The sequence below is a fragment of the Rissa tridactyla genome, chromosome Z, assembly GCF_028500815.1.
Source record: "Rissa tridactyla isolate bRisTri1 chromosome Z, bRisTri1.patW.cur.20221130, whole genome shotgun sequence".
NCBI classification, from domain to species: Eukaryota; Metazoa; Chordata; class Aves; order Charadriiformes; family Laridae; genus Rissa; species Rissa tridactyla.
The window spans coordinates 40,791,623-40,863,711 of NC_071497.1; positions in this window are offsets into that span (position 1 = coordinate 40,791,623).

Consider the following 72,089-nt stretch of genomic DNA (forward strand, 5'->3'; position numbering starts at 1 on the left):
TTTATCAAACAATTGATTTAATGATTTTCTATAATAGTGAGGCTTGGAATTAAGTAAATTGTTAGAAGTTAATCTCACACTAATCAGGGCCTCTTCATCCTTCTCCTGTTTTCTCATCTGCCTACAGAAACGTGAATGCCTCAGTTGGAAACATGCCACCATGTTTCCAAAAAGTGTTTTCTACAAACATAATAGACACAAGTTGCTTCTGTGTGAATAACATAGCAAACACAAATGCTCATTAACAGAATAGTTCTCAACCCAAAGGAATCCGGATAATGTGAAAATGGAACATCAACAAAAGTTATTTCTTAACCTAAAACCTTGAAAGAAGGCTGTATTTGACATTATGTGCATCGCAAAACAGTCTTTTGCATTACTGTCTTTACTGTGCTATTTGCCTGGTCACTAGAGCAACCTCTTTTATATAAAGCAAGTGTTAAAAAGTCTTTTTTACCATGCTTGCTGCTGCAGGTTACATGGATGCAGATAGAATGGAGAATCAATGGATAAATACTGAAATATTTTTGTCTGGGCAGCGTATTAAAAGATTTTGAAAACCTGCTGTCCTGGTGTTGCGTGAAAAGGGACAAAGCTGTTTTGGCAGAAAATAAACCCCCTTGCGTTCTAATACTCCTCATCGAGGTGGGAGGCCAGGTGCAGCTAGGTTTAAATTCTGAGTGATGCCCAATTCAGCACTATCAGTCCGGTCACGCTTAATATGTATTAAAGTATTACAACTTGGATACACTAACAGTGGACTACACCTTCAGTCTAGTCATACTCATGAACTAGCACAGCCACTGTCAAGTCTTTGGTCGCGTTCAGTGAGAAACCGAAATGACTAGCTACTTAAACAGTGCAGTTTATTTAAACAACAGATATACAGGTTCTTAGGATTGCCAGTGATAAATACACCGTCTGCGAAGCATGTGCAAATAAAGACATTGTTAAATATACAAAATGCATGACAAAGTTACAAACAATACAGCCTGGCTATAAACGTTGGAGAGAGATTCTCTAGAGATATTTCTAAGTTCCCCGAGGAAGCACTCGGTATAGTCTTAAGTCTTACCCAAAGGCGTCCCTATGGGGCGGAAGAAAGGCTCAGCCCGTCGACTGGTCCCGGAAGTCAGTGATGGAGTTCTCCTCAACTGGTCTGCGATGGTGTCTTCCCCGATATCCCCCCTCTCTTGCGCTATTTTTACACTATTTGTTATCTTCAGGGCGGAGTTTGCATGACTTTAGTCATACATACTTTTATTATGATTGCTGTAAAATTCTCTCGCTTCTCATTTAAAGGTATAGTTTATGAAAAATTGAGGGCGCAGACTCAAGAAGGAGTGGTCGCACCTTAGAGGCCAGTAGCCTTCGGGATGGAGGTGTGTTTTGGTATTATAATGACATTATGAGCAAAGTTCGCACAAAGGACAGCATTTCATCAAAATTTGACGAAATGTTGGCTCAGGGTAGCAAGTAGGCAGCTTATCTGTTTCATGGTACCATCTTGTTCCTGTATCTGCATAAGGCAAGGCCACGGAATAATTAACTTCTGTCCTGTACCTCATGTAGCTTTGCAAGCATCCTTGTACAGGGAACTGCAGATGTTGCATTCTCCGCATGTCAGCTGCAGCTGTTTTCTACCTCAGAAGCCTCTTGATTTTATACTTTTCCTTAATTTGTGAACAATGCTGTATTTTTGTATTCTTGGTCAATTTAGTAATTATTCCACACCTTGTTCTGGCAGGGACAGGGTTAATTCTCGCCAGGCTCCGGCAGGGACACAGGTATTCCATCCCGCGTGAGCCATGCCCAGTCTGAGCTGCCGGGGGAGGAGGCTGGAAGTAGGCGCTTGGCAGCGGGCGGGGCGACCCTGGTCCGGTTATCAGCGGTGTTTCTGTAACCGTGTCTGTACATTCCTCTGTTCCTGTTATGGTGGATGTTTCCTGTTCCCTTTGCTGTTTTGTTAAGCTGCCTTTGCCTCAACCCACGAGTTTTGCCTTTTCCTTACGATTGCCCCCCACAGCTGGGGGAGGGGGTGCAGAGGGTGGGGGTGGAGAGAGCGGCCGCGTGGTTCTTTTCTTGACGTCTGAGGCTAAACCACGACATCTGCTAAAACTATGGCATAGATTTTAAGACACATACAAAGCTGATTATATTTTTTAAAAACTTATATTTTTTTTAGATAGTGTTTCCACTGTTACTTTTAGGCTCAGTTCCCTAAGCATCTAACTCCTTCTGTACACTGGCTATTTGTTACATAGGAAACCATATTCATAGCAAAAGCATATTTGTCCTTGAGATGAAGTACCATTTGTGCCCCTTCTCAAAAGCCACACTAGGAACAGCACCTTGAATACTGTCAAGTCTCCAGTCTCTAGTTCAGCCAGGGAAGAACTGACCTCAAGAAGGAGTAGTGGGGTTCTCTGCCAACCTCCCAGTCAGCCAAGGGTGTGAAGATGAGATAGAGAAGTGACTCTTTTTCTAGGTGCAGATGGCAGTCTGCAGTGAGGCTACACAGCTGTCAGGTATGTTAGGCATCCTGAAAACAGTGCAGAGTAAGGAATTCATGAGAGATGCTGCTGGACACAATATTGACAGCTGGAAAATGTACTGTCATTTCTTACGAATAAATGAGCCAAGATTAACAGAATGGAACAAAGGTGCTTATAAATCATAACAAATGATCATACCCACATTTCCTATGAAAGTATTTTCATCTGTCTGTGTGCCTTTTTATACTGTTACTGCAGAGACCCTGTAAAGCTGAAGTGGACAAAATGTGGTATCAAAATAATAGCTGCTGCAAAGTATATTCACGTGTTATATTACAGTTTGAATAGTTCTACATAATTCTAGCCAATAATCTAATTTAAAATAGTTATCCAAGTCCCAGTTTCAGTCATTGAAGGGAGCGTAAGGGTATTTCATCTCATCTGTCTTGAGTTGTAAATGGCAACAGGCACAACAGGAAATGCTTCTTTCTTACTATTGGCTCTATAGGAAATTTCCGTTACTAGAATCCTAACTCTTAAGATATCTAATGGTATTATTTCATGATGTCTTACCATGAAAATTCATATTGTAGTCACTAAATCCTAAAGAATAGTGCTCATGGAAACTGCTTCATCAGAACAAGGAACACGACTTATGGAAAGGAGATGGGTAGAAATTATTTTCCTAAGCAAAAATGTGGCAGCCAGCTGCAAGTTCAGACATACCATATTTTCAAACTAGTTCCTGACCTTTTTTTTTTTCCGTACATACTCACCAAAATACCCGCCACTATAACAATGAAGTTAGGTAAAGACACACACACGCACAAAAAAATAAATAGGAGTGGTTATATCACAGTATGGTGAAATAAAATTTAACATGGGAAGTATAATAATTCTGGATTAATAGATGGAAATGAATCTAATCCTATGCACTCTGCGATCACTGAACTGCATTATAAGGTCACAGCACTGTAGTTAGAACAGATTTTCCTTCTCTGGTGATTTATGCTTGCTATGTAATTATTCAAAAGTGAATGACAAAGATTTTAAAGATGTACCAATTGAATTTTCTTCTAGATTTATAGCTTAACAGTGTAAATACTTTTACACATATACCAAAACATCAATTGTGAAGGAGAGCCTAAGTTAAAAAAAAATAAATATATATATGTGTATATATATATAATCAGATTCTAAAATCTACACTCTAGCTGCTGCTACAGAATGAGTTAAAAATTTAAATATCCTGCTGAAGCATACAAGTTTGTATAAAAAAGATCTGTGTTCTAGTCATGTTTCAAGTATTTTAGTTATATTAAATGTATCCTAGAACACTACAAATTCTATTTAACTGCAGTTGGCTTTTTGTCAGTTGAGTCATGATACCACTCATAAATAAGACACTGATAACCGTTTTGAGCTCTTCTATTGCCTTATTTTAATCTTATTTGAAAGATAAGATATATCTCTCCTCTCACTAAGATTTGCACCAAAAATCCTTCTGTCCAAAAACCAGGAAAATTAGTATAAAAATTTTTTTCAAAATTATTTAAATACTTGAAACCCAGCAAATTTTTGACGTTGTGAACTAAAAACAAACTAGTAGTGTGACTTCATTTGAAAGGGATATCAGTCTATGGTTAATTTAAATATTCTTCACTGTCCAGAAGTTATTAATAGATGAAAACAAATTCTGTTGTGTTCTTCCGATAGGGCTGTTAGTGTTTTCTTTATTAGAAATAAAAGTTTGAACAATGTGTCCTTGGTCTATCAACTTAATTCCTCTGTTTAATGGACTTCATGACCAAATCTTGACAGTAACAGATGATTCATGAGTAAACTATAAACTAAGGATGCTAATCAAGAAGATTAACTGTCCGTTCTAGTGAAAACAATAAAATTAAGGGCAAGCTTATAGTGTATTAGATGAGCACAGAGCAGTGGACATAACCTTTTGCTCAACTGCAGTAACACATACGAAATATTTCTATGAAAAATAATTATGTACATGAAAAGATTATACATCTTCCAAATGATCCCATATGTCTTCTTTCCAAGTTAATTCCATTTTTTCAAACAATAGAAGTAACAATTTCTCAGATTTTTTTTTAAAGAAGATTTTGTAAATCTAGAGATAAGATTATCTCAGTCTTTCAGCTCTTTATCTCTTCTTGACAGCAAATAGAAAAGTTTGTGGAGTTTTTTGCAAGATGATCTTATTAAAAATATTCTTTGATACTATATGAACATAAAGAGTCTCAAAATAAACAGAAAAAATGATGTTTTGTTATTTTAGGCCATCTTACCCTGTCCAACAGTTCCTGTATTAATTTTCTTCTCAGTGTTTCATAGACAGACACATAGAATCATAGAATCATAGATGGGATCTTAAAGATCACCTAGTTCCAACCCCCCTGCCACAGGCAGGGACAACCCCCACTAGACCAGGTTGCTCAAAACCCCATCCAGCTTGGCCTTGAACACTTCCAGGGATGGGGCACCCACAGCTTCTCTGGGCATTGCCCCACTCCCTGATAAACAGTCTCTCCCCATTTTTTCTGTAGTCCCTCTTTAGGTACTAGAAGGCTGCTATAAGTTCTCCCCGGAGCCTTCTCTTCTCCAGGCTGAACAACCCCAGCTCTCTCAGACTGTCCTCATAGGAGAGGTGCTCCAACTCTCTGATCACCTTTGTGGCCCACTGCTGAACCCTGACATAAAAGTCAAAGAAAGTTTGATGCTCAGCAGAGAAATAATCACAAATTGCCAAATAATAGATGCTGCTAAAATTAGCTTTTCCTGTTCAATTATGGAGTTGAATGCATGCAATGAGCTTTCCCAAGTTAGTCAGGAAAGACCACAATGCTAGGAATACACCACTGAGAATAATACCCTTCTCTACAAAATGGATCATATTTGTGCTAAGCTAGTGAGACGTGAGTAGAAGTTACAGGGCAGTGGGGCAAATGTGATTGATGTTTCTTTTATAAGCATAAACAGGACAAAGTTGTTGCTTAAAGCCAGAATCTTAAAGTGCCTAATCCATCACCCAGTGGAAAAATAAGTAGCACCTGTCAAAAGGGACAGCATGGACTCAGTGAGCCCAAGTAAGCACTTACCCTTGGACTAACAGAGACATGCTTTCACTAAATCAAATCTAAGAAGCAAGTATGATTTGTCAACTCTTGATCCTAAAACCAAATTTTCCCCAATTCTGGTTGTCACGGCCTATTTTTACCATTTTTTCTTATTTTTCAAATGACTTAATTACATTGCTGTCATCTTGATTCTTTTGCATTTCTATTATTTTTTTTTTTTAATAGTTCAGTATTGTGGGAATGCTTTGGAAATCAACTTTTGATTTGACTCAATTTATTTATTTTAAAGATTTTTAAAAGAAGGAATATTAGAAATGCATTAATTTTTCCTTTTTTCACCCAGATTAGATGGTTATATAGTTTTCTCTATATTTCTCTATACACTGTTTCTGTGTTTTATTTTACCACCTTTTTCAGTTTCCTCTGCTAGATTCATATTTTGACTGATCAATAAAGCTCTAAAACAGAATAAGGCTCAGAGGAGGTGGGCAAGGGTGATGTGCCTGTGAAGCTCAGGTAATAATGTAGGATGTGATGGACCACAACTGTTGCAAAAAAGCTTACCTTGATCTTAACACAAAGGGAATCAGAGGCCGTTGTTTTAGATAAACAGCTATCAACTGGTGGTGTAAATGTTTCTCCCTGAGTTCATTAAAAGAATGTCTCCTGGAGTTAGCCAGACCCACATGGGGAGAGTGAATGCTTGCTCAGCCCAGCACAGAGTATAAAACCCAGACAACCAGCAAAAGAATTTTGAGAAGACTGAGGGGCTTGAGATGGCGTCAACCCTCCTATTCCTTTCCAGGGACTGGGGACACCTAACATCATGACAGGGAGCATATCTTATCTTCAAATAACTAAATTTGATATTAAACATTACACCCTTCACATGTAGAATATTTAAAAAAACATGGTCAGAGACTATTGGACTCTGACACCAAATGAGTCCAGGTAGATGATCAATCTTATGGGACAATACTGCATTATCTAACAGAAATGGTTGATCACATCTGAAACATCTTTATAGTTATACAATAGCACAGAGGAATATAATTGTTCAGCAGCTATGACTTTTGTCATATGGGACTAAGGTTGAACCTTGTAAAATTTGCAAAGGTTCTGGGCTGCTGAAAAAAAAATACAAGTGCCATCTAATGCCAAGTTAGACACTTTTGTCATTTTCTGTTTGTAAGTTTTACTGATAGCCGCAGAAATAATGAAAATCCTATTGCTTGAGAAAGGTTTCAATTACATATCCTCTAATGAAATGTCACCCTTGTCTGAGTCATATGTCTTTGACATCCTGGCTCTGTGCTGACTTCAGGACGTGTTATCAAGACTGGGGATTTGTTCAGCCAGGACGTTTTATTTACAAGATTACAAATAATGCAATGAGGGAATGGCAGAGGAGAAATTACCACACGCAGCCCTCTCCTGCCCACCCCCCAACCCCAGACTAGTACAAAACAGAGAAAAATAAGAAAGAGGAAGGGGAAAGCAACGTTGAATGAATAAATTAAACCATAAGATTTTGTGACAAACTACCCCTGTAAATGTTTTGTTGATGATTTGTAAGTAGATGATCATAATTATATCTATTAACAAAAGTTTTATTTCCTCTTTTTCAAACCCAGAACTTATTTTAAATGAACAGAAAAATCTTACATAAAGGCATTGAATTGAAATACTAACACAAAGAATGCTATTCTTAAGCACAGCATACTGAAAAGACCAAATGTTCAAATGACCCAAAAAATCTAGTTGAAAAAATGCTTAGTAAGTTGACTAATAAAAAATACATGTCCAAAAAACCCCCAGTTCAGTATGCCAGCTGAAATGATTTAATGGCAATTCAAACAAAGATTATGGAAAAAGGCTTGACAAGATGGACAGTGTTTTAGCACAAAATACAGAGTTCTGCCTTAAATATTTAAATATACTGTTTTCAAGGAAAAAATAATTAGTCTCTATTTTAACATATATTTTCAAAAAGCGTTTCAAATGAAAAGGAAAAAAAGTCTGAGAATATGTAGGCTGTATTAGCAAATGTGCAATTAAAAACACAGTAAATGTTGAAACCCTGTACATGATGCTATTGCACTGAATTTTTTGATTCACAATAAAAGCTGAAGAGATTTATTTCAATGAGGCTGCATAGGTCTAACAGATAAAATAGTAAGCCTTGAGTCAGAAAGTTTACCTATTTGCACAATCTTTAATGTCTTTTTTTAAGACAACTGTAGATGGCTTGAGATGTGGGAGGGAAGCTGAGGAAGGGATGGACTTTAATTCCCATTTTAGATCTGTTTATTCCTTTAGGGCTTTTACCAACACTGCAATGTCTGAAAACTGGTCAAAGGACATACAGTGAGAACCACTAGTAGGCTTGCTATTGAAAGAGTGTGTGCTTCAAAGGTTGGTATTTTCTTTCACAGGAAAGTCTGCTTTGCATGTGTCACAAAAGCAAATGTTAGTACTTTAGATTTTCAACACATTGTATGAAAGCTTTTAATCTTTACAGAATCACAGAGTGGTAGGGGTTGGAAGGGACCTTCAGAGATCATCTAGTCCAATGCCCCTGCTAAAGCAGGTTCACCTAGAGTAGGCTGGACAGACACGCATCCAGGTCGATTTTGAATATCTCCAGAGAAGGAGACTCCGCCACCTCTCTGGGCAGCCTGTTCCAGTGCTCTGCCACCCTCAAGGTAAAGAAGTTTTTCCTCATGTTCAGATGGAACTTCCTGTTTTCTAGCTTGTGTCTGTTGCTCCTTGTCCTGTCACCAAGCACCACTGACACCATCCTCTTGACACCCACCCTTTAGATATTTATAAGCATTGATGAGATCCCCCCTCAGTCTTCTCTTCTCCAGGCTAAACAGACCCAGGTATCTCAGACTTTCCTCATAAGAGAGGTGCTCCAGTCCCTCAATCATCTTTGTAGCCACGGCTGGACTCTCTGCGGACAGGAGTGCCCTGTCCTTCTTGAACTGGGAGGCCCTGAACTGGACACAGTACTTCAGATGTGGCCTTACCAGGGCAGAGTAGAGGGGGAGGATGACTTCCCTCGACCTGCCAGCCATGCTTTTTTTAATGAACCCCAGGAGACCATTGGCCTTCTTGGCCACAAGGTCACATTGCTGGCTCATAGTCAACTTCTTGTCCACCAGGACTCCAAGGTCTCTCTCTACAGAGCTGTTTTCCAGCTGGTCAGCCCCTAACCTGTACTGGTGCAGGACCCTACACTTGCCCTTGTTGAATTTCATTAGGTTTCTCACCACCCAACTTTCTAGCCTGTACAGGTCTTGTTGAATGGCAGCACAGCATTCTGGTGTGTCAGCCACCCCTCCCAGTTTTGTATCATCAGCAAACTTGCTGAGGGTACTCTGTGTCCCCTCATCCAGGTCATCGATGAATATATTGAACAGGACTGGACCCAGTACTGTCCCCTGGGGAGCACCACTAGTCACAAGGCTCCAACTGGACTCTGCACCACTAACCACAACCCTCTGAGTTCTGCCACTCACCTCACCACTGTCCACTCATCTAACCCCCACTTCCTAAGCTTACCTATGAGGATTTTATGGGAGGCAGTGTCAAAAGCCTTGCTGAAGTCAAGGTAGATGATATGCTCTGCACTCCCCTCATCCACCCTCCCCTCATCCACCAGTCATGCCATCGTAGAAGGCTATCAGATTGGTCACTCCCAATGACCTTCTTTTCTTCTACATGCTTAGAGATGACATCCAGAAAGAGCTGTTGCATCACCTTTCCAGGGATGGAGGTGAATCTGACTGGCCTGGAGTTCCCTGGGTCCTCCTTCCTGCCCTTTTTGAAGACTGGTGTGACATTAGCTTTCCTCCAGTCCTCAGACACCTCTTCTGTTCTCCATGACTTTTCAAAGATGATGGAGAGTGGCTTCACAATAACATCTGCCAGTTCCCTCACGATTTGCGGATGCATCCCTTTAGGGCACATGGATTTGTGGGTGTCAGGTTTGCTTAGATGATCTCTGATCCTCCTCAATCAAGGGAAAGTATTCCTTACTCCATGTTCTCTCTCCTGCCTCCAGGGCCTGGGGTTCCTGAGGGACAGCCTTAGGAGTAAAGACTGAAGCAAAGAAGGCATTCATTAACTCCACCTCTTCTACCTCCGTCACCAGGGCACCTACCTCATTCAGCAGCCAGCCCATACATTTTCCCTAGTCTCCCTTTTACTGCTGATGTACTTCATTTAAGAAGCCTTTGTTATTGCCCTTGATATCCCTCGCCAGGTTTAATTCCAGCCGGGCCTTAGCCTTCCTTGTTATATCCCTGCATACAGGACAGCGCTCCTGTACTTCTCCCAAATGGCCAGTTCTTTTTTCCATGTTCTATAAACTTCCTTCTTCCATCTGAGTTTATCCAGAAGCTCCTTGTTCATCCATGCAGCTTTCCAGCCTCCTTTACCTGATTTCTTGCTCCTAGGGATGCACTGATTTTGAGCTTGGAGGAAGTGGTGCTTAGATATTGACCAGCTCTCTTGCACCCCACTTCCTTCTAGAGCCTTAGCCCATGGGATTACTTGAAGTAGGTTTTTGAAGAGGCCAAAGTCAGCACTCCTGAAGTTCAGGGTTGTAAATGTACTTTTTGCCCTGCTTCTTCCACGCAAGATCCTGAACTCCACTAAGGATAGTTATAAAATGGTCTTCAGCCATTAACTCTCAGCTGTCATTGGCCAAAATATAAAAGAAATTATTTCACTGATAGTTATCACTGGTTTTAGTCTTTATGTTCAAAACAGTAACTAACTTAGCTTTGCTGATTCACTTTGGACATAACTTCAGAATTTACTGCACTCAAGAAAAAATCCACCTTATTTAACTCAGAGTTGGTATCCATTCCTTTTTCTTTACGGCATACATTCTCCTACTTTTTTGTGTGATTAGTGGTTCTGAATGCTAGATGATAATGTACTGGCAAATTTTGCTTACCATGATCTCTGGTATGCCTTTACAAAGTAACATAAAATGATGACTCAAAAGTGTGAAATAATGCCTTTCCCTATTCTGTGTGTGGGCATACGTGTGTGTCGAGAAACTAATGCTATATAAAACATTTGTTTTCAATTTTTTTTTTTTATTTTTGGTGAGATTTTAATAGTCTAAGTATAGTGGAATACTAGCTGAATTTTTCTGTCTCACAGGAACAAAAGTTACCTTTCTGATGACAAAACACATTACTACAGTTTTAGCAAATGTATTCCATGTAGCAAACAGGAATGCACTGATCAGCTTGTTGTGTTTGATTTGACACTGCTGATTACTTGCATGCTTGTGGGTCATCTTGCCACGTACTCCTGTAAATGTTTTGCAAGTTAATTATCTTAATGAACACGTATCTGCTGGAAAGCAACCAGTACTACAAAATCAACAGACATTTCAGAAGTTATTCTATAATTTCCTTGTTGATTATAAGGTGCTGAAAATTTCATAGAAAGCATTTTGGGCCATTTCACAACTTTTCCAGTCATACATACAAATATCATGGAGCTCTCTGTGTGTAGCAGGACCAGCTGCCTTCGTGACAGCATCTCCACACTTCACCAACAGGAGAAGTGCCAAGTACTTGTGCTTGCGGCACTGGGGTCTCTGTCCAGTTCCTATCATTTCATAGCTTTTGCAGGGAAGACTGTCAGCTTTTTTAGCCAGTCTGGGGAGGTATTATGTACAGAAAAAGTTGGCTGAGGTTTCACTTCACATGACCTCCTGTTAAATATGCTCCTGCTTGCAGAAAGAGTGAATAGGTCAATTGTTTTCTCCATTGTGCATTTCCAAAGTTTTTAGAGATAAACAAGTGATCCAAACATCCATATGGAGGTAATACCTTTTACTAATTCCAAGACTTACACATAACACTCTGTGAAGCTATAAATAGCTGTCGGCTATAAAGATGCAAATGAAAGAATGTTCAAGCATTTCTCCGATTCTTGAAGCCTGCAAGGGGTACTAAGAAACTTTATTTTATTATACTCACAAAAATAGATTTCTAGTTTTAATTAGTGATTTTGTGGCTTGCTAGCATCACTAGGAAGCATATTTCAGTGATCTGTCACCCCAAGGCAAGAGTCATTTTGAACAGCAGGGGCAATCCCAGAAGTACAGTTAATCAATTGGAAACCAGCCACTCTTGTCTTCAGAACTGCTTTTAATGGATAATTAAGACAAATTTCTGGCTCTAAACCATTTACTTGGGTTTTGTTTGGGTTTTGGGTTGTTTGTGTTCTTTTTTTTTTTTCTTTTGTTCACTACTTATTATTTCCATGAAGGCAAAAATATTGACGAATACAAAAGACAAAACAAAAATGTTTCATTATAAGGGATTTAATAACACTGAAGTTCTAATAGTAGAACAGAACCAAACAAACAAAAAAATCAAAAACCACCAAAACCCCCCCAACCAAGCAACCACCCAACCAAAAGCAAAACAAAACAAAACAACTGGTAATCAGTTACAAGGTTCTCCTGTCAGAAGCCAGTGATAAAGTGCTCATCTACCTTCTTCAGTCTGTGTAGAGGTACAGAGGTATTTTAAAATTTCTCTTTTTCAGTCCAAGCTAATACAGTCATGCAAACATACATAGACAGTTTGAAGACAAGGAATATGTACAGAGGTTGAGGTGACTGCAAAATCAGCTTTTCTCAGGCAAGTTAACTTTCCATGAGTGTCCTCACCAGCTTTTGAAGTTTTGCGAAGACTACTTCTAGAAGTTTTTCAGAAGATTTTTTTCATATTTTTTTTTATGGTCAATACCTGTAGGAAAGAACTGAACTTGGTAGGACAACAGCTATGCCAGTTTTCATGTACAGAGAGAAAAGACTGAAGGAAAAACATTCAAACTTCAAGCAAAGCTTTAAATTTTTTTATTTAAACTCACTCAGAAAAGTCTTAAATATTTTTGACAATATATATTAATAGCAGAGAAGACATTTTGAAATACAAAATCTTTTAGCATAAACCAAACTAAATTTACTTCATTATTTTCCACTATACCGCCTTTCAGTGAAGGTGTTGTATCTGATATTAATTTAATACTAAATCAGAACAGGAATCTAATATGATGACTTGAAAATAAAAGGGAAAAATATACAATGTATGGCCCAAAGCTGAGAACATTTAAGTATTTATTGGAAGAATTAGGGGAATTTTCTTGCTTTTCTAGATAATCTGAAAGCCATAGGTGGCTGAAAGAAAAATGAAGCACAGCCATAGTTGGAATAGCATCATATAATCACCCTGTTTAGAGCAGGTAGGCTAAAGCCATTTGGTAATTTTTTTAAACCAGTGTTCATTGTAAAAACCTGTTTGAAAACTGCTTGTATTCAAAATAGAGCTTTTAAAAACAAGTAGAAAATGGAACTTTTAAGGGACCTTACTTCACCAGGCTACAATTAAATTGCACTTAAACCAATAGGATAAGCAATATTAGACAGATTTGAGCAAACAAATAACCAACACTTTTGTTTAAGGAGGCATCTTATCTAATTAAGGCTATTGGAAATCATTCATTCTACTGTCAGGCTTTATACTGTAGTTTCCAGCAACAGAAATTTCCTCAAGCCAGGGAAGACTGGAACAAACAACTCACAACCTGCTTGGATCTTCTGCATGCATCCCTCAATATAGGAAGGCTATCACAAGAGGAACAAAATGAGAAACTTGGCGAGTGTTTATTTCAGTATGCTTCCTGTGAATGCTGCACCTGTTGTTAGAACTTCAAAAGATTCCTAATTCAAAGTCTTATCTGAATCACCCTTAAAAGTAGGGCAGCTATTTCAGAATAAAGTTTCTATTCTTTTTTGATAGAGGAATAAAGTGCTTCAACACTCTCAAATTTTCTCAGTGTCTTTATCCAGAGTAATTTTTTGGAAATTTTGGATTGTCTTGTGAAGTTTATAGCTCTGTTCACCTAGAGGTGTTTCTGCAGTCACTTAACAAGCTGATGTTTACCTGAACTAAAATTCTAACTTTTGAAAGCAAATTTAGGGAGAATCCTTGGCCTGAAAAAAAAATCATGATTCTCTGCTGGTTCGGAAATTTATTCTTGGGTTCTGCCTTTCCTTGCATCTGTCTAAGTTCCATGGATGACTTATTTTGTGTTCTCCTGAGCACCTAGGCTTCTGCTTTTGAGCATATGCAGAACGGATCATCCCTGATAGGAACAATCAGTCCATCCTCTAAGCCTAACATGGGTCTCAAAAAAGCTTACCCACATAAAACCAGCAACAAATGCTATTTTTTTTTAATAAAATATGGAGCAAATTGTGAGGTATTTGACAGAGGACAAGCATCATCTCCCCTTTGGCACCTGTAGTATTTAAAAAAAAAAAAACAACCAAACAAAAAAACCTCCTGAATTGGACTGAGCAAAACGTGGCGGGAAGGGATTACACTTCTTCAGCCCTATTTTATTTTCCCCTCAGCTATTGCCTATTCTAGTGACCCTGATAATCTGTACAGACTTCAGGCCCTTTCTGTTCAGGGAACTGTATTCTCTGGGTCCCATTTCAAAGTGACTAATATTTTGTATGCACTACGCAATGAACTTGTGTATTGAACAGGGTGGTTCGGGACTTTTCCCTTGAGTCCAGGCATTTACAAGCAAGAAATTCTAGTCTCAAACTTTTAGTTATCTTTTGAATCTTGCATTCTGATAAGAGCACAGACTGACATAATAACCTAAATCTTAAAGTAGAAACACTTAATCGGCAAAAAGTTCAGACTGAACTGAAGTGTATCAGACTGAAGTATTTCAGAAATAATCAGCACAATTTAATCAGCAAAATTATTGCTATCAACCTTACAACTATGATTCTACTCCAGTAACTCTCTTTTAATATATTTTATGCATACTCATACATGACCATGCAGTATTCATCAAAGCACTGTCAGCTGCAGAAAGATAGAAGAAAATAAAATAATTAATATACAGAATTCAAGACCAATTAAAACTTAAAGAAATATGAAATAATCTAATTTGCTTATTGCTGGTAGAGGTAACTATATTGCTATTTTCTTACAAAATCCAGATAAAACTTATTCAAAGACATATTGTAACAAAAATGAAAGGTCTAGCAGAGCAGGATTGTTCTACCTTCTCTATCATTACACAAATCCTAAAGTATTTGTATAGTTATCTCAAAGGACAGCTTTCTGGCACGTGCTGCACACAGTAAAATGAGGGGTCTCTCAGGTTGCTGTGCAAAATGGATTAACAAATGAAGAACTTCTGTTATAATATTCATAAACAAATGTTAAGTTGAGGAGAGAATAAGCTATGCACCAGGATGAGATGGCATGCATTATTAAACAAGAGCATACAGAGACAGAATATATTAACATACTGTCCAACTTTATGAAACTTACTCTACTAACAGTTCTTTAGGGTTTCAGCAAGTGGTTATCCTGGAAAAAGGTGAATATTTAATACAAAAATACTTTAAGGAACATTGAATAAGAGATATACTTTCTACCAAAAAGCATTACAAGCATGAGTCGTATCATGTGCCTAAGAGATTACAGCGTATTTGTCTATATAGAATATCAAGAGCTATCACAGATTGGATTATGTGAACTACTTTGATGTACACATATAAGAGCTGACAGTGTGTTACATTTTATGTAAAGGATCAAAATGCTTCTCTTATCTGACTAACTAATTTCATTTCCTTTGGTGACCATGATCACACTATTAAGAGTTTACAATAATTAGGCAGACATCACCTGTCGTGTGCAAAGCAGAGGCTTAAATCTATTCAGCATTTTTTTTTTCAACTCCACAGCTAACTCCTACAGTAATTAATGTGTTGCATTTATAGATGCCATGCGGAAATGTCTGATCAATAATTAAAACCATAATTTCAAAAGCCATAAAAAGTACTCTTCAAATGCAGTTCCACTAAATTAAGGAATTTTCTAGCTACTGAGTGACAGTGCGATATTACAAATAATTTACTTATAAAATCCACTGCTGCTTCTTGTGGCAAATATAAATTTGTAGAGGAAGAAGGGATGTTGATTTTGTTTACTCACTCCATTAGCTTCTCCTTCAGAAGTAGTATTTTCCCACAGTAAATGTCCCTTGATACTTCATTTAAAATTCAAAGGACCCTCTGTGTTTTGGAATTATTCCATTACACATCATGAATACTTTGGGTTCTAGCATTTGTATGTTTTGTCACAAATAGCAAAACTCTTTCGAGCCACTTCTGCAACTCTTCTTGAGGGCCAGACTTAGTTACTGGTGAACAGAAGCAAGTCACTGCAAAGAGAACAGGTGAAGGAGTGATTTTTGCTACCCCTAGTTATGTACCATGCTCAGTGTTGGGCTAGCAGCCACCAAACTGTGCAAAACATTGTTTTTCCTTGAGGGTCAAGAGTATTGAACCAGGATACTGTCTCAATCTGAAGTCCAACAAGTAATACTATGTAGAAGTTACAAATTATGCCATTAAAGACATTAACTCCTATTTTGTCTTCAAAAGAAATACACAGGCCTGTTTTGTGTTAACCTAAGAAAGGCTTATGTGAAAATAAAAGCAGAGGTTATATTAAGTACAAAGAAGACTGTAGTCTCAGTTCTTCATGATTTACATCATGTAATTGCAAAGACTTCAGCAGAACAATCTCAGCTTTTCGCCACAGCAGAAGAAAAATTAATCATTTATGTGGCTAGCTAGAACACCAGTTATAGGGCATAAGTCATTACTAAGTGGTAGAGACAAGAAGCAGTGTCTCCTCTGGGAAGTCTATTTAGACATATCATGTTCTTTACTGTGGGCTATTATGTCTCAACCACTGTCAGGGTCAGGACTTCAAGATATATTATATTTGCTCAACATCTCAAGTGTTAGGTCCCCATATATTAATTTGGTTGATGCAGGCCTTTATTTGACACTATCTTAAGACATTACTATTAAAAACAAACAAACAAACAAACAAAAAAAACCCCAACCAAACACCTCTTACAGTTACCCTTTATGAAGATACTATATAGTTCACATCTCTCACTAGAATTTTATTTTAGAATTGTTTCATTACATGCAATCTTGTCTTTTCTCATGATTACCCTTTCAGCCATAAACAAACCACTAATTAAAACCAAGAAAATTCAAAACCACAAAACCAAAAGTTTTACAGGGCAAATTCTTATCAGAGATTTCTGCTAGTGGAAAAGAGAGGGAAGGAAGCTGCTAAATATATGTAAAGATGCATCAAGGTATTCATTTAAACCTCAATATGAAGTCTACTTTGTTTATTAACTTTCCTTGAAACAATTAAAATATGCATATTAAAGCTGCTAAGAAACTAAGATCATTTTTTGATTCTTAAAAGAAAAAACAAACCCAAAAAAAACCCAAACCACACCAAACCTAGAAATCCCATCAAAACCAGAAATAGAAAAATAGGTAGGGGAAAAAAAAAATCCTGTTTTTTTTTAAATCAGGGTATACATTAGAATATACTGTGTACCCATAACAGTACTTAAAAAACAGCAGGAAAATTAAATCATAGTTGCAATATTTAGGGAGCATAACAATGCCTATTTTTTAATAGTGTTTTGCCAGCCAGTGTTTCGGAAATTGTGCTATGTGCTACGTATTTTATGCGACACATAAAATGCATGTAAATTTTAAACAACTTTGTGATGATTTCAAGCATTTCTCTTCCCAAAGTACACGAAACAGGAAAAGAGAAGGCAATGCGACAGTAGCTATCTTTCAAACACTCATCACTGACAACCTGGTACTCAATCAACAGCATAATAATTCCAGAGTCAAGGCCTACTTCAAGGTCCTCCATAATTATAACTGGAATTTGGACCATATCAAGGGAAAATCACACTCTGAGAAGATCTAACTTGCTAGCACGTTTCCCTCGGTGTTTACAAAAGCCAGTCAAAACATCTCTTCAAGGATAGTTTCCAGAAGAAAGGCATTTATACATGTTGATGCCTCACAATGTGTTGTGGGGGTTTTTTTAAATTTTGATGTAGAACCTGCTATATGATTGCACATTAGATCTTAGCTATACCCACAATATAATTAGTATAGACTAAGCATATAAGCACAATTCAGCTGCAGAGAGAAAACATTACGTGATGATGAACAGAATTTGTCTACAGAGACTGATTCTAACTATTGCACACTGAATATGACTGATAAAATATACCAGTAAAGGTCTGAAATATCTGGTTCTGATAGCTCTGCCAGTTAGCAATCTGCGGAGCAAAGTTAAACAGCTTATAAACTGCTTTGGGCTCCAGTTTCTTTATGCACTGCTACTACTATCCTGGGGCATTGAAGGGCACTGGCTATTTTTCTAGTCACATTTTAAAATATAAAATGACTTTTTAAATGAATGCAATATTTCACAATTTAAAAAGGATTAGCTTTTTCTTCTTGCTCAGGTAAATCACAGAGGGTGAAACAAAGACAAAAAAATATTCCTGTTTTGTTACTGTTCATCAGAAATCACTAAGTATTCTGACAGGAAACAAAACAACGTAATTACATCTTCAGGAAATATTTTTTAGCTACTGGAAGTATGTAGATGTGTGTGTGAAATAGACACAAATAATGTAGAAATAAATTTTAAGAAACCCAACAAACTATTGCTATCTAAAAAACCCAAAAAACCTACAACTAATATTCCACAGCTCTGGAATAAGTGTTAAATGTTTTGTGCCGGTGTCATGTCTGGGTCATGAATGGAAGTCAATAAACAGCAGTCGTGTGTGAATAACTGAGATTTCAGTTCAAGATCTGGGGGAAGTAGGGGGGACTGGGTTTTTCAGTTTGGTTTGGTTTGTTTTTTTTCTCCCCATTATTCCTCTGAAGCTGATGTGAGCAATATACAGGCTCATTACATGTTATACCAACTCTGAATACCTGTATGTCAGCCATGTTGCCTTTCCTTCACTGTTACATGGGGGGGTTTTTGTATGACTTGCAAACAAGTCACTTATCTTCATTTTCACTCCTTTTCAGACAGCCAGTCTTCACTGTACCTGCTACACATACTTCATTTACTGATAACTCATTCATTTCTCTTTGGAAATAGAATACTGGCCTCCTATAGTGTTTGGGGTTTTTTTCAAATAAATTTTTGTCTGATTTTGAAAATCATATTTTTCATTGAACTGCTTTTATTATTTTAAAGTAGCTCACTATTAGTAAGTATAAAAATGCTTCAGTTTACTCTTTCAAATACTCTGCTGCTTAAAAATGACTTCTACTATTCAGACTTCTTTAATCTTTGTGCACTGTTTCTTTATCTATTTCCATCTGGTTTATATCTGTATGTTCTTTCTTTTTATTTCATACAGCGTTTGTAAGCTGTCTGGGGCTCATTTCTGTGCGTTTGTGCAACATTGAGTAGTCTTGAAATCCAGCTAGGGCTTCCGAAGTGCTACAAGTAATAGTAAAAGCAATTTGCAACATGATGTCTCTCACTCAACTTTCTTTTTTAAGACATTTAGTTCTCACTCACAACACCATCTTTAGCTGTTAAATCCAAGATAGTAAACATCAACTGAAAGCCACATAACAGTAAAGCAGCAATTAAAATTAATATCTGTGAATTTCTTGCATTTTCCGGGATGTAAGAAGGGAAATAAAAAAAAAAGACAAAGGTGAAGTAACTGAAAAAGAAATATTTTATCTAATGAAAAAAGTGATTTTGCAGTTCTGGTGTTTTTAAAACTCTTTTAGCTACATTTGATTTCAGACTCATTATACATGCACAAAGATTGCCAGAAGAGACCAAAAGAACAGAAAATCCTGAAGAGACATAGCAGTGGCAGACTTTGATAAGCTAGCAATACCCTTAATTTTAGTCATAGGGAGAAAGAACTTAAATAATAAAAGAGCAAAACCAGAGCTTTAGTATAATCCTACAGACTAAAGAACATGCCTTTCTTGAAATCTATTAGAAATACCAGCCTATGAACTAGGTTTAGTTTCAGCACCTATTTCTTTTGCCTTTCGCTGGAAATCACTAGGGATATCTAGCTCTTTTCAAGGGTAATTGAATTATTTCACTATGCTGATCAGTAAAGATGGTCGGTTTATCAGAGACATTACATTTATTTTTACCTAGGCTCCTTGCAACTTTACTCATTATGTGTGTTGATTTTCTTCTCTTTGCCAATTTCAGTTTCATAGGAACCAAAAGCAAAGAGCATGGTTTCTTTCCATTGTCTTACAAACAGCTTGCTTTGTTTCTGCTGTTTTCCTCCTAAAAGTATTTCATTTACAACCTGATTTCCATTCTTGTTCCTGAATGCCTGGAGCACCTGTGGCTGATTTATTATTTCACAGAGCCCTTCTGGCATCTGTTCTGCCTCTTTGCTTATAGTCTCTGAGAGGTGCCAGTGCATTTGGGCTATGCAGGCAGCATGATGGGTATGCAGATGGGACAGCACACCTTGGAGTGAATGGGAGGGTTATATGAACCTAAAAAATTCAGCCCACCCTGGGGGAATAAAAAAAAAGATTAATTTCTAGGTTTAATGCTGGAATTGTGCATTTTAGACAACGTAAACGTAAGCATTTTACTATGCAGGTAAAAATGAATGCATCTCATTAGTGAAATTTCTTCAATGCAGGCAAAGTATTATATAGGTTTGGTAACTGGTATGCTTTGAGTTGTTTTTCCAGGAGTTCTGAAACATTTAAACATTTCTTTCTCATTCTTTCAATGTGTTTGTTGTATCAATCTGCGTCTACTTAGCTGGAAGAGGTTTCTGAAAAACACTATCGTTGCATTACGTATGTTACACACAATATTGTTATATGTATACGCATATAATATGTAGGCACAATGCAGGTAGGTGCCGTTGCAATAAATGGTCTTCATCATATTCTTTACACTCATTTCATGTTTATTTTCGTCTCTGGATCTTTTTAGTGAGTTATATTACATATTCAAGGGCAGGTTTATTTTGTTATTTATTGTGACTTATGTCCCAGCACTTCACCTACATCATAAAAATAGTTGTTCTCAGATTTTCTGAGTTACTTATTTACGTTAGAGGTAAGCAAAATAGACCATATAAACTAAAAGCTTAATGCCTGTCAGGTGACATACAGTGAAAGTATTTGGTGAAGGGTTAGACTGACTAATAACACACAGAGGCTAACAGCATGCAGTTGCAGTGCCACTACTGTCAGTTCACACATATCATGACACTTATGGTAAAGAAATTATTCTGCTTAAGTCACAATGTAAGAGTAAAACCTAATTCAAATAGGCTTTTGAGGTTTTGAAAAAAGGTGGTTTTGTTTTTTTTTTAAACCCACTGATGAACTTTTACGGTTATTTATTATTTTCTCTTTCAAGATCACCGAAGGCTGTGTCTACAGAAGTGGGTAAGACTGACACTCCAATAAAGACTCAGAACTGTAGAACTTACAAGGACACAAGTTCTTCTGAACTAAGGTTGCCTTTCAGCAAGTTTCTTTGTTAATTTGATTCATACATTCCATAAAATCCAGTTTGATAAGATTTGGGAAAGAATTCAAGCTAACATACAGACTTGACTGTTTCATATATGGAAAATGGTTTGAAAAATTGTGAGAAATTTTCTAAATTCTCTAGAGCTTTCAGGGGTTTACTGACATACACTAGCAAATTTTAATCTGCAATAGCAGTAGAGCTGCCTGATAGGTACTGAATCCACTGAACCATCTAACGTTCATTTCACCACCAAAAAATGGAACTGCAAGGCCCACAATTTCAATACCCACAATTTCAATAAGGCTACTGTTCTAAAAACTACTCTCAGTCCACACAGTTTTTATCCAAATAACTAACATACAAAAATAATAAACCACAGATAGTTCTACATAACATTTTTTGTTCTGTCTAGAAGAAATATCACATCCCTTTTTATGCAGTGCAACATGTACATAAGAAAACATGAAGGGACATGTGATGCTAACTCTGCCTTAGGAACAAGCACTTACAAAAGATATAAAACGTATGCAAATCTTCTAAAGCCGGTGGGTTAAAAAACTTGTAAGAGATTAATTCTATATGGCTAGTATCTAAATAGACATATATTGTCATCTTTGCTGTTTTCTTTTTATTAGATTAAAAAAAAAAAAAGGCCAAACCTGATATTGCAGGTTTTATCCTAAAATCTGTTGTCTTCCTGTGTGTTCTTGTTTGGACTAATCTGTAAAGCTTCTTCCTTGGCAGAGGTCAAGGAGTGACAATACCCCAGAAGTCTTATCTAAATTGAGTATTAGCTTCATTTTCATGAAGTCACTTTGTTACTTTCTGTTAGCTCTAGCATGAAGAATAGTGTTAATCTTGCTAGTCCCCTTATCAGATAGCAGCAAGACAGTGTCATCAACATACAAGTAAATAAAAGATTTATCAAAGTTGAGAGAGAGGAATTATACGCAGACCCAAAGAACAGAATAAACACTTGAAAAGCGTCGGTACTGATTGTGGCATTTGAGGGGAAAAAAAAGTAAAATCATTTGTGGCTTCAAATTGTTACTTCTTTTTGCTAAATAAGATTGCAATCATGACAATCCTAGGTTATTAATACCAAACAGAGAAAGCTGCCTTCACAGATATTGTAACGGACTTGTGTATGTGCAAAAGGTGTGGAATGTCAACCTAGCATTTCAACATTTTATCTGACAAGGAAAATATTTCATTTGTAAAATGATAGAACTAGGAAGTCATCCCTATAGAACCAAGGGTAATTAAATAAAATTACACAGAATCACAGAATGATAGGGGTTAGAAGGGACCTCTGGAAATCTTGTAGTCAAACCCCCCTGCTGGAGCAGGGTCACCTACGGCAGGTTGCACAGGAACGCAGCCAGGCAGGTTTGGAACGTCTCCAGAGTTGGAGACTCCACCATCTCTCTGGGCAGCCTGTTCCAGTGCTCCGCTACTCTCACAGTAAAGACGTTCCTCCTCATGTTTAGATTAAACTTCCTAAATTCAAGTTTGTGCCTGTTACCTCTTGTCCTGTCACTGGGCACCACTGAAAAGAGCCTGGCCCCATCCTCCTGACACCCACCCTTTAAGTATGTGTAAGCATTGATAAGATCCCCCATCAGTCTTCTTTTTTCCAGACTGAAGAGACCCAAATCTCTCAGTCTTTCTTCATAAGAGAGGTATTCCAGTCCCCTAATCATCTTGGTGGCTCTCTGCTGCACCCTCTCAAGCTGTTCCCTGTCCTTCTGGAGCCGGGGAGCCCAGAACTGGACACAGTACTCCAGGTGCAGCCTCACCAGGGCAGAGTAGAGGGGGAGGATGACCTCCCTCAATCTGCTTGCCACACTCTTCTTGATGCACACCAGGATGCCATTGGCCTTTTTTGGCCACAAGGGCACACTGCTGGCTCATGGTCATCCTGTTGTCCAGGACTCCCAAGTGTTATTCCACAGATCTGCCCTCCCACAACTAACCTGTACTGGTGCATGGGGTTATTCCTCCCCAGGTGCAGCACCCTACACTTGCCCTTATTGAATTTCATAAGGTTCCTCTCCACCCAGTTCTCCAGTCTGTCCAGGTCTCTCTGTATGATGGCACAGCCTTCCGGTGTGTCAGCCATCACCCCCCAGCTTTGTGTCATCAGCAAACTTGCTGAGGGCGCACTCTATCCCCTCATCCAGGTCATTGATGAATATATTGAAGAGGACTGGACCCAGTACTGACCCCTGGGGAACACCACTCGTCACTGACCTCCAACTAGACTCTGTGCCCCTAAGCACAACCCTCTGAGCTACGTCTTGCAACTAGTTTTCTATCCACCCCACTGTCCTTTCATCTAACCCACCCTTCCTAAGATTCCCTATGAGGATGCTGTGGGAGACCATGTCGAACACCTTGCTGAAGTCAAGGTTGCAAACATCCACTGCCCTCCCCTCATCTATCCATCCAGTCATGCCATCATAGGAGGCTATCAGATTAGTCAGACATGATTTCCCCTTGGTGAATCCATGTTGAGTACTTCTGATAGCTTTCTTTCCCTCCACATGCCTTGAGATGATGCCCAGAACAAGCTGTTCCATCGTATTTCTAGGGATGGAGGTGAGGCTGACCAGCCTGTAGTATCCTGCGTCTTCCTTCTTGCCCTTTTTGAAGACCGGAGTGACATTGTCTTTCCTCCAGTCCTCAGGCACCTCGCCTGTTCTGCAGGACCTTTCAAAGATGATGGAGAGTGGCCCAGCAGTGACTTCCACCAGCTTCCTCAGCACTCTCAAGTGCATCTGTTCAGGACCCATGGACTTGTGGATATCCAGTTTACTTAATTGATCTATAACTTGATCCTCCTCAGCCAAGGGGAAGTCATCCTTCGTCCAGACTTCCTCTGTTACCTCTAAAGTGTGGGACTCCTGAGGACTAGTCTGAAGAGTGAAGACCAAAGCAAATAAGGCATTCAGCAACTCCGCCTTCTCTGTGTCCTCTGTCACTATGACACCTGTCTCATTCTACAGTAGGCCCACATTACTTCTAGTTTTCCTTTTGCCTCTGATATACTTGAAGAAACACTTCCTGTTGACCTTGACATCCCTTGCCAGGTTTAATTCACAGGGTGCCTTGGCTCTCCTTGTTTAATCCCTGCACGCTTTGATGGCATTCTTGTGATCTTCCCAAGTGGTCAGTACCTTCTTCTATGTACTGTAAACTTCTTTCTTCCACTTGAGCTTTTTCAGAAGCTTCCTGCTCAACCATGCAGGTCTCCTGCGTCCCTTGCCTGATTTCTTGCTCTTAGGGATGCAACGATCTTGAGTTTGGAGAAAGTGGTATTTGAATATCAACAAGCTCTCTTGAGCCCCACTACCTTACAGAGCCCTAGCCTATGGGATTTCTCCAAGCAGTTTCTTGAAGAGGTCAAGGTTAGCCCTCCTGAAGTCCAAGGTTGAAATCCTATTTGTGGTTCTGTGCATACTACCCATGATCCTGAACTCTGTCTTCTCCTGATCACTACAGCCAAGCCTGCCCTCAATCTTAATGTCCTTCACCAGTTCTTCTTTGTTTGTCAGAACTATTGATTGAGATAATGGACAAATGAGATAATGGACAAAGTGAGATAAGTTGATTGAGATAATGGATAAAAATCTACCTGGAACTCTTACCTCTAATAGAAAAGTAAACGACATTAAGTAACAGATAATTCCAAGGAAATTAGAAAGTTAAATTCGTACCATGTTACTACTACAGACCTTTTTTCACACCAAAAATTTGACCACTGACACTCATTAGCAAAAGCAAAATAATCTTTACTGTCTTGGCAGTCCACATCAACTTCCCTAGATGGATAAGAAAAAAAAAATTTCATCCATATTAGTTACCACAGGGATAAATTAAATTCATTAAATTTAATGAAACAGATAATCATTATTCAGAACTTAAAAAAACTTTTACTTTGTTTGAAGCTACAGAATGAGTACTAAATTATGTATAGTTATAGAAGGTCATCAGAGGAACCAAAATTTCTATGGGACTCACATTAGGTTTCAAAATACAGTGCAGAAGCCATCTAATCACACTGTGTTCTTTTTATTTTGATGCTTTGACCAGTAGAACCTTTTAGAGAGTTTAATATTTCAGAAAGAAAAATGAAGAAACTTGAATTACATAGGAATTTTGATAAAGTATTACATTCATAAATTCCACTGCAAATGTGGCAGCTTCCAAGTGAATGATTCATTTCAGGAGGGCAAAGAAGGCCATATCCTGTTGCAAGATAGTACTGAAATTTGTTGATGGAACACTAGCCCAAGCCTTGGAAATTATTAAAGATAGTTACATCTAAGTGAGATGTAAACTTCTGGTTTCAAAATTAAGTTAACAACATCAATTTAAAAAGATATCAAGCACAATTTGAATGGGGGGGTTTTGTTGTTTTTTTCGTTGCACAATAATACATTGTGTTAAAATATGGAGATATTTTGTTTCCAGCATTTATACAAGACTTTACAGTGGAACTTGGTGCCCATGCAGAATAATCCAATAGCATTTCAGCCATGTAAGGATCACCCATCTTGAGGTTAACTGCTAATTCAGAAGACCACAAAACTTTGTGTAGATAGTGTTTTAAAGTCCTGTGAAAGAATCTTACATATCCTAGGATATATAAAACAGTACTGCATGCACATGTTCGCACAAGTGAATTGCCTCCCAATAATTTATCCCAAAGAGATTCTTATATGTAATTACTGAATAGCTTTGCTGATATTTGCTGTGCTATTGTCAGAGTACAATACTAATCAGTGTAAGAATCTCAGCCCTGTGGTCCTGTTTTACGTATTTTCCACATGAAGGAAGTTCCAACTAACTGGGTTTTTTTTTAAATTCCAGTATCCAAATTATAAACTATCTAATGCAAGATTAATCTATTGACTAAATGAGTTATTTTTTCATACAACTAGTTGAAATAAATAAAAGCAAATTTAAAGTGGTAATTACAAAGTCTAAAATATAATTAAAACATCTGATAAAAACATAGCATGATGGCTAAATGTATTCTTGGAATTCATACTGATTTTCAGATGCAGAGGTCCATTCCTTTGAACCTCTTATTTAACTTTTGTAAATGCAAGTAATCAACACCTAATGTAAGGATACTGCCAAGTAGTTTAAAGTGTCTGTTTGTGTGGTTGTTGGACTATGTAGCACACATTTTTCTCAAAGACTGGCATCATTAATTTAAATTTTATTGGAATATAAACTGTAGAGACTCTATGTCAAGATGCTGTCTAAAAAACACGACTGCTTATTCCAGTCAAAAGAAACAACCATTAGAAAATGACATTTAGTATGCTGCTTTAAATTTCTTCAGTCTTTCAGTTAGTACGCAGCTAAACCGGGAACAGAAACAGATGTTATTCAAATTGGTTTTACAGAGATCATTCAAAAGTTTACCTGGGGAGTAAATTAAAATTACTGTAAGATCTGGCACTATATTTTTATGGAAAACGAAAGCTGGTCAATGAGCTTTGAGCAATGAATGTTGCATGCTAATAAGGTCTTCTCTAAGGCATATCAGCTTCAAATACTCAGGGTTCAGGAAAGGGCCAGTTCTAACACTGAAACTTACATTTTCATACTGTTCTGGAAACACAATAGCGTACACTTGGTAAAAAAACAAACAGTATAAAACACATTTCTTTCAAAGTAACAAAATGCACATGTGTACTCTCCAAAAACATAAACTCTAAGGAGTCTTATAAGTCTAGCAGCATGCGTGATGAACTGAATTTTCAACTGTTCCCTGCCTGATACCAAGTCTGGCCCATTCATTCTACTCATACAGGGCACCTAACTGAAAAAGGATATGGACATCTACTGTAGGCAGTCATATGCTGTTGTAAAGAAGAAAGTTCAATTTTAAACTTATTTTCCAGTACAAGTCCTTCCCAAGGGATACAACTTGAGGAATAGTATAAAGGTGGGTAAGTCAATACCAGCTTGACTCCACTGCTCTTGCCATCTGTTTATCATACACCTTTCAGCAGCTGTTTTGCACTCTTCTATTGACTAAAGGATATTAAAATTGCTTGACAACTGCCTGGTGTATGAAATAAATGGCTGTTAGGCAAAAAATGCCATTTTTTGCCTAACAGCTGTTGATTCCTCCATGCTAACATACTTATGGAACATTCATCATGTATTTAAAAGGTGGACAGCTTCCACTGCACTTTTAGTGGGAGAATATTGGACAACAAGTTAGTTGCCAGTAGAAGTTAATGACACAGATACACAAAGAACACTTACAACTTTAGTAACCTACACACCAACCACCTTTCAAAGATGACTTTTTCTCTAACTAAAGAACCTTGCAGGTGAGTAGGTGAGGCCTATTATCAAAATACAACTTAAATAATAACCAGCTTCCTATGTTATTTTATCTCATTATTTGTGGATGTATTTGCTCTTTTAAAAACACTTTGTTTTCTGTGCTACAGGAAAAAGGTAATGTATAAGCAACCTATAAGTCAAAAGAGGAGCTATTTAAAAAAATTACTGTTAAGGGCTTCTGCATTTGAATGGTTGGGTGATGTAGGATGCAACAGAACAATGTTTAAAAATAAAATCTAGGCACTAAAACATTTGTCTATAGCTGACACAGACTTTGTATTTTCCACCATACGTTTTCCCAACCCCTATGAAACACCTCCAATTTTTTAAATTTGGATGTGGAAAAAAAGCCTGTTTTCCTATTCTTTGTCTCCTTTTGTCACTGAGAACAGTAGAATGAATTCGATCCATCACTTCTTTCTCCTGTACATTTTTCTCTTAAAGGGTTTTGGGTTTAGTTGAGGAGTGGGGTTCCCCTTCTATAGATTTATTTTTCCCTTTTACAGATTTTTTTTTTCCCTTGGTTACTTTTGAAAGATTCCTTCATCTACATTTGAAGTCTCAGAAGCTGCAGATCAATAGAAGAAAAACAATGAAATGCACCCCTTAACATAAACCATTCCGTTGTAATTACTTAATGGGAGAAATAATAGTTATAAAAGTTTCATTTAAAAATAACTTTGTAATACTTCAGAATAAAACTGTACTGTACTACAACTGATTCTTCAAAAGGATTACTTTGTTTTCTTCTAAACTAAAACTGTACTCTGTGATGCTTTTTGAATGACCAATTATCATGGGTTGACCATGGATGGCCTCCTGGTGCCCACCAAGCCAGTCTGTCACTCCCGTCCTCAGCAGAACAGGTAGAGAGAAAATAAGATGAAAAAGAACTTGCGGATCAAGATAAAGGCAGTTTAATAAAGAGAAATGATCAAAGGCCGTGTGCAGAAGCAAAGGAAAACAAAAGATTTATTCTCTACTTGCCAGCAGCAGGTGATGTCTAGCCATGTTACAGAAAGTAGGGCTTCAGTAGGCGTAGCGGTTGTTCCAGAAGACCAACACTGTAATAACAAGTCCCACCCCCCCATCATCGTCATTGTGTATCTTCCCCTATTCTCCTCCCCCTTCTGTTAGCTTTCATTGCTAAGACATATCATTTGGTATGGAAATATTCCTTTGGTCAGTTTGACTCAGCTGTCCTGGCTATGCCCCTCCCAAACTCTTGCCCACCCCCAGCCTACTGGCCTTTGGGATTGAGGTGTTGGGGGAGTGTTGGAGAAACAGCTTTGATGCTGTATGAGCAGTGCTCACCAGTAGCCAAAACACTGGTGTGTTATTAACACCTTTTTATCTACCAATACAAACCACAGCACTATGAGGGCTGCTATGGGGAAAATTAACTCCATCACAGCTAGACCCAATACACCAATGAAGTGTACCTTAGACTGGCAGCAAAGAATTCTCTTTGTCCCCCTTGTCCTTTCATCTGTTGACTCTCATTGTACTTGCAATGAGAACTTCAGTCTGAATTATGGGGAAGGTTCAGTGGATTTATATAAAATAAATGTCAAATATTGTTTTCCGCATCTCAAGTTCAATAACTTTTCATAGCAATTGTAAATCTGTTATCACGGAATCACGGAATCACGGAATCTTCAGAGTTGGAAGGGACCTCTAGAGATCATCTAGTCCAACTCCCCTGCTAGAGCAGGGTTGCCTAAAGCACATCCCTCAGGGCTGCATCCAGGCGGGCCTTGAAAAACTCCAGAGAAGGGGACTCCACAACCTCCCTGGGCAGCCTGTTCCAGTGCTCTGTCACCCTCACTGTAAAGAAGTTTTTCCATGTATTTGAACGGAACTTCCTATGTTCTAGCTTGTGCCCATTGCCCCTTGTCCTGTCGCTGGGAACCATTGAAAAGAGCCTGGCTCCGTCCTCCTTAAACCCACCCTTTAGGTACTTGTAAACATTAATCAGGTCCCCCCTCAACCTTCTCTTCTCCAGGCTAAAGAGTCCCAGCTCTTTCAGCCTTTCCTCATAAGGGAGGTGCTCCAGTCCCACAATCATCTTGGTTGCCCTACGCTGGACTCGCTCCAGTAGTTCCCTGTCCCTCTTGAACTGGGGAGCCCAAAACTGGACACAGTACTCCAGTTGTGGCCTCACCAGTGCAGAGTAGAGGGGGAGAATGACCTCCCTCGACCTACTGGCCACAGTCTTCCCTATGCAGCCCAGGATGCCATTGGCCTTTTTGGCGACAAGGGCACACTGCTGGCTCATGGATAATTTGCTGTCTACCAGGACCCCCAGGGCCTTCTCCTCAGAGCTGCTTCCCAGCATGTCCGCCCCTAACCTATACTGGTGTTTGGCGTTCTTCCTTCCCAGGTGCAGGACCCTACACTTGCTTTTGTTGAACCTCATTAGGTTCTTCTCTGCCCAGCTCTCCAGCCTGTCCAGGTCACGCTGGATGGCAGCACGGCCCTCTGGAGTGTCGGCCACCCCTCCCAGCTTGGTATCATCAGCAAACTTGCTGAGGATACACTCTGTCCCCTCATCTAGGTCATTAATGAATATATTGAACAAAATTGGTCCAAGTATTGACCCCTGAGGGACACCACTCGTTACAGGCCTCCAACTGGACTCTGTGCCGCTGATCACAACCCTCTGGGTTCTGTCACTCAGCCAGCTCTCGATCCACCTCACTGTCACCTTGTCTAGCCCATACTTCCTCAGCTTCCTAATGAGGATGTTATGGGAGACAGTGTCAAAAGCCTTGCTAAGGTCAAGGTAGATGACATCTACGGCTCTCCCCTCATCCAGCCAACCCGTTATAACATCATAGAAAGCTATCAGATTGGTCAGGCATGATTTGCCCTTGGTAAATCCATGCTGACCACTTCCAATAACTTCCTGTTCCTCTATGTGTTTGGAGACGACATCCAGAATGAGTCGCTCCATTACCTTCCCAGGGACGGAGGTGAGACTAACCGGCCTGTAGTTCCCTGGGTCCTCCTTCTTGCCTTTTTTGAAGATTGGAGTGACGTTAGCCTTCCTCCAGTCCTCAGGCACCTCTCCTGTTCCCCATGACCTTGCAAAGACAATGGAGAGTGGTCTAGCGATAACATCTGCCAGCTCTCTCAGCACTCGCGGGTGCATCCCGTCAGGGCCCATGGATTTATGAATGTCCAGCTTGGCCAAGTGGTCTCTGACCCGGTCCTCCTCAACTAAGGGAAAATCTTCCTCTCTCCAGACCTTCCCCCTTGCCTCCGGGGTATGGGATGTGTGAGGGACGGCTTTATCAGTGAAGACCGAAGAAAAGAAGGCATTCAGTAACTCTGCCTTCTCTGTGTCTTCCACCACTAGGGCACCCGTCTCATTCATCAGTGGACCTATATTTTCCCTAGTTTTCCTTTTTCTGTTGATATACTGGAAAAATCTCTTCTTGTTGTCTTTAACTGTAGTGGCCAAGCTGAGTTCTGATTGAGCTTTGGCCCTTCTAATCTTCCCCCTGCATAGCTTTGTTATATCTTGATAATCCTCATAAGTTGCTAAGCCCCTTTTCCAGAGAATGTAAGCCTTCCTTTTTTTCCTGAGGTCCAGCCAAAGCTCTCTGTTTAGCCAGGCCGGCCTTCTTCCCCGTCGGCTCGTCTTTCGGGACATGGGGATGGCCTTCACCTGTGCTTCTAAGAGCACCTGCTTGAAGTATGACCAGCTTTCCTGGGCACCTTTGCTCTTCAAAACTGCCTCCCAAGGGACGCTCTCAACCATGCTCCTAAACAGGCTAAAGTCTGCCCTTCGGAAATCCAAGGTGGCAGTTCTGCTGGCTCCCCGCCTCCCTTCACCAAGAATTGAAAACTCTATCATTTCATGGTCACTCTGCCCAAGATGACCTCCAACCTTTACATCCCCCACAAGACCTTCTCTGTTAACAAACAGTAGGTCCAGTAGGGCACTTCCCCTAGTAGGTTCCTTCACCAGCCGTGTTAGGAAGTTGTCTTCCACACACTCCAGGAACCTCCGGGACTGTACCCTCTCTGCTGTGTAGTATTCCCAGCGGACATCCGGGAAGTTGAAATCCCCCACAAGAACAAGGGCAGATGATCGCGAGACCTCTGCCAGCCGCTTATAGAATACTTCATCGGTTTCTACATCCTGATTAGGGGGTCTATAACAAACTCCCATCACGATATCTGCCTTGTTGGCCTTCCCCTTGATTTTTATCCATACACACTCAACACTGTCATTCACAGTGTTGAGTTCCAGACATTCAAAACCGCCCCTAACATAGAGGGCCACCCCACCACCTCTCTTCCCTTGCCTATCCCTTCTGAAAAGCTGGTAGCCATCAATTACAGCACTCCACTTGTGTGTGTCTTCCCACCACGTTTCCGTGATGGCAACCACATCATAGTTTCCCTGCTGCACGATGGCCTCCAGCTCGTCCTGCTTATTCCCCATGCTGCGTGCATTAGTGTAGATGCACTTCAGTTGGGTTAATTGTCCTACCACTTTCTTGGGGGGACAGGCCCTGATTTGCACCTGATCATTCTCGGACACTACTGTAGTTACCAAATTATCACTACTCCTTGTGTCTATGCTGCCACACAATTCACTATCCCCCACCATCGCTGAGACAGGCTGCAAGACCTTGCTATCACTTATACCCATGAGCACTGCTATGTTGCTCCCAGGCACCATTTTTGTGATCCTGGTTTCGTCCCCATCCCCCATCAAACCTAGTTTAAAGCCTTATGGATAAGCCCTGCTAATTCTTGTCCCAAGATATGGGATGATAAGTTATGATAAATTATATCTCAGCCCCTGTATGCTTTTTAAATCTCTCTGCTCCTCATGCTTCAAAAATGTAGAAAATGATAAAATACAAAGACATAGTAGCTTCCTCTCCCTGCTCCCAAGATTCGGCAATATAAAGTACAAATTATCTCTTCTTCGCATTTCTATTTTTAAAAAATTGAAATCCATGGGAAATAATCGATACCTTGGAGGATCTCAAATCTTAACAGTAACTCTTAACAGTAACTAAGTACTCTAAAATTATGATACCATAGATATAGAAAATATAACATAGACGTAGAAACATATCCATATTTCAAGCATAAACTACATTACACAAACTAAACCAAATTATATTAAATCAAAACACTTCAAAACTGTATGACTGTTACTCCAGGTATAAGCAGCATTTCTCACTGGCAAAGATTCTGAAATTCAGAGTCAGGTATTAGATACTTAAATACACACATTTATATTAATCTAAGTGATACAAATTATTGTTAAATAGCAAAAATTAAATACATTTGCAAGTTCTACAAGGAAAAGGTCAAATCAAGTGGGACAATTACTACTATAAAGTTTTAAAGCACATTGGTAGAAGTCACACAAAGACACCCAAAGGTGTACTATCAGGTTTTTGCTGATTTCTAACAGTCTTTGAGACTGTTTCTGAGACATTGTCAGTAAAATATAATCATTAGTATAATAGCTGACAAATCTGACTAGATAATATCCTGAACTTTTGGTCTTAACTTTGTATCAGATCCTATACTTTAGCTTTGTTATAAACTATGTTATAGAGGTTGTCTTTACAGCTAAACCTTTTTGTTTCCAAAATAGCATATGTGGTGGTTTGGCCTCAGATGGCAACAAAGAACCACGCTGCTCTCTCAAGCTTTCCCAATACGGGAAAGAATTGGAAGAAAAAGGCAAAACTCGTGGGTTGAGACAAAGGAAATTTAACAGAACAGCAAAGGGAACAAGAAAAAAACAACAGTAACACAGATAGAGGAATGTACAAACACAATTGCGCAGAACCACCGCTCACCACCAACCAGACTGGGACACCTCCACCCACTCCAAACATTGACTTCCTACCCCTTCCCCCGGCAGCTCAGACTGGGCATGGCTCACATGGGATGGAATACCTGTGTCCCTGCCAGAGCCTGGGGACAATTAACCCTATCCCCGCCAGAACCAGGACATTATCCACCCCTTATTCCGTACTATTTTTGCCCTGCCCAGATCTTACAGATATCAATGAATTACCACCACTTTCCCCTGTCATATATATATATATATACACACGCATATATATTTATCCAGATATAATGCCCTTAGTTTATGGACCATCCCTCCAAAGTGTCCATTGAGTTCATTTAATCCATGGCTTTGGGCTCCATCTGTTAGAACAGTCTCTCAGGGCAGGTGAGATGCTGTGTGGTGCTGGCCTGTTGCATGCTGTATTTTCGGAGCTTGTGACTGGTGTACCCGGTGTGGCTTATGTGCACAGTCCATGGGCTGAAGATGCAGATCTTGAGGAAGTTGCTGGGTGCCAGCTGCTGAGGTCAGGTCTGATCCCATCACCACTGCGCTTTACTCAGTGTTTCATCAAAGTCCATCTGTCCTTAATTTGGGTGATTCTTACTGGAGCACAACTGATAGCAAATATACTAATAAGGACATACAGTGGCAGGGTTACTGAGCAATTAATATCATACAATTTGATTCATTGGCTATTCTCGCCCAAAATCAGATCCCCACGAGGTACACATTGGACTTCCCCATCCTTCCGCATCACCCACCAAGTGCACCCAGGTCCTTGGGCAAAAGCGATCCCACGAATGGATTTGCCTTTGCCTGAGGCAGGACTAATCCAGACTGTCTTCCCTAGCATATTCTTCATGTGCACTACGGGGACTTTATCTCCTTCTACGGTACGTGGAAGTTTTGATTGGGCAGGGCCAGCTCGACTGGTAGATCCCCCGCTGTTAACTAGCCAGGTAGCTGTCGCTAAATGTGCATCCCAATGTTTTAAAGTCACCCATTGCTCTCAGTGTAGCTTTTAACAATCTGTTGTATCGTTCTACCTTCCCAGAGGCTGGTGCTTGATAGGGGATGTGGTATACCCACTCAATACCATGCTCTTTGGCCCAGGTGTCTATGAGGCTGTTTCAGAAATGAGTCCCGTTCTCCGACTCAGTTCTCTCTGGGGTGCCATGTCGCCACAGGACTTTTTTTTCAAGGCCCAGGATAGTGTTCCGGGCAGTGGCATGGGGCACAGAGCATGTTTCCAGCCATCCGGTGGTCGCTTCCACCATTGTGAGCACATAGCGCTTGCCTTGATGGTTTTGTGGCAGTGTGATATAATCAATCTGCCAGGCCTCCCCATATTTATATTTCAGCCATCGTCCTCCATACCAAAGAGGCTTCAAACGCTTGGCTTGCTTGATTGCAGCACAAGTCTCACTTTCATGGATAACCTGTGCAATAGTGTCCATGGCCAAGTCCACCCCTCGGTCACGAGCCCATCTATATGTCGCATCTCTTCCTTGACGGCCTGTGGTGTCATGGGCCCCCCGAGCTATGAATAGTTCACCCTTATGTTGCCAGCCCTGAGCCACTTCAATCCCAGCAGCCTGATCCACCTGCTGGTTGTTCAGATGTTCCTCCGTGGCCCGATTCTTCGGTACATGGGCATCTATGTGGTGTACTTTCACAACCAGATTCTCTATCCAGGCAGCAATATCTTGCCACAGTTCAGCAGCCCAGATGGGTTTGCCTCTGCACTGCCAGTTGCCCTGCTTCCACTGCTGTAGCCACCCCCACAGAGCATTCATCACCATCCATGAATCAGTATAAAGTACTGGCCATTTTTCTCACTCAGCAATGTCCAAAGCCAGCTGAATGGCTTTCACCTCTGCAAACTGTCTCGATTCACCTTGTCTTTCACTGGCTTCTGCAACTTGTCGTGTAGGACTCCACACAGCAGCCTTCCACTTTCGATGCTTTCCCACAATCCGGCAGGACCCATCACTGCACAGGGCATATTTCTTCTCATTTTCTGGCAGATTATTATATGGTGGAGCCTCTTCCGCATGGGTCACCTCCTCCTCTGGTGACGTTCCAAAATCCTTGCCTTCTGGCCAGTCCATGATCAATTCCAGAATTCCTGGGCAATTGGGATTTCCCATTCGAGTTCGCTGTGTGATCAGTGCAATCCACTTACTCCATGTAGCATCAGTTGCATGATGTGTGGTGAGGACCCTTTCTTTGAACATCCAGCCCAGCACCAGCAGCCGAGGTGCTAAGAGGAGCTGTGCTTCTGTACCAGCCACTTCCAAAGCAGCTTGAACCCCTTCATAAGCTGCCAATATCTCTTCTTCTGTTGGAGTATAGCGGGCTTTGGATCCTCTGTATTATCCCCGACTCCAAAACCCTAGGCGTCAACCTCCAGTCTCCCTTGGTGCTTTCTGCCAGAGGCTCCAGGGAGGGCTGTTCTCCCCAGCTGCGGTGTAGAGCACATTTTTAACGTCTTGTCCTGCCCGGACTGGCCCCAGGGCCACTGCATGGACTATATCCTGTTTGATTTGTTTGAAAGCTTGTCATTGCTCAGGACCCCATTTAAAATCATTCTTCTTCCGGGTTACTTGATATAGAGGGCTTACAATTAGACTGTAATCTGGGATATGCATCCTCCAAAAACCCACACTGCCTAAGAAAGCTTGTGTTTCCTTTTTACTAGTTGGTGGAGACATAGCTGCTATTTTGTTGATCATATCCATTGGGATCTGATGGCATCCATCTTGACATTTTAACTGGATCTCCTACACAGGTCCCTTGACCTTACTTTGTTTTGTGGCAAAACCAGCTTTCAGAAGGATTCGGACTATTTTATTCCCTTTCTCAAAAACTTCTTCTGCTGTGTTTCCACATGCAATTATGTCATCAATGTACTGCAGATGTTCTGGAGCTTCACCTGTTCCAGTGCAGTCTGGATCAGTCCATGGCAAATGGTGGGGCTGTGTTTCCACCCCTGGGGCAGTTGATTCCAGGTGTACTGGACGCCCCTCCAAGTGAAAGCAAACTGTGGCCTGCACTCTGCTGCCAAAGGGATTGAGAAGGATGCATTAGCTATATCAATTGTGGCATACCACTTGGCTGCCTTGGACACCAGTTCGTACTGGAGTTCTAGCATGTCCCGCACAGCAGCTCTCAGCGGTGGCGTGATTTCATTCAGGCCACAATAGTCTACAGTTAGACTCCACTCTCCATTAGATTTTCACACCAGCCATATGGGTCTGTTAAAGGGTGAGCAAGCCTTGCTGATCGCTCCTTGAACCTCTAGTTGATGAATCAGCTTACAGATGGGAATCAGAGAGTCTTGGTTAGTGCGGTATTGCTGCCGATGCACCATTGTGGTAGCAATCGGCACCTGTTTTTCTTCGACTCTCAACAACCCCACAACAGAAGAGTCCTCCGAGAGACCAGGCAAGGTAGACAACTGTTTAACTTCCTCCGTCTCCAAGGCAGCTATGCCAAAGGCCAACCAGTACCCTTTTGGGTCTTTAAAATACCCTCTCCTGGGTAATCTATACCAAGGATGCATGGAGCCTCTGGGCCAGTCACAATGGGATGCTTTTGCCACTTATTCCCTGTTAGGCTCACTTCTGCCTCCAGTACAGTCAACTCTTGGGATCCCCCTGTCACCCCAGAAAAACAAATGGGTTCTGGCCGTCTACAGCTTGATGGTATTAGGGTGCACTGTGCACCCGTGTCCTCTACAGCCTTATACTCCTGTGGGTCTGATGTACCTGGCCATTGAATCCACACTGTCCAATAAACCTGGTTGTCCCTTTCCTCCACCTGGCCGGAGGCAGGGCCCCTCTAATACTGGTCATAGTATCCATTACTCACTTCTTGCAGAAATGACTTGGAAGTTCCTTCAAGAGGATCAGAAGCAAGATCAGTCCTTCTGCTCTGTCTGGGGAACTGCCTGCTGGAAACCAGGGTGGCACTTTTCCTGGAGGGATCCCCTTTTGTGGTTGTCCTTCCTTGCAACTCCTGTGCCCGTGTCTGCAGAATCGAAGTAGGTTGCCTATCCCACTTCCTCATGTCCTCTCCATGGTCACGCAGGTAGGACCTCAGGGTGGCTCGTGGTGTGTACCCTCTGTAGTCTCTGTCTTGAGTGGGGAAACGCCTGCTTCTAATAGCTGAGACATGGGCCTGTACCAGTGGGGAGTAGGATATATTCTATTCAAGTTGCTGGACCTTCCGTGACAGTTTCTCCACAGCTGAGACAAGGGGGGAAGAGATTTATTCATATCACCGGAGCCAGCCAGCCACCTCATCCACCGTGTTCCCTCTTCGCCTTTCCATTCCATTACTGCCAATGCACTCCTACAGACCTCATCAGGGTCTGTGGGTAAGTCTGCATTGTCCAAGTCATAATAAATCATCTCCTGCATGGCTAATTCTCTCAGGTCCTGGATACCTCTTTCCATGGTAGTCCACTTTCTTGGCTGTCATACAACATCTTCCCTGAAGGGGTACCTCTCCCTCACGCCTGGCAGGAGTCGTTTCCAGAGGCTGAGGGTTTGGGTCTTCGTCCCAATCGCCTTGTCAATGCCACCTTCCCTAGACAGGGATCCCAGCTGCCTGGCTTCTCTAGCCTCTAATTCCAGGCTACTGTCCCCATTATCCCAGCACCGGAGCAGCCAGGTGACAATGTGCTCACCTGAGAGTCGGATGAAATCTTTTCACATATCCCACAGCTCACTCAAGGATAGGGATCGAGTAATTATCTCTGGTTCTGCCTCTTCCTCCTGTTCTTATGATGGCTCTCGTTCATCATCTCTTACTAAGCGAACTGATTTCTTTGTGTACTTCTTCTTCTGTATGGGGGCAACTGATACTGGCACAGGTTGGTTCCCTGGTTCAGCGGCAGTGGCTGCCACTGGCTGGAGTAGCTGCAGTGGCTGCCACCATGGTTGGAGTAGCTGCAGTGTCTGTCGCAGGGGTTGGAGTAGCCGTGGTGTCTGCCGCAGGGGTTGCAGTGGCCTCAGTGTCTGTCGCAGGGATTGCAGTAGCCGTAGTGTCTGTCACAGGGGTGTGAGTAGCCGCAGTGTCTGTTGGCCTGGTTTCCATCTCTTCCCCCTGAGGGTGCTGCATAATTCTGAGCAGTGCCTGGTAGATACTGGCCAGGGCCCAGCACAATGCAGTGAGTTGTACCTCTCTGGAATAGCCACAGCATTTTCCCTTCAAATATTCTACCACTTTATCTGGGTCCTGTAATTGTTCAGGGGTGAAGTCCCAAATCACTGGGGGTGAGAAATTCTCTAGGTGCCTGCCCATGTTCTCCCACATGCCATGCCACCCCTGACTATCCAGCCTCAGAGCAGATCTCTGGGTGGTAGTCTTAAATAGCTGTTTAACCCTAAAGAAGACCTGGCACACATTCAGGAGACATAACACTAGGACCAGTCTGGTTTGAGCATCCCAAGGATATTCAAAATTCTCAAAAGCAGTTATACCTGGCCTGAAAGAGAAAAGGGAGGCAAAAGAGCTGGGGAAAGTGTCCCTCCCCTGTTTCTCCCATAGACTGGGTGTAATTATTAATAAATTCTGAGAGATGGTGCCCAAGGTACGGGCAGGAGACCAGTACCACATAAACGCCCCAAAGTAACTGTCTAACAAGTGATGTTATCATATCATAAGCCAATATTGCACAGGACGGCACAATGATAATCCTGATCCCTCTCCCAGAAGTAACAAACAGCATCAGAGGGAGTACGTAAGCCATATAGGGATTTACATAACACAGTAGAATAAGCCAAGCAACATGGTGACCAACGACTATTTACCTAATACAATAAACGCATAGAACAAATTCATTTTTACAAGCTCTAGTTGGATTTTTTGTTGTTATCTCAACCCTTCAAGCCCTACGTTGGGCACCAAAAAGGACTGTTGTGGTTTGGCCTCAGATGTCAACAAAGAACGACGTGCGGCTCTCTCAAGCTTTCCCAATATGGGAAAGAATTGGAAGAAAAAGGCAAAACTCGTGGGTTGAGACAAAGGCAATTTAACAGAACAGTAAACAGAACAAGAAAACAAACATGATTAAGGAACTGCTGCTCACCGCCACTCTCGAACCAGACCCGGGACGCCCCAGCCCGCTCCAAACGGCAACTTCCTGCTGCCTCCCCAGGCAGCTCAGAGTGAGCATGGCTCACATGGCATGGAATACCTGTCCCTGCCAGAGGCTGGGGACAATTAACCCTATTGCCAACAGAACCAGGACAGCATACAGTATCATTGAAGAACTATTCAAATTTAGTTCCCTGAGGAAAGAAGATATGTTGGGTTTCTGGCTTTTGTACAGTGTTTTCCACAGAAGATTCACAGGGGTCACAGTGTTGACCAATGAGGCATCACTGCAACAATTTTTTAGAAATTGGGCATAGTGGTCATATACAAACTTGTTGGTGGCCATGTTTCAGACTGTTTGAGGTAAGCCAAGTTCAGTTTTCTGCTTGTACAGGATTGCTTTCTGCAGCACATTGATGCGCCCTTCGTTGACAATAGTTTACCCATGTATTTGAAGCCATGCTATATACAAACATTTTTCTTTATTGAACAACATAAACCATCATTGAGAGTACAATTCTGGGAACAGATGTGTAAAGATATAAACTTTCACCTCAAAAGTCAGACAAGATTTGATGAGTGTAATTTCTAATGTTACACTGAGTGAACGTAACCTAAATCAAATATTTAACCTTTACATGTTACATCAGAACACTATGAATACAAAATATTAAAAAATGCAAGTGACCTAAAATGTTCATATAATTTTAAGACTAATTAAACAGAAAGGAGAAACATATTCTTAGGCATTGGTTAAACATTACCCTTGTACCTTCTTTTTAACCTCCAGTATGGCCTCTGCTGGTTCATACCACCAGCTTGTCAAGTCTTTCACACGAAGTTGCATCTTATGTATATCTGAAAGATATGTATTCCTGTAGTATTACAGCTGTCTTGGAAATTGCAGTTTGATGGAACACTAAAAATCAAAACTCTTCTCAGCTTAGGTTTATTAAAGCTTCCACCATTCACGCTACAGAAAGTATGACAATGCAAGTCCTTTTATATTTTCTAAACACATTTGTCTCTTAAATTTTCCCTTACTCTTTTACTTAGAGCCTCAACTGAATGCAGTTGTGAAGTATTATTATTTTGAAAAAGTTTGTCTTTATGAAGTTGGATGTATCTACCCATGTAGTTTATAAAACTCTTTTGTGCTTCCAATAAAGGCTCATATATGTTTAAGTAATTATTGCTTTTGTTTTTATTTATTATACAAAGTAATGCAGAAAAGTAACCTACCTATGATACTGTTTGGGAGAGTACCTCCATGAAATCTTTGAACTGTGATCAACTGAATGCTTTGTAGGGATTAAAGAACAGCTTCTCTATCTTTTTTTTCTTTTATTCCTCACAAATTAATCATTGGAGCTGTGCTTTTAAAACAATTGTCTGAATTCATTATCCTGTTACACCAATAGAAGTCTAATGTTAACTCCACTGACTTCAGAGTCATAATGCTGAAATAAAGCCCTGATTAATGAGCTCCAATCTGTTGTATTTCAGAATGTATTTACTCACAGTATTTTCAATCACAGCTATACTGTGTTGAGTTTGTAAGCCATTATTCCTTTCTGTAAGTTTTATGTATTTCACAGTAAAGCAGTCCCCACTTGAGGTACCTCAGGTGGCCTGCCAAAATTGCATTGATATATAGAAAAGGAAACAAAACAAAAAAGTCTATAGAATCTGAGTTCTCCTGAGAGGGCTGTAATTTCTGTACCTACTTGAGATACTATTAGAGCTTCTTAAACTGTAGTGTAACTTTTAGACACAATAAAACTGGACACTTTAGGAATATATAACATAAATATAGTTCTCAGCCATTGTCAATATGTCAAATTTGAGGAAATTTCTTCAGTTATACTGGGAGGGTCAAATGGACATGAGATATAAACCTAGGTGACCTATGAGTCCAGAAGACAACAAAGTTCGTATTTCCACTTTCTTCTTAAATCTATATAGTACAACTTCAGCACAAGGCATTTTTTTAAACTCTTGGACGGTATTTGAGATTTTAAAAAAAAAAAAAAAAGTAAGTAATTAAATTGTGTTATGATGGAGCATCAGATGAATGCCTGTCCCTCTCAGAAGACTGACTCAAAGACTTTTAGGCCTTGCAGTATTTACTGTAAGATCCTCCTAGATATAAGTGAATCTCACAATTCATATTTTTGAGGGTCCTATAAAAAGAATCAAAAAAAAAAATAAAAATCCCCCAAATCTGCATGATTTGGGAAGCTAGCCAGGAAGACTGGTTCCAAAATGAGCATAGGTTTGAATGTGGCTCCTAGTTATACAAATACCTAATTCAAGACTGACTGTAACAGAAATATATATTCTAGATCCACATGTGTGAAAATTATTCTAAAAGCAAGAGAATGTTGTCCTCTTCTTGATACAGTTTATGAATAAAGGGTAATATAATTTTTTTCAAAGCTTGTAGACCAACCATATCTGTAACACACACACACTTCATATATGGGTTTGTCTTTTAAGTTTCATTACTAATGCAACCATTCAGAAATCCCTTATAAAAACAAAACTCTTACAGGCAATGTTGGTCCTGCTTATCTAGGAAACTTTTATGTTTTCTTTAGAAAGCCAGACTATTGTGGTGGCACAAGTGAAAAATGGTTTAAGAAACTCAAGTGCAGCAGCAGTTTAGGAGGAAGGAAGGAAAGGTGGGCTGCCATCTGCACGGTGCACAACAAACATATGATGTGAATAATACAAAAATAATGCAGCCTTGGAACTGAGACAGAAAATGTGGTTTATTTTTTCTTACTGTACCTCTTCTATCTCTTTACTCTTAAAATTCTGCCCTCTGTCCAGAATGTAGCTGTAAACCAGTGCAGAACACTGCAGCCTTCCTGGCTTTGAGAATTACAGGAAGAGGCAAGGGAGAATATTTGCAATATAAACAAAATAGTTAATTCAGAGTTGAACTGCTATAATTCTTGCTCTTGATTTATTTATTAAATTGACTGTCTTACCACTATTTTACATCTTAAAGTTGCCTAAATACATTTTCTGAAAAATAATACTGTAAAATGCTTCATGACAGCAAAGCCAAATTTTGTTCCTTAAGGGGGCACTGCAGCTTCTGTTCCAAAGCCATATTTTTTACAAAAAAGATCCAAATTGACTAACACTTCTGGGGGATACTTCATCTTTTTCCTTTATCTCAAAGAACTTTAACAAATTTTAACAACAAATTCTCAGCTAAATTCCTCTTCTATTTTATTTTGCCCTACTCACATATGCACAGTGGCACTATAACATAATATCTCTCACAGAACAGTTCTTGCCTTACAGTTACATTTTTTCTGAGTTTTCTTTACATGCTTACTTTCAATTGACAGAAAATGAGCTGTCTGGAGTTGCATGTTCAGCCACAGCAGTTTACAGTACAATTTTTTTTATAATTTTCATTGGTATAACTAAGAGTAGAAACGAAACCATGGTGTCACTAAGGCAAATTTCAAAATTTTTATAAACTACTAAGGCCTGGATCTAGCCCAGGTTTATTTGTAGAATTGCATCCCTAGTAGTTGATAAAACATATGAAAACACCAAAATTCAAGTGCTCTGAATAAGATGTTATTTCCACGTATTCTTTGAGGTAGAAGAATCTTTAAACTTAATATTCACATTTAGTATTTTAAATTTGTAGAAACCTTAGCAGTGTATGTGAAAATCATTGTGTATCTTCAAAGCCTTCATTCATGTGTGTGTGTACATATAGAGGACAGCAAAGAACAGATTTTTCAGTAAAATTCATCTTGTTATATCCACAGATGGATGTTAGACTTCTGCATCACAGTAGACTTAGTGAAGATTTTGATTCTTAATCTACTGAGGAGCAGTAATAATGCCAACACAAGCTGAGCTGGCAGGTACTTTGCATTCAGGTGGCTAAATGTGTGTACTCATTTTAGCTTCTGGGATTGATTACATAAAGAAATCATTGATTACATAAAGAAATGACATGCGTGACCCTTAATCGCATTCATAAAGAATTCTTCACCTGACTATCAGAAAAGCAAAAAAAATCGTGTAGAACATGATTTCTGTAAAAAAATTTGATAAATGCTCTTTCTGTATTTTTTGATAATTTACATGAGTATGAAAACCAAGATGCTAAAGAAAAGACCTTAAAAGTTTACAACTTTTGTCTATAACTGAGATATCTAATTTAGCTATGATTCTATAAGGGAAATTTAATTTATAATGATTCTTAAATACTTACTGTGGTAATGAATAATGGAAGTCTGTTTTTTTATGGCTCAGATTGGATAAATCTATTCTCTAATTTAACACCCCCACCTCCCCCTGTGCTTTCCGCTCAGATGCATGAAACGAAAACTCTTCCCAATCTCTATCTCTTAATATGATCATCAGGCCTCAAATTCACCAGATTTATATCTCGATTGATTTCATTAGAGATGCTTACTTGGTGGATCATATTTTCTGCATCATGTAGTTTAAGCCAACAGGTTCTCAAATATGGATTTACCACACATCTGAATTTCCATGCCTAAAGAGCTAGTTGGTTCCTTAAGTCAGAATAGTACAAGTTTATATCTGGGGTGAAAGTTAAGATCTTTAGGTCTCAGATGTGAGCTTAACATGCCCTATCTCATAATTGCTCACTTACATTGACCTTGATGTAATACAGGTGTTACAGGTGCTCCTCTCCTCTTACTAAGACTTAGATGCTGTCTTTGCATTTAAAGAATTACTCCACTTCTAATTTCATCAGCCTTCCACTCCCTGGCCTCATGTGGTTTTGACTTGCATTTTACAGTGTGATTGAGTGGAAAAAAGACAACTTAATTACATGCTGCCCACCAAATAAATATTCCAGAGCACCAAATTAACCAGTTATCAATTCTTTTAGCCTACCAATCGCTTTGCTTATATTTTCAAAGGGAATCTAAATATTTTTATTTCTAATGTATAAAAGTACTTCAAAATTATTTGTGTTTTTACCCCTTCAGATTTCTGTCTGTGGCCTATCTTCCAAAAACGTATCAGTAACTACAAAGGAATTGCACAGAGATCATCTGATTGTCCATGTTAACTCTCGAAAATTAGTAATTATCACGTTTTAAATACTGTGATGCTAAACTCTCTACATTACTGTGAGTGTTACTACAATAATTTTATCATTCATTTAACAATACTAACATGTTCTGAAGTGCTATTACAGTCTCAAAAGAGAGAAATTGCCATTGGTATTCTGATTTCTTTGAAGCTAGTAATTTGGGATTTGTGAAAGGACAAACAAATTTCACAATGTAATACCTAAAAAAAAGTATATCTAAAACCAGCCACACTCACCATCTTCCTGTGTTGATTAACTGTTAATAAAAGAGAACATTTGACACCTCTTTTGGAGTTGTTCAGAGGGATTCTTATAGTGATAGATAGCGCATATAGCTAGTGGGTACGGTCTAATATTTGAGTTCTATATCAATAGGATGCTTCTGTTGTGTTTTGTCCTTAGGAAACTATGTTAGTAAAATACAGAACTCGTGATTAAATGTATTTTTCAGTTTCTCAGCCTTGGATTCTCTGAATTGTTGTCTCCCTCCATATGCAATTATAAACTACCACTGGTTCTTTGAATTAGCGAAGACAAGTACTGTTAACCTAATCTTAAACGACAAGTGTCAGTGGAGGAACTCTTCAAGAAAACTTGCTATGATTAGATGAGGCACTAACTTTGGGATGAAAGCTACGTATAGACCTCAAGTCCATTTACTGCAAAATTCTTTCAGGCTCTAATAGGACAGAGTGTAATTAGGTACGTCCAGACAAACTCAGAAATATAAAAACTCTTTTACGTATATTAACTGAATCTCCACTTTAATAATAAAACAGTACTAAGCAAATATTCAGATGGCAGACACACTTTAAGTCTAGTACACTTGGGTGTAAATTCATTTTCAGGGACATAGTGAAGCAAGTGGTTTTTTACGCTTAGCATCTTCCTTCAATATAGCAGCTCTCATTGCTGAATCTCTGCATCACAGGACCTGTTATGAGTCTGTTCCAGTGGTAAATCAGTCTGAGTGTCCACAATGTTGAAGTGCAAAATGTTCTTACTAAGCAAGTGAGCCATCCAAGTCTGAGAACAAAACCAGAATTTTAAACTCCCTCCATTTAAAGCCTAGAATTGCTACACTTTTAAGTCCAACCAGAGGTCACCTTTAACATCACTTGTCATATAATTCTGCTTTAGTAGTGGTCATATTCTGTAGTGGTATATATAGGAACCAGAGGCACACTTACCACTAGAACTTAAACAAAACGATAAATAATGATCACTAGAAATGAAGTAGTTTTACAAAGCCATGACTGAATGGCTTTGTACTGTAAGGGCTATTTAAATTTTAACACCAACCCGGCAGTTCCTCAATTTGGCTAATCTTGGCCAAATGAATATTATAAATCAGTCAGATGCATCTACTAAACCTGTCATATCCAGCACCTTCCTCAATGCTGTTTTCTGCATAATTTCTGCTGAATCTTTAATACTCTATTACCCACACTACATAGAAAATATTTGGTGCTGAAAATTTTTTATACTTTTCACCTTCTTGAAATCATGCTTTAAATGTTGAAACCCTGATGTTCATAACTTGAAAGTACAAAATAGAACAACCACTTAGAATGGGGGGTGGGCATTCAGGATCACTGCTCGGGATGGTGCCAATTCACCAGGCAGTGAGAGTGACTTGTGTCATTATTATTATTATTATTTTTATTATTATTATTATTATTGGTATTGTTGTTGTTTTGTTGTTGTTGTTGTTGTTGTTATTGATATTATTTATTGTTTTCTGGTATTGTTCTATTAAACTGTCTTTATCTCAACCTGCAAGTTGTTTTTTTTCCTTTCCTCTCCTTTTCTTCCTCTTCTCCCTGCAAGTCTTGGCAGGGAAGGGGGTGTAAGCAAGCAGCTGCGTGGTCCTACCTGCAGGCTGGGGTTAAACCATGACACATGCTCTCTCAGTTCATTTGCATATTGTCTAGTTTTAAATATCTTCTTATAAAAGAACTCAAAAGTCATTCCTGCCACATTGTTACACCATTTATATTATGCCACCTCGGTAACATTCTTATGTAGAGAAAACACAGAAATATGTATAAACAGAAATATTAGAAATATCATGCTTTGTTAATAAAGCCACTGAAGAAACGTTTAGTTCTCACTATAAATTCCAGATTAAAAGTAATTTGCACAGAACATACTAATGCCATCTAAGAAAAGCTGTTCTGTTTCTTTGTCCTTTATTGAGGCTGTTGCTAACCTTGGAATCTCTGAAACCTACACTTTTAGAGAAACAATGAAGTAACACCACAGAAATCAGAACACTACTGTTTTTTGAATCAGTACTTATTTAGGCCTAGAAATACAAAAAGGCTCTAGAACGCAGTAGAATTCTTCAACGTTTTGGATAAAGTGAAATGTGCCTTCGTATTTTATTGCATTTTAAGTTGCATGTTCAATTTGCAACTTTTAGCTGAAAAACTCAAGCCAAATATACTTCACATGTGATTAAAGAAATTACACCATACCTATCTAAAGATCATTAGTACATGTTACAATGGAACAGGTTTTGAGGGTCTGAGTATTATGCGGTTAAAAAGATTTTGACTATTTCAACTTTTAAAAGAATTCTCTCTGGTAAATAGAAAAGACACTTTCCAGAAACTACATATTTCAGCAGATGTGCGGAAGCAGTTTCATGAGGCATAGTAGAGATTGCTAAAAAAGCAAACATTAAAGCTGCTGTAGGAAAAATTTCTAGGTTCTAAGGCCTGGAAATTGCAATATCACTTCAGAAGGAAGCCTCAAGGGCTTTTCAAAGAAGAGCCCAAGAAACAATGGCACAATAACGAAAATACTAAACCATACTGCAGCAGTCCCTGTGCTTCCATTTCACATTGCTGCAGATGTCTTTTTCCCCATTTGTTTTGGTCCAGTCTGTTTGGAAGTCTATCAAAAGCTTCCTGGGACAACAACTTTTTTCTGTAATATGTAAGTATATAGGCACACACACTCCTGCACAGAGTACCTTAAACAATTCTTTCCTGTATTGTTTGAACATATGACCCTTATTTTGCAATAAAAATAATGAATAACATTACTGACCAAAGTTTATTTCTCTCTATATAGAAATCCTAGTCCTTACAGGTCAACTTGCAATATTTTGATATAAGTTATAAGTTTTTATTAGACCTTCATGAGTACAATGACATTGGAATTAGATTTCCATTCTATTTGTCTCATTTCTGTCCCTTGTTTTTATAACTTTGCTTTATCTGCAATAAGCTATTAATTTTCTTTGACAGCACCTACCATCATGCAGATTACAAAACATTTCAGAAGTTAATCCTAAACTTTCTTATACCTTATGAATTGTCTATTTGTTGAGTTATATCACTATAAGCTATTGTTATACCTGTGCTGGTGCTAAAGTTGTGATTGCAGCACAGGTAGATATACCCAATACAGCTGTAATCTTCTTGACTGCTCTCATAAGTGTAACTGCAGTTGCAAGGACATCCACTATTGAATACATAACCAGTTATATCATTCCTATTATTAAATAAACTAATGAGGTTAAAGTTAGCTGAGTTGTGGATACATGTGCTGCAATGACACCTCTGGATTTCATTACGGACGTAGCCTGAGGAACTGCAATTGACTAGGAAGAAATCCAATACAGGAGAGAAACAAATACAAAGAAAGAGAATACTTAGAGGAGGGAAACTGCGTTGGCAAATTAAGATTTTGCCCATTCAGTCCTTAGACCACTAAGGAAAAATAGGGGAGTTGATTGAAACTAACCAAAACCATTGAAGTTCATTGATCATAAAGGATTACTGAAAAATGGACGCCGTGGAAAGAAGTAGCAAATTTGAGGATTTTAATCCAGCCTAATTTTTGCATTAATTAAGTTTCAGTTCACATTTTGTTTTCCTTAAAACTAGTCACACTTGTCTTGTGGTTAACATGGAACCAAGCATCTTTTCTTGTACAGGTCAGTAGACTATGTGGGAACTTGATCCTGATATGTTTGCCATGGCAATGGAGAGAGAGAAGCAGTTTGTGCCAGGAAAAGTATTATCAGTAGGAATCTTACATCACTTTAAGGTACTAGTTTCGATATTATTTTGGTTGACTTCCTTGAATTAAGGTTAGAGATGAGAAATACAGTAGCAGTGGAGGTTATTCATGTATGTCCAAAAACTTCCAGACCTGCACATGGGAAGTGGTGCAAGCCTGTAAAATAAGGTAACCACAAATATACAAACAAGTACCAGTATTTCAATATTTTCCTTTAGATACTCCTCTGTTCCTGGGGTCTTTACTTTGAGACATTTTACTGTTTAGAAAGCCAGAACAAAAAAAAAAAAAGCACAAATGTTTTTCTCTGTAAGATCTAAAAGCTGTCTACTGATGATTCACTGCAGTCAAACATCAGTTTTGTCGTGGTTTTCACCGGATTGGCCGATCAGAATGACAGATGGCCCTTCCCCCCCACCTCTCCTCAGAGAGGAGAGGAACAGATAAGGAGATTTACGAATTTAGAAAAAGAACTAAACTACTTTAATGAAAATAATAATAAATAAGAAAATAGTAAATAATAATAGAATAATAAAAAATTAAAGAGAAAAAAAATATACAATATATACGAAACCGTATCCAGCTCCCAGGATGACGATCATGTCACCAGCAGACACAGGAAAAGTCCCAGACTGGAGTCAGCGACGGACAGGAGCTGAATTCCGGAACTAGAACTCCGGACACTCAGATCGGGACCAAAGGCAGACGAACAGACAGGGTCCTCCTCAGACGTCGGCCATTGAAGAAAAAACAAGCCAAAGCCCCCCTTTGCCCCATTGATCCCTCAGCTTTTATACTGAGCATGATGCAGATGGGATGGAATAGCCTGTTGGTCAGTTTTGGGTCACCTGTCCCGTCTGCTCCTCCCTGCAGGTGGGACGTCTCTACGTTTCTCTGCTTCTGACCCTCCAACAGGGCAAAACAGCAAAGTTAGCTGACCTTGGTTGTTATAGCAATAAGTATAAGCAAGAACATTTGTGCATACCGTTCCTTGGTATAATCAGGTCTTATCACTTTGAGAGTGAACAGTGTCTGAACAATATGCTGTTAATTTCAGACTTTAGTCAGTTAGCAGAGCTAAAAAGTAAAATTACAAATCAGAAAATTGGTTCTGTTTTACCTCAAACAAGGACAAGTTTGTTTCATTTTCTGCCACCAACTTCTTTTTACTTAGAAAATTGTGAAACAACTTCTCGGTTAGTACCAAAATGCAGCAATTCTTATGTCATCACATGTCATCGCCCAATATTTAGCTGCTAAATTTTAGTCAGTATTAGATTTTTATCCTTGCACTCATTTCATACAATTAGAAAAAATCACTTTGTGTTGACAGATGTCCACATTGCTCTTTTTTTCTTATTGTCAGTTTCAACCCATTGCAATGGGAGTTCCGTTTATACATAGAAAATTTAAATATTTTTATCCTAATATAAATGAATTTCATAAAGCTTTTAGAAATGTGAAGATTGACCTTTAGAGATCATGTAGTTTATTGAAATAAATCAGGATCAAGTTTAGCTACACATCTAAAATATTAGCAGAGCAATATTTCCTTTCTTCAATTTCTCACACGTATTTCAGATTTTTCCTGCATTCTTTTCTTGGTTGTATCCATGGGATTTATGAACCTGCCCCTTAATAAATTTAATCTGAACTTAACATGTTTCATCTGAGATGCAAGAATACTTTCCTCTTTGCAAGTACTCTCCTCTTGTAACAGAAAGATAGTTTTCAATGGTTCCCTCAGGTCATACTCGGTAATGATAGAAATCACTGTCCTCACAGTAGCTTTCCACAGAAAAAGGAAGTTGGAAACTATGAAGTAATTCATCAAGGTCAAAAAATTTAAGTATAAATAGTGGTTTTAAAATCAGCTGTCATATCTCATACCTCAGTGTACTTAATAATCTGTTGTCTGCAGCACTGACTTAAAGGGCCCGTTTCCTCATTGGTTTCTATATGGCAATTGTAAAACCTTGATTTTTAGGAAATAAAACTGACAGTCTACAGTGTGATTAATCTAGTTAGAATCCAGGTGCTCTTTTGATTCAAAATTCAGTTCCCTCATTCTTTCAGATGCTAGTTTATTCAACATAGCAAACACAAACAACATTTTTCCACCAAGAATGGTGGTCTTTATTAACTTTCTGAGTATTCAGATGCCAATGGTACTTCTGTTTTAGAGTAGAACATTAAGAAATAGACCGTATTGTGAAAGGAGACAAAAGAATTACTGTCCTGGTTCCCCTCTGCCCTTTATACTTACAATATTCAAAGCAATTTTTTTATTTTCACATAAGGTGAAATTCTTTCTTGCAGAAAAGTTTATGCAAGTACATTTCTTTTCATTGACAAATTTTATGGCATTCTCCGGTATTCCTGGAAGAAGTCAATACCAGATATCAAAAGATTAATACAAAACGAGGTTATGCAGTGAACTGCCCAGATGATTTTTTTTATTTATTTAGTTATTTATTTATTTATTTTCTGCAAGTATTCAGTCTCCTGTCTGGCAATGCTGCTTTATATAAATAAAAGTAGCAAATGTACTTCAGCTAACAGTAAACACTAGCTTGGATCAGCTGAGGGCAGCAAAAGGCATTTATATTCATATTTTCGTTACAACATTCAATTATATTCTCCTCTTTCTCCATGAAATTCCCTTGTAGAAAGAAAAATGGGCCTTTTGTTTTGATCGCCATTTTGCCCACAAGCTACCTATTCTTTCTGAATAGGGATATCAGAAAGGGGAAAAAGTGACGTTCTATGCACAATATAACCACTCATACAAAATATAATCCAAAACCTGCTGAAATAAGCAACAATTCAAATGAGATTATTGTTCTGACTCTGTCCTCAGAAGGGTCAAAAAAATTACTTCTCTAATAGAGCCTAGTATAGCAATTATGTCATCTAATGATGAATTCCTCACAGAAAGTTTGTCCTAGTAAATGGTTTCCATGGCTGCACTGGCTTGAGTGAATAAGGCTTTACATCTAGGCAGAAAGAAGAGGCAGATGTAATTGCAGGTAAGGGGCATGGAAGGGCCCAGTTTGTAATCTGTAAACATGACATTGTACAACATGAATTTGATACTCATTCAACAAAACACCTAAAGATGTAAAGCAGATGGGAAGCGGATGCCCTCTTCATCTCCACGTCTGACACCCCAGCCCAGGCTACGCCTGTTTCTCCATTTCCAAAGGAGAAAAGAACAGGATAATGGAGTAACATTTGTGCAGGAGGATTATTTTACAGAGACAAATTAAATATATACTCTCAGAAAAAGAAACAAGCAGGAATTACAAAATGAATTAAAGCTTAAGAATTCTTATAACTAAGACAGAAAGTCTAACTGTAAATGAAGGTTTGACTGTAGCTCTGGGTGATGGTCACTTGAGATTTTTCTTCCAGCTAATGATAAGCAGTGGAAACAGCTTGGTGTGGCACACCAGGCAACATGTGCTTGTGTCACTGTAGCTGGTAGTCAGCAGGAACATTTCTTCTGAAAAAAGGTGGTGTTCAAATAATTTTGAGGAAAGGAAAGTATGTATCCACAGTGTTTTCGTCATGAATAATGATGTCCTCCTACAGAGCTGCAAATAGAAATAAAAACAAAGGTCCTCTAAATTTAATAGGAGGGATATTAAACTAAAAAGGAGATGTTAAATCAGAAAGAATACTTCTGAGATACAGTTCTCTTGTAAAATGAGGATCAAAGGAGGAACGTCAGACAGAATTGACACCCAAACAGCATGTTAATTTTGTTGTAATACAGTACGTATACACAGACTATTTAGTCTTTAAGACTGATAGCTTTTCTCCTTTCTTTAAACTGTTGTAAAAACACTAGGTTTTCACACTGAAGAATACATAATTCATTCAGTTTCATTTCCTGACTGTCTCCCCTATTCATAAATTTTAGCTTTGTCTAAGGTAAGGACTCTGAATTATTTCTACTTGTTTACTGCCAAGGGGTTTTGTGAAGTCCCTACTTTTCACTCATTAAAAACTTTCTAGGTCAAACTTTTTATATTATCCCCAGGCCAGGTTCAGGCAGTCTTAATTAAAATGGCAATTAAATAAATTGACCTAGTATATTTTGTTGTGGGGAGTAGACTTAAAAAATTTAAATTATTCAGTATATGAATTTTTCTGGCAGATTAATGATGCCCATTTGAAACTGTTTGAAACATTTGAAATATTGTGATCTCAATGTTACTAATTTAGATCTCTATCTCAGAATATATTAAATATGTTTTCAAAAATCATTATTACTGTCAAATGCAAAGACACAGAAGAGACAAGGTAGACAAGAGAAGGAAAAAAAAAAGAAAATTGAAAATGCTGCTGGAGAACCTGTAGACTAATTTTTCTTTTTAATTTCTTAGTAAGATAAACTGCAGTCTGCTGTGTTGGGAAACATTTAAAATGCCAGTTGCATGTCAATAGGAAACAAGAAGTCAGATTATTTGTGGTCTGGCTTTGCAAGTTTGAAGAATCTGTTGTTCTATATCAAGTTAACAAACACAAAGACAAGTGTTGAAATCATCTTTAAGTATGGTTTGCTAGAGCCAGTAAAGCTTAGTTTGTCTGTATGGAGAACAGCTAATAGTGTAACATAAGCTATAATAGAGTTAACTGTCTTTTCACTGATGACAACCATTCCTTTATACTGTTGTAGTTATATTCTTCTCCTACTGGTTTCAAGACTGATTGACACAATCCTGAATATGCCTGCGCTGTCTCGCCATTAGTGAAAGTATCACAAAAAGCAGCACAAGCTTTTTGCCAAATAAGTGTATTTGCAGGTCATGGCATATTGCCCAGTTTGTTAAAATATCTGACATATTAAGTTAGTAATTTTGAGAAATTTTCAAGGGATGCAAAAAACTCTTTAAAGTTTTCCAGGAAGATGGAATTTCATCATACGAAACTCTGCATTAAGAGTGACAAAGGAAATATTTGGTCACCAGCAGATTCAGACTGGCCAATTGTGGTACTTGCACCAGTCCTCCAGCCCTGGAGAGAACCAAAGAAATAAAGACAACTCTAGATTAAACAAGCATCAGCGAAGGTCATCCAATATGCAGATGGAAAAACGTATGCTCAGGACACTCACAAGTAGAAATTACTTAACAGTTCATTTCACAAGTTCATCAAATTGTTTCTAGTAGTTTCTGTGCTTTGTTGGACCAAACAGAACAGAGCATCCTCATTAGTTTTCAAAAAGCAAAAGAACCCCACCTTGATTCCTGGAAAGGTGATAGAGCAAATCACACAGACAGAGCTCCCACGGAAGCGTGCAGCCACCCAGGTCTCAGGCTGCAGGGAGTGCTTTAACCTTTCACGGCTAATGCATGGTAGAAAGGATGACAGCTGCGTGAGGTGCAACCAGGTGGATGATCTACTCAGCCTGGTGACAGAGCTAAAAGAGGAAGTAGAAAGGCTACAGCGCATCAGGGAGTGTGAGAAAGAAACAGATTGTTTGAGTCAGGCTCTGACATCCCTGAGAGAGAAAACAAGAACAGCCACCAAAAGAAACCCAAGCTAAAGGAGATTTGGTACCCTCGCCCTGCCAGGCTGAAAGCAGTGCCCATAATGAGAGCTGTGAATGGAGGCATGTCTGTGCTAGGGGCAGCAAGTGAACCCTCTCCTTGCCCACCTTCCCTAACCGGGTGCCTCTGTAAAATACGTATGAGGCTCTGGAGGAGGTAGGCCAGCCCATGGATGATATGGAAGACGGTCCAACTGCACTAGAAGAGTTGCCAGGACCAGAAAGGCCTACCACCCGTTTAACAACCATCTCCATGAGGAAGAAAAGATGGGTTGTAGTGGTAGGTGACTCCCTTCTGAGAGGAGCAGAGTTCCCAATATGCTGTGCAGACCCTTTTCTTAGGGAAGTCTGCTGCCTCCCTGAGGCCCAGATCAGGGAAATCACTAGGAAACTTCCTAGCCTGGTTCGGCCCTCAGACCCGCTGTTGCTCTTTCATGTGGGTGGTGATGAGGTGGCAACACATAGCCCAAGGGTAATCAAAAGAGACTTCAGGGCCTTGGGAAGGTTAATAAAGGAATCTGGGGTGCAGGTTATCTTTTCGTCCCTCCTCCCAGTTTTAGGCAGTGACTCTGAAAGAAGCACACATGCTCAGTGTGTCAACACATGGCTCTGTGAATGGTGTCACCACAATAGCTTTGTGTTTTTTGACAATGGGATGGCCTACATTGCACCAGGCTTTCTGGCATCAGATGGGGTTCATCTTTCTGCAAGGGGGAAGAGGGTTTTCACTCATGAGCTAGCAGGGCTCATTGACTGAGCTTTAAACTAGACTTGTTGGGGGAGAGGGATATTATCAGGCTTGCTTGTGGAAAGCCAAGAGATGACACTCCAAGGTTTGAGGGATGGGTCGCCAGCAAAGGTTCTTAACCTGTTGCTCTGAGATGTGATGGGTACGCTGCAGCACACCCAAAGTCTCATGGAGACGAGCTAGGGGCTCCTGAGGAAATAGGAACTGGAGGGTCACAGATAAATCACCTCAAAGGAAGACCACCTGAAGAGCAGCACAAAGGAAATGCGGTCACTCCAGCCTGTAAGTCAGCTTCATCGGGTGCCCAGCTGAAATGCCTCTATGCAAACGCAGGTAGCATGGGAAACAAGCAAGAGGACTTAGCGACATGCACACACCTCCAGTGCGATGATCTCATTGGCATCATGGAGATGTGGTGGGACAACTCCTGTGACTGGAGTGTTGGAAGAGAGGGACACAGGCTCTTCAGGAAGGACAGGCAGGGGAGGAGAGGAGGGGGTGTTACTCTCTATGTCAATGAACAGCTGGAGTACATGGAGCCCCACCAGGGCATGGATGGGGAGCCAACAGAGAACTTGTTGGTCAAGAGTAAAGGGGCAGGTGACATTACAATGGGGGCCACCTGATCAGGATAAGGAAGTGGATGAGGCCCTCCATAGACAGATAGGAGCAGCATCACATTCACAGACCCCTGTCCTCATGGGGGACTTCAACCACCCCGATATCTGTTGGAAGGACAACACAGTGGGGCACACGAAATCCAGGAAGTTCTTGGAATGTGTCCATGACAACTTTCTTCTTCAAATGGTAGAGGAGACAACGAGGAGAGGAGACATGCTGGACCTTGTCCTTACCAACAAGGAGGGGCTGGTGGGGAATGTCAAGCTCAAGGGTAGGCTTGGCTGCAGTGACTTTGAAATGGTGGAATTCAAAATCCTTAGGCCTGCGAGGAGGGCACGTGGCAAGCTCACTACCCTGGACTCCAGGAGAGCAGACTTTGGCATCTTGAGGGACCTGCTTGGGAGGGTAACATGGGAAAAAGCAGTGGAAGGGAGAAGGGTCCAAGGAAGCCCGTTAGTATTCAAGGATCACCTCCTCCAAGCTCAGGAGTGGTGCATCCCAAGAATGAAGAAGTCAGGCAAAAAAGCCAGGAGGCCTGCGTGGATTAACATAGAGCTCCTGGACAAGCTTAAAAGCAAAACAGAGGCCTACAGAGGGTGGAAGCAAGAACAGGTTGACTGGGACGAATATGGAGAAACTGCCCGAGTGGCCAGGAAACAGATTAGGCAAGTTAAAGCCCAGATAGAATTACATCTGGCCAGAGACATCAAGGACAACAAGAAAAACTTCTATAAGTATAGAAGGGGCCTTGGGACAGCTTGTCAAGGGTTCGGGAGCACAAATTGTGTTCTCCTTTGCCCAGTTTTGGAGACTGATGAATGGGTAAACAAGAAAATTGGTGAGATCAACACCTGGCTCCAAAACTGGTGCTACGAGCAGGGCTTTGGGTTCTGTGATCATAGTTTGATCTGCAGGACACTGGGCCTGCTTGCTAAGAATGGGAAAATCCTATCCCAAAAGGGGAAAAGGTTACTAGGCCAAGAGTTAGCAAGGCTCATGGGCAGGGCTTTAAACTAGAAACGAAGGGGGAAGGGGATATAACCAGGCCCACTAGTAATGACCCTAGGGATAAAGGGCCAAGGATGGGGGTGAAATCAGTAGCCCAGCTCGAGTGCAACTACACAAATGCACGTAGCATGGGCAACAAACGGGATGATCTGGAAGCCATTGTGCAGCAGGACAGCTATGATGTAGTTGCCATCACGGAAACGTGGTGGGATGACTGCCACGACTGGAATGCTGCGATGAATGGCTATAAGCTCTTCAGAAGGGATAGGCAAGGAAGGAGAGGCGGGGGTGTGGCTCTGTACATTAGAGAATGTTTTGATTGTATACAGCTAGATTCCAGTGACGATAAAGTCGAGTGTTTATGGGTAAGGATGAAGGGGAAGGCAAATAAGGGAGATCTTGTGCTGGGAGTATGCTATAGACCACCCAACCAGGATGAGGAGACAGACAAAGTATTCTATAAGCGGCTGGCTGAAGTCTCGCAATCGCCAGCCCTTGTTCTGGTTGGGGGCTTCGACCTGCCGGGTATCTGCTGGGAATACAACACAGCAGAGAGCAGGCAGGCTAGGAGGTTCGTCGAGTGCATAGAAGATAACTTCCTGACACAACTGGTAAGTGAGCCTACCAGGGGAACTGCCTTGCTAGACCTACTGTTCACAAACAGAGAAGGACTACTGGGAGATGTGGTGGTCAAAGGTCGTCTTGGGTTTAGTGATCATGAAATGGGCAAGTTTTCAATTCGTAGTGATGTAAGGAGGGGGGTTAGCAAAACCTCCACCTTGGACTTCCAAAGGGCAGACTTTGACTTGTTCAGAACACTGGTTGAGAGAGTCCCTTGGGAGATAGTCCTGAAGGTCAAAGGGGTCCAGGAAGGCTGGACGCTCTTCAAGAAGGAAATCTTAAAGGCCCAGGAGCAGGCTGTCCCCAAGTGTTGCAAGTCTAATGGGCAGGGAAAATGGCCAGTCTGGATGAATAAGGAACTTCTGATGGGACTTAGGAATAAAAGGAGGGTTTACCACCTTTGGAAGAAGGGACAGACAACTCAGAAGGAGTACACAGATCTCGTTAGGTTATACAGAGAGAAGATTAGGAAGGCAAAAGCCCAGCTGGTGCTCAACTTGGCCACTAACATTAAGGACGACAAAAAAAGTTTTTATAAATACATCAACAAAAAGAGAGTCAGGGAGAATCTCCATCCCTTACTAGATGCAGGGGGGAAAGTTGCAACCAAGGATGAGGAGAAGGCTGAGATACTTAATGCCTTCTTTGCCTCTGTCTTCAATAGTCAGACCAGCTATCCCCAGGGTGTTCAGTCTTCTGAGCTGGAAGATAAGGGTGGAGAGCAGAACAACCCACCCATAATCCAGAAGGAAGTAGTCAATGATCTGTTTCTGCACCTAGACACACATAAGTCTATGGGACCGGATGGGATTCACCCAAAAGTACTCAGGGAGCTGGCGGGAGAGCTCACCAAGCCTCTCTCCATCATTTATCAACAATCTTGGTCAACAGGGGAGGTACCAGATGACTGGAGGGTGGCTAATGTGACACATATCTACAAGAAAGGTCGGAAGGAGGATCCGGGGAACTACAGGCCTGTCAGCCTGACCTCAGTACCAGGAAAGATCATGGAGAGGATCATCTTGAGTGAGCTCTCACGGCAAGTGCAGGGCAGCCAAGGGATCAGGGCCAGCCAGCATGGGTTTAGGAAAGGGAGGTCCAGCTTAACCAACCTGATCTCTTTCTATGACCACATGAGCCACCTTCTGGATGTGGGGAAGGCTGTGGACGTTGTCTATCTGGACTTTGGTAAGGCCTTTGACACCATCCCCCGCAGCATTCTCCTGGAGAAGCTGGCGAATCATGGCGTAGACAAGTATACTCTTCGCTGGGTTAAAAACTGGCTGGACGGCCGTGCCCAGAGAGTTGTGATTAATGGGGTGAAATCCTCTTGGCGGCCGGTCACGAGTGGTGTCCCTCAGGGCTCAGTTTTGGGGCCAGTTTTGTTTAATATCTTTATCAATGATCTGGATGAGGGGATTGAGTGCACCCTCAGTAAGTTTCCAGATGACACCAAACTAGGTGGGAGTGTTGATCTGCTTGTAGGTAGGAAGGCTCTATAGAGGGGCTTGGACAGGCTGGATCAATGGGCCAAGGCCAACTGTATGAGGTTTAATAAGGCCAAGTGCTGGGTCCTGCATTTCGGTCACAACAACCCCAAGCAACGCTACAGGCTTGGGGAAGAGTGGCTGGAAAGCTGCCCAGCAGAAAAGGGCCTGGGGATGCTGGTGGATGCCCAGCTTAACATGAGACAGCAGTGTGCCCAGGTGACCAAGAAGGCCAACAGCATTCTGGCTTGTATCAGGAATAGCGTGGCCAGCAGGAGCAGGGAAGTGATCGTGCCTCTGTACTCGACACTGGTGAGGCCTCACCTCGAGTACTGTGTTTGCTTCTGGGCCCCTCTGTGCAAGAGGGACATTGAAGTGCTGGAGCGTGTCCAGAGGAGAGCTACCAGGCTGGTGAGGGGTCTGGAGACCAGGTCATATGAGGAGAGGCTGAGGGAGCTGGTCATGTTTAGCTTGGAGAAGAGGAGGCTGAGGGGAGACCTCATTGCCCTCTACAACTACCTGAAAGGAGGTTGTAGAGAGGTGGGTGTTGGCCTCTTCTCCCAAGTAAATAATGACAGGACCAGGGGAAATGGTCTGAAGCTGCAGCAGTGGAGGTTTAGATGAGATATTAGAAAGAATTACTTTACTGAGAGTGGCCAGGCACTGGAACATCCTGCCCAGGGAGGTGGTTGAGTCACCATCCCTAGAGGTGTTTAAGAAACGTATAGATTTGGCACTTCAGGGCATGCTCTAGTGGCAGAGATTGTAGGGGTTGTTTTGGGATTTTTTTGTGTGTGTATGGTTGGACTCGATGATCTCAAAGGTCCTTTCCAAACATGAAGATTCTATGATTCTATGATTCTAAGTATATCTCCTATAAGTCAGAGATAAAGACAAGACTAGGGAAGATGGGGGCCCCCTCTGGAAGGAAACAGGAGACCTGGTCACACAGGATATGGAGAAGGCTGAGGTACTGAATGACTTTTTTGCCTCGGTCTTCACCAGCAAGGTCTCTAACCATACTGCCCAAGCAGCAGAGGGCAAAAACAGGGGCTATGTGAATGAAGAACTGCCCACTATAGGAGAAGACCAGGTTTGAAACCATCTGAGGAATCTGAAGCTACATAAGTCCATGGGACCTGATGAAATCCATCCACAGGTCCTGAGGGAGCTGGCGGATGAAGTTGCTAAGTCACTTTTGATTATATTTGAAAAGTCATGGCAGTCTGGTGAAGTTCCCGCTGACTGGAAAAGGGGAAACATAACCCCCCATTTTTAAAAAGGGAAAAAAGGAAGACCTAGGGACTACAGACCTCTCAGTCTCACCTCTGTGCCTGGCAAGATCATGGAGCAGATCCTCCTGGAATCTCTGCTAAGGCACATGGAAAATAAGGAGGTGATTGGTGACAGACAACACGGCTTCACCAAAAGCAAATCGTGCCTGACAAATCTGGTGGCCTTCTACAATGTTGCCACAGCATTGGTAGATAAGGGGAGAGCAACCAATGTCATCTACCTGGATTATGCAAAGTGCTTGACACTGCCCCGCATGACATCCTGATCTCTAAGTTGGAAAGGCATGGATTTGATGGATGGACCACTCGGTGGATAAGGAACTGGCTAGATGGCCACACTCAAAGGGCTGGGGTCAACAGCTTAATGTCCAAGTGGAAACCGGTGATGAGTAGTGTTCCTCAGGGGTCAGTACTGGGAACAGTGCTGTTTAACATCCTTGTCAGCGACATGGACAGTAGTTGTTTGATGGTGACACCAAGGTGTGTGGTGCGGTCGACACACTGGAGGGAAGGGATGCTATCCAGAGGGACCTGGTCAGGCTTGAGAGGTGGGCCCATGCAAACCTCATGAAGTTCAACCAGGCCAAGTGCAAGGTCCTGCACCTGGGTCATGGCAATCCCAGGCACAAATACAAGTTGGGCCGAGAATGGCTTGAGAGCAGCCCTGAGGAGAAGGACTTGGGGGTGTTGGTAGACAAGAAGCTCAATATGAGCCAGCAATGCGCACTTGCAGCCCAGAAAGCCAAACACATCCTGGGCTGCATCAAAAGAAGTATGGCCAGCAGGTTGAGGGAGGTGATTCTGCCCCTCCTCTCCACTCTGGTGAGACTCCACTTGGAGTTACATGTGCAGTGCTGGAGTCTTCAGCAAAAGAAGGACATGGACTGGATGGACCTGTTGGAACGGGTCCAGCAGAGGGCCACAAAGATGATCAGAGGACTGGAGCACGTCTCCTATGAGGACAGGTTGAAAGAGTTGGGGTTGTTCAGCCTGGAGAAAAGGAGGCTCCGAGGAGACCTTATAGCAGCCCTCCAGTACCTAAAGGGGGCCTACAAGAAAGATGAGGGACCCTTTATCAGGGACTATAATGATACGTCAAGGGGTAACGTTTTCAAACTGAAAGACGGTAGATTCAGATTGGATATTAGGAAGAAACTCTTTACTGTGAGGGTGGTGAGGCAGTGGAACAGGTTGCCCAGGGAGGCTATGGATGCTCCATCCCTGGAAGTGCTCGAGGCCAGGCAGGATGAGGCTTTGAGCAGCCTGGTCTAGTGGTTGGTGTCCCTGCCCATGGCAGGGGGGTTGTGACTAAGTGATCTTTAAGGTCCCCTCCAAACCAAACCATTCTACGGTTCTATGAAATAATCCCTCAATAATTTACAAACATATGAAGGACAAGAAGGTGACGAGGAGTACAGATATATGAATGGGAAGTCATGCCTGAGAAACCTGGTAACCTTCTGCAGTGAGAAGACAGACTTGGGCAGGAGACAAGGCTGGATGTGTTTTATCTTGTCTGTAGCAAGAGTTTTGACACTGTTTCCCACAACATCCTTATTGCCAAGCTGATGAAGTACAAACTGGATAAATGGACATTGAGGTGGACCGAAAAGTAGCTGAACTGGCAGTTCAAAGGGTTGTGGATCAGCACAGAGAACAGAAAGAAGCCAGTAACTAGCAGTATACTCAGAGTTCAATACTGCGGCCAATACTGTTTAACATCTTCATTAGTGACTTGGATAATGGGACTTGTATAATGGGAGAAAGCACATCCTTGACAAGTGTACATATAGCATAAAATTGGGAGGAGTGGTTGATACATCATATATTTGTGCTGCCATTCAGAGGGACCGTCACATACTGGACTTCATGAAGTTCAACAAAGGGAAGTGCCATGCCTTGCAGTCTTGCACATGAGAAAAAAATAACCTCAGGCACAAATACAGGCTGCGGGCTTAGCAGAAAAAAAGGCAGCTTGGCAGAGACGGGTGTGGAGATCTTCCTGGACACCAAGTTGTCCATAAGCTAGCAATATACCCTTCTGTCATAAAAGGCCAGCAGCCTCCTGGACTGCGTTAAGAAATTCATCATCATCAAGTCAATGGAGGTGGTCCTCCCCCTCTACTTAGAGTTGATGAAACACGTTTGGAGCGCCGGGCCCTGTCTGAGGCTCTCCAGTGCAAGACAGACTTGGATATAGTGGAGTGAGTCCAGCAGAGGGCCCCGATTAAAGGCCTGGACCATATGACATATAGGAAGAGGTTAGACAGTGGGTACTGTTCAGCCTGCAGTAGTGAAAGCTCACATGGGAAATATTATAATATATATACCTGACGGGGAAGTGAGGCAGGGTTAAGAAGACAGGGGTAGACCTTCTCAGAGAAAACGGACACAAACTGAAATACAGGTGATTCCATTTAAGCATGGCTTTTTTATGGTGGTGAAACACTGGGACAGTCTGCCTAGGGAGGTTGTGAAGTCTCCATCCTTGGAGACCTGCAGAACCCATCCAGAAACAGCCCTGAGCAGCCTGCTCTAGCTTTAAGCAAGAGGTTTGGACAAGATGATCTCCAGAGGGGCCTTCCAACCTCAGCCCATTCAGTAGATGTCTGGACGCCCTTATCAGGAACTGGTTAGCACTAAGTGATTCTTTATAGAAAGTATCCTTCGGTGGATGAGTTTTGGTGTAATTAATTTTTTGTTGTTAAATTTGGTGTAAAATAAATTCTTTCCTCCAGTATGAATGCAAGTTTAAGGTTGTCTTAAAGCTATGGGACAATGCTGTTGTTATAGACTGTATTAAGCAATGTATACCCACTTTTAAAGTGTATTTTTTTGTTTCTTAATAGAGAGAAAAATGTTTACAGATGGAGATATTAACAAAATGCTGATTAGCATTAACCTATTACATAAATTTCAGTTTGCCCTTTCTGACTCTTGATTTTAATGAATGAATTTTTACATTTTTTACATCCATTTAGATTATATATTTTGTGTACCTGAGCCCTAATCTTATGACTTAAAATAAAAGACTAGAAGAAAACAATTAAGTTTCCAAGCCATGTCACTGCCTTACTGCATAGTGCCACCTGCTGGCAAACATAATAATTTTGGACTGTTAATGTTTTTTGGTCTGTTTTAATGTTAATTTCAAGTTATTAACAGTGATTATAACACTGAGAAAAAGAATTAGGGAAGAAGAATGATGAACAAGCTATATTCTGACCTTTAAAACAATGCTAATTTTCCTTTTAAGATGTATTGTGTTCAAAAAAGAATATAGATAATCCTACTTTTACTAGTTTATTTCCCTCTTCCCATCCCCTAAATCTTTCCAGCGGTAAATTGAAGGAAATACTGTTTTATTGATAAAATTTCACAGATTATTGAAAAACTGGAATTTCCACAAAGTACAATTTCTGTTGAATTAAAAAAAAAACCACAAAACAAAAAACACCCACAAACAAAAAAACTGCATCAAACCATAAACAATTTGGTGGATATTCAGTGACCTCTATGGCAAATAAATACATCTTTACAGAGATATTTATTGCCTTTGCAGGTACTAAAAAATTCCATTCCTATGCAAGATTATTCCCCATCTTTTCTGTCACTGATGTGATACATGGAGTGATTTCTAGCTCTTCTAGAGACCTGTCCCTTTTGGGATACAACAAAGTAGAGATACAATGATTCTCTATTTGTCTTTCCTTCATGTGTACACATATTTTAGGCTGTATTTTAGTCTTTAGCTATGTTAAATACCAACAAAGAAGAGCCTAGTCAAAGCATTTAATCACTGAAAAAATCTTCCTAATTCACAATATCTAAATAGTTAAAAGATAGAGCTAAATCCACAGAGAGTATTTTCAAAAACAATTCTTAACATAGCTCAATTTGGCAAGTGTCTAAAATACCCCCAGAGTTTACATTTCCATCATGTAGATAAGCAAAAAAAAAAATCTCTTTTCTCCTCAGTTTTTTTGCTCATAACCACATCACCATATTCCCAGCAAGAGTCTCCAACTACAAGAACCTTTGTCTTCTCTTGACTTTTTCTGAGGGACATAATCCATAGCCAAGCAAACAACAGGATTACTGAAGATGGTATCATCTAATAGATAACAGAAAGCAACATGCAAGACACACCTAAAATGCAATCACCTGCCAAAGAATAATACTTACATCCTGCTTCAGGATCTTATAATCAGTTTTGCTAGTGTAGAAAATAGCCAGTGCTTTACTTGCTGAAGTCTGTGAAACTTTTTCTTCCAATGTATGTACCTGGGTACTTAGTTTGCAATATAATGTCACAAAGGAGAGAGGGAGTGGAGGCAAGGGGAAACTTTAAAATAAACTTTCCAGTACTGCCTTTTTTTCAGAATAGTGTTCAAGCTTGGGCATTTTAAAACTCATTTTGCTTTTAAATGACTATGGTTTCTTCATTTTTTTGGTAAAAAGGTCCTTATATCATGATGAATGTTATCCAGAAAATTAGTTACCCTCAACTCAGCTAGCAACAGCAAAATTTAAAAAAACATGTGTTCATAATATCCGGATTAGACTTCAAGATATTTCTTACGTCATTTTATTCTTCTCCGTTTCAAGATGCACCTTGTTAAGTACATTTTTCTTGATGCGTCTCACATTCCAAACCAGCTGTGTTACTGGGTGGTCAAATATAGGAGGTGATTCCTCAAGGCTGTGGAATCTCCATCCTTGAAAAATACTCAGAACTGAACTGGACAGGGCCCTGTGCAGTCTTTGATTCACTCTGAGTAGGAGGTTGGACTAGGTGACTCTGGTGGTTCCTTCCAAACAAAATTATTCTCTGATTCCATATGCCGGATTAATTATATACATCAAAATGATACTCAGTGTTTTCAGGCCCAGGGATATTCATTACTTATCAAATGCTAATGATACAAAGAACACATGTGACATTTTTCCAGAAAAAGAAATTTCATACTTAGTATATTGCCATTATATCTGACATTTACTCTGAAGCTCAAGGTACTAAATGCACAGTGATGAGCTTTCTAGGTGTTTTACTTGACAAAAGATATGTTTCAACTCAATGGTTATGACCAAATAATTCCCTGATGTTCAGAAAAACAGAGGAGGTTAAAAAATTATAACAAAATTATTGCTTTTGCATGTCAGGCTCTACACCATCTTCTGAAGAGAAGGGGTAAATCAGTTAGTTTGACAGAAGATTACAGGCAGGAACCCTTACTAAAAAGAAGTCTTTTCACTTAAAGATCTCTGGAAGGTTAATAAAAGTAGTCCATTCCTCCATCTTCCAAGATGTAATTTAGCTTTTCTAATTGATGTTAACAGGCTTGCTTACATGTATTAAGACCATCAAGTCTTCTCCTTATTAAAACTTTTCAAGATAAAGCACATCTTCCCTGTTTCTACTCATCCTCCCCCTGTAAAGTGATCAGAATGCCAGCAACATTACTATATTGTAAGGAAAGCACCTTCAGACCATGTAGCAAAAACCCCAAAACCACATATTAAAATGACTGACTTGGTGAACTTTCTGTTCCAGACTTCAAATATTCAAATATTGCCAGGTTTCTAATGATTTTTTTCATTTGTGTTTAAATCCCCAACCCATGCTGTACAAGCAGTTCTGGGGACCAGCAATAAGTGTTTGAGCAGGGTTGATTAGAGAGGAACAGAAAATGGCATTCCTTTCCTGTGAAAATTCTAGCGAGTTAAGAATTTATTCTGGTTTTTACTAGACGGAAGCAAATATTTGACTCAAAGTTTCTCATTTTAAAAACAAAGAGAAAACTACACAAAAAATATAAAATAAACAATAACCAACAATGACTGCGCTTGTTTAGAACATTTGAAATTAAAACTATTCTCAAACCACACCATCAGTGCAAACCTTGCCTTCTGATATGCCAAAGCTTTCCTAAACATTAGACCTCAAATATTCTTCAAAGTCCTTTTTGCTGTCAGAGTGGTTCTAAGTAAAATGATTACCACTGGAATGGAAAATGGGTCTTTTACATCTCCTGAAATCTCCTGTCCATAAAGACAATTTCCAATTCATTCTGTACTGTTCTATAGGATGTGTGTTCGGTGGGTTGGTTGGCTTTTAAGCACTATAAGGGCATCTGGAAGCAGAGGTCTCTGCTTCCTTAGGGGTATCTGGCCAAGGACCTTTTCACTGCAAAAGAGAAAATAAGTAAAGTAGGAAGCCATAAACAAGAACATATGGAGACACAAACCTGACTAACAAATGATAAGGGGGGCAGTAACAAGAACCAAATCTGGTCATTTGTGCTCATTGGTAAGGGTACTAGAACATGGGAATGTTCATTTCAGGAGGATTACCCAGTCAAGGACCTTGTCAAATGGGATGGCAAAAAAAAATAGAGAGGGCATGAACAAAATAAACAAGGGCATAAAGCTGATGGGCAAACATAACAGAGACAAAGACAAAGCAAACAAGCAAAGCTGGTCAGTCACACTAACTGATGGGCTACGAAGGAACGGTAGGCAAAGTGGGACTTTGCAGCTGACAGAGATGAAAACCTGAGGGTCCAGGATGGTGGGGAGCCAGTGGGACTGTGCAAACTGATGAATGACTGCAGGGAAGAAGGGGACTGGAGAGGAACAAATGGGAGGTAGGCAGAAGTGGGTATAAAAGGGGCCGGGCAACTGTAAAATGCTTGTCTGCTCAGCATGCTCGTTTGAGTGAGACCTGCATCTGATTGCTACAGTCCATCCTATCTTGTTATTAAATCCTTTTTCAGTTATGTTTCTGTGTAATCTCCCTCTCTGTCCTCTGTCTGTGTGTGGTGGCAGGGCTAAGTGACAGCTGCTTGGGAACCGTCATGAGTGGATTTGCCATCAGCAACTGGAGTTAGACTGGGGGTGTAGGTGCACCTGGCCTGTGTTTTCAGCTACTGGAGTGAGTGAGATCTCAACCCCAGCCACTGGGGTGGGAACGGTGTGTGTCCCAACAACCAACTGCTGAGAGGGACCAGGGTGCATGAAGCAAGTGAAGGTCCCAGCACTGGTGGCTCTAGCAGGACCCTGTGTCACATCCATGTGCCTGGATATGTCTCCAGTTTTTTGTGAGTGTGAGTTTTGTGGTGGTGTACACTCAGTAATTTAGGGCATACTACCAGTTCTGTGTATATAATGAGAGATAGTCGTGCGGTGTAGGAATAAACATTAGCATGAAGTATGTTCTTAAAGAGCATTAACCAAAGAAAGCTTTGTTTTAAAGTCTAAAAATGGACAGATTTATCAGTCTTCTAAACACACCTTTTACGAATGATCTCTGATTCTTTAACTGATAAATACATATGTACATACACACTAACATGTATGTGTACAACACATACTCAGTTGCAACATTTCAGCTACTGAAGAAAACATACGCTTATTGGAAATGGGAAAAAATGGAAAAAAGATTGAATTTGATTCACTCAGTTTGGTAGATACGAGTTTGTGGTGGCGTGTCCCCTCCCCACCCTTTACACCACCCAGTGTTTGGTGCAATTTCCACCCCACACTTAATACCTGGGACACATAATGATCCAACATAAAAGAAAAAAAAGAAAGTGAGGAGCAGCGGACCAGAACACTATGGCAACCACTTAGCATACCTGGCTCCCGTGATTCCTGTCGCTTGGGAACAATAAAGGTAATCCATCACCCTGGACAATATATGGATCATGGCCCAAAGAGGGGGGTGATACCAGAACTACCAGATCTAGCAAGCTCTAGGCTTGCAAACTAGTGGGAAGTACCAGAATGCCCCATTGCCCAAGTTGGGCTGGAGTGGAAAAGTACCTGATGAACGACAATTATCTCAGACCCTATAAGCAGCAATTCTAGTGAGACCCTTTGGGCACTTCTGGATCGCAGAGGTCTGTGACTAGCATCTCCCCTGAGTTGGGACACCGCTCAGGCAGATACCTCAAGGATTAAAAGGCCAGGGCAAGTCAACCCCCTTGAGTCTCAGTTATTGCCCACTGTGGAATGCTGATGCATTGCGAGCATTTACTCCAAACTTGAGAAGAGGGAAATTTTAACTATAGGCTAGCCTCTCTTTCATCCACCTGTCTGTTCCTGTGTCTCTCGTATACACATTAGCTCTTAGGGTGGGTGTTCTTATACTTCACGGGATCAAAATACTATCTATCCATTTGTCTGTGCATGCATAAAAAGGGGCACCTGTTGGCTCATTGGAGTTGCCTGCTGCAAAGGGATCTTTGATCGTAGTGGTTAAAAACTTGGCTATGGGTGTGTATGCAACCCCTCATTGATTTGGGATGCCTTATAATAAGTTAGTGTGAATGTTGTCATTTTTGAATCTGCGATTAAGTCTCTGTTCATTTATTTTGTTAAATTGTCTTGTAAATCCTTATCACTTAATGATTAAGCGCTGCTAAAATTCAACCTCTTGATCTGCCTCAAATCATTAATAAATTTTGAGTTCCTGCTAGATCATAACCACGTCAAATATTTCAATCCGTGAGCAAGTTTTTCTTTCCTTCCCAGAAAAACCCTTCCTAACCAACCAGATAACATATCAACCAGACTAAAAGCGGTTCAGAGTGAAACCTATCACAATGGCTACAGCCATTAGTTTTCAAGAGTTAATTTGGCCTGCTTCCTAAACTACTGATGTAGAGCCTAGAATTTCCTCTCACTGTATTTGCATCTTTCATTTTTCTGTTGACAATACAGTGATTTATTCTGTACCAGCTCTACAGACTGAAGCAACACTGCTATAACAACATTGTTGAATGCCGTGGTAAAAAATGTTTGTCCTCCCCCTGCCTTTTTAAAGTTTCATCATTTGACAAGAGCTTTCTCTACTTTCAGATACAAAGTATTCAATTATCATCAACCTTTTTCTTCCTAATCAGACTAACCGCAAGGATTATTTGTTCCAGGATTTTGGCTGTGCGCTAATTGTCTTGGATATAAGGGCTACGCAAACTCTCTGAAACTTCATTTGCAAAAAGAACCCCACAGTTTTGTTTGCAGGAATTAGAATTAAACCCTCTCCTGAAGGTTCACTCTGAGGTTCAATTGCATGTTACATTCACAATTTTTGCTAGTTTTAATCTAGCCACCATTCCACTGCTGTCTTGTTCTGGTGTCTGTAAAGAAAAGATTAGCAGTGCTCAGAAGTGTATACAACTTTGCAAAAATAAATGCACACTTTGTATGAGCTGTTTCCATTAGTGGTTGAAGACAGCCCAGTGGATAGGAACACCACAGAAAAATGTAGCCACTAATAATTTTCTGTACTTCTGTTTCCTGGTAAATGCAATGTGCAAAAATGAAAACTGGTATTCAATGAAGCTGCAAACCTGCAATAAGGGACAACGTGAAATAGTACTGCTGCCAGGAGTTACTTCAGGATATATTATGAATCAAATCAGTTCAATGCTTCAATGAAAGCAAATCAATTTAGTCACTATACTACTCAGGGAAAGAAAGTAGCATATGTTATCCCAGATCTTCTGGGCTGTGAATACAAAATATGGATACAGCTAAACCTAACACCCTCTTCAGACCCTATAACAGAAAATAAATAAATAAATAATAATAAAAAAAATCTGCTACTCTGAAGTACAAATAGTAAAATGTCTACTTTTATTTTAAGCTGAAGGATATTTTTCTTCTCCAAATATATTTCACTCTGTATTTTTCCAAATTTCTCTCAAGGCTTTCACCATCACTCTCCTTATTACTTAATATGTCTACTAAAATACTGAGTTGTGAAATACCCGTTTCTTGTATCTGAGGCTATTCTAGTTATCTTACTGGCCAGTATACTTACTGAGTTAAAAAACCCAATCCTGTACCAGTTGTATATACCTGCTGTGCCTATAACAGCATGCTTTATCTGAGCTTCTCTAATAAGCATGATAGAAAGAGGAGAGACACTAAAAGTAAAACCCACAAGGCTTACATAATTCATTACAATATTTTCTGATTATAGCCCAGCATTAGGCATAATTAAAATGCAATATTAGAAAATATCCTAATACCAATATTGATCTGACTTTCTGCATATTTGCTCAGGTGACAGACCAATAGTAAATACCAAATTCACAACGACTTTAAGCCCATTTTACTACTTGCTATGGGATTCATTGCATCAACATTCTCATTCCCACAGAGGGACTCTGTGGCTTTTGTTACCCAGTTGGACACAAGTTCAGGTTGTCTACAAGCCTTTCTTCACTGAGGTCTGAAGTTTCCCCAGGGAATACATGAATCCCATTGTTCTTAGCATAGTTCTGTTGCCCCAGGGCAGAAAATAAGTATCCATGTCCCTGACTCCCATGCCAGTGCTGCTAACACTGCATTCATTTACATCTCTGAGACAGCCTAAACTTTGTCTACATGTTAGACATTTAGCACAAAAATTCCCATTGGTCTTACCACCAGTTCAGCTGCATCAGTGCTAATTGAGCCATTGGTAGGCACTCTGAAGACTGGTGGAGGCTAAGGAGTCTGTACTAGCAGCCTTACAGCTGCTTTTGGACCAGCTGAATCAGCTCTAGCTCTGAAGAGCTCTCTTCCTGCAGTACCTGAATGCACACGAGGCCTGAGAGAGATTATACGCAGTACTAAACTCCATCAATGCTGTTGACCTGCACTGGAGATAAAATTCTGTACTAAAGCCAAGTGCCTGATCAAGCTGAAGAGGAAAGTAGATGGACACTGGGATGTTTCCAAGTTGCTAGCACAGTGCACACCTGAGATTGTTACTGGTCTTTTCAACAGGATATGCATTCACTTTCCAGAGTAGCAATACTGCAGAGGTGCAGTGATCCCCAGGTGGAGTGAAGAGAAGCTCTTGGTTTCTCTTGTGTAAGTCTCATTAGGATGACCAATTTGCCACGATGTTTATCATCCTGATTGGAGTGACTTTTATGCCTGCTCCGTGTAAAAATAAAATCAGGACATGCAACCAGAGGGGAAAAAATATATAAGGTAGTAGCTTCCCACATCCTTTCCTGTATTTGGAGCAACACAGCTAAACTCTTTGTTTTCATCTTCAGAGAGTTCAACTAGCGTCATCTAATTAACTTAAATAGCACCCTTTTAACGGGCTTCTTACTAACCGGAAAATAGGGCTTGCCTTCTGTATGCTAGTGTCTCTCCCCCAGTAAAGGTTCCATGAAAACCAGAGGTGATTGCAACCTTTTTAATCTTACCAAACTAACAATAAAACATATCATATGAGGGTGTACATTTTATTGATCTTGTTTAAATTACCATAAAATTACTATAAATGTGTATGTAAAAGCTACCTAATTTTTCCTCTCAGGTTTTCTGATAATAATGTAATTGGTTCTGTTTACTGATGAGTAGGATGCAGCAGGAGTGATGTATGGAAGGAACAGCAGCAACAGTCTCCTGTTTGTCTCCCCAACACAAATTTTCTACTTCTAGTTTATGGCATAGAGGAAATGATGTTATCATGAGTTATTGTTAAATTGACTGTGATAACTCATACAGTAACTATGCTATTACTGCTTGCCACCAGTGCAATTACACTTCCTACCATGATCTATCTTCTATCTATATATAGCTTAGAAAACCAATGGCAGATAAATAATGTATCTATCCAAACTGTTCAAGAGTGAAGTGTTGAACTTGCAAAAGTTCAACAAAGCAAAACAACAAAGCAAAAAAAAGCTTGGTTTTTTGCATTGTACATGGAAAAAAAATAGCTTCATAAACAATGCTCAAGGGTGCTGGATACTTTAAACCTTTATTTACATTCTTTATAGATACAGCCAAACTTTTGAAACTATGGAACATGTAACAGGTTTCGACCAATCAAGAAATATTTGTTTGTCAAGAATGAAGGTGGTAGCAAGACTCACTCCAGCTTCAGTCATTGTAATTTCCTCCAAGTGCTCCTATGTAACATGGCTCATGGCAATTACAGTCCAGTCATTGGCTACAATATATCTAAGAGAAATATTTTGCACGGAAGATATCATCATAGTCCAGCAACTGATTAGTGAAAATATCAAACTTTTGCATTGCCTCCTCCCTGCCCCCCTATCAATATTTAAGATTGACTTTTCTTTATCAGGACTTGAACCTGAAGTAGAATTAGCCCTACTGAATGGCAATAATTTTTTCCCAGCCTGTAATAGGCATGGGTACATGAACATGTATGTCATCATGGGG